Source organism: Apium graveolens, chromosome 1, assembly GCF_009905375.1.
Source record: "Apium graveolens cultivar Ventura chromosome 1, ASM990537v1, whole genome shotgun sequence".
NCBI classification, from domain to species: Eukaryota; Viridiplantae; Streptophyta; class Magnoliopsida; order Apiales; family Apiaceae; genus Apium; species Apium graveolens.
In genome coordinates, this window is record NC_133647.1 from 116080939 (window position 1) to 116153027 (window position 72089).

Below are 72089 nucleotides of genomic sequence, written 5' to 3' on the forward strand. Positions count from 1 at the left end.
GACTTTAACCTCGAGAAGCACATTAAGAGGCATCTCATCCCTCTTAGACATATTTCCCACATGCTGGCAGCGATCACACCTCAAAACAAATGATACGCATCCTTAAACGATACAGGGCAGAAAAATTCCGCTTGAATGATACAATCTGCTGTCTTCTCTTCACCATAGTAGCCTCCATAGACAGTCAAATGACAATCTCACAATATCCCCATAGTTTCGCTGTACAAAATACATCTCCTGATGATTTGGTCAGCTCCTTGCCTAAACAAAATGGCTCATCCCACATGTACCACTTCACCTCATGAAGAAACTTCTTCCTTTAAGCAGAAGACAAGTCTGGAGGCATAATGTTGCTCATAAGGTAGTTCACAATGTCTGCGAACTATGTTTCTTCTTCTTGCACTCCAAATAGCTGCTCATCGGGAAAAGACTCATTTATCAATGTCTTATCTTGTGAAGTCGCACTCGGATCTTCCAAATGAGAGAGATGATCAGCGACTTGATTCTTAGTACCCTTTCTATCCTTGATCTCCAACTCAAATTCCTGAAGTAAAAGAACCCATCGAATAAGTCTAGGCTTCGAATCCTTCTTCGACATGAGATAGCGAATCGCAGCGTGATCAGTGAAAACTATCACCTTCGTCCCAAGCAAATAAGATTGAAATTTCTCAAAACCATAGACAATGGCCAATAGCTCTTTCTCAGTAGTAGTATAGTTCAGTTGAGCACCATTGAGGGTCTTACTAGCATAGTAGACCACATGAAATATGTTGTTCTTTCTCTTCCCAAGAACTGCTCCAACTACATAGTCACTTGCATCGCACATCATCTCAAAAGGTTCGTTCCAATTAGGTGCAGTTATTACCGGTGCCGTGATCAAATTTTTCTTTAAGATCTCAAAAGCATCAAGGCACTCATCATTAAACTTAAAAGAGACATCCTTTTCTAGAATATTGCACAAGGGTTTAGAGATTTTTGAAAAGTTCTTGATGAATCGCCGATAGAAACCCGCATGACCAAGAAAACAGCGGACTACCTTAACGGAAATTGGTGGAGGAAGGTTTTTGATAACCCCACCTTGGCTTTTCCCACCTCAAGACCTTTACTAGAGACCTTGTGGCTAAGAATAATGCCCTGTTGCACCATAAAATAACATTTTTCCCAGTTGAGAACCAGATTGGTCTCAACACACCTTTTGAGAACGACACCAAGATTTTCCAAGCATTCGTCAAAAGAATCACCAAACATAGAGAAATCGTCCATGAACACCTCCACATTCTGACCAATCATGTCAGAGAAGATAACCATCATGCATCTCTGAAATTTGGCAGGTGCACCACACAAACCAAAAGAAACTCTTCTGAAGGCAAAAGTTCCAAACGGACAAGTGAAAGTAGTTTTTTCCTGATCTTCTGGAGCAATACAAATCTAATTATAACCCGAATAGCCATCCAGAAGACAGTAGTACTCATGCCCAGCCAACCTGTCAAGCATCTGATCAATAAACGGAAAAGGGAAGTGATCCTTCCTTGTGGCCTTGTTCAGCTTCTTGTAATCCATGCAAACTCTCCACCTCGTGACTGTTCGAGTAGGAATGAGCTCATTTTTTTCATTAGCAACAACTGTGATACCTCCTCTCTTCGGCACACACTGCACTGGACTCACCCAAGAACTATCAAAAATGGGATAGATGATCCCTGCATCTAGCCATTTGAGGATTTTCTTCTTCACAACTTCTTTCATGATTGGATTAATTCTTCTCTGTTGCTCAACAATAGGCTTGCTACCTTCCTCTAGCAGAATTTTATGCATGCAATAAGAAGGGCTGATTCCCTTGATATCTGCTATAGTCCATCCAATTGCCAACTTGAATTCTCTCGGAATTCTTAAGAGCTTTTCCTCATCACTACCTGACAGGTCAGATGTAATAACAGGCAAAGTAGATGCATCACCTAAAAAAGCATACCTTAAGTGTTTTGGAAATGGATTAAGATCAAGTGTAGGAGCTTCCTCAATAGATGGCTTGAGGCGCTTTAGAGATTTGTTCAACTCCTCCAATCCAAGAGATTCAAAAGGCATATCTAACCTTCGCTTCCAAGGAGAAGCATTCAAATACTACAACTGTTCATCACTGTTAGATATTTTAGTGTAATTGGATTAACTAGTTGACCAATGTGATTGTAATATTTCATCAAATAAGTCGGGAGAGTGCGGAGTGCATGCTTGTTTGAGTTTATTATGATTTTCGGTATTGGCGGGGGTTGGTGTTAATGTGAAAAAACATGTCTTTTAGACACAACCGCATACCTCAAAGGATGTGTCTTAGTACATGCCTTATGGACATGTATGGATGTGTCTTAGGACATGTATAGATGTGTCTTAGGACATGTTTTTTGGACATGTCTTTTGGACATGTATGGACGTGTCTTAGGACATGTCTTTTGGACCCCTATATAATACTTGTAACAGATTTGGTCATTAATATAGAAAAAATAAAAGGTTGGTTGTTGAATTCACACAAAATACATCATTCTTTGTTCTTATATTCTGATTTTATTCGGTTAAAAAGTTTGGATAACCACCAAATTATTTCAATCTGAAATTGTTTGTCAAGATTTCAGAATAATCCAAGTTATCCTCCATTTTTCTACAACAAAGATTGAAACAAATTTGTTTTCTGAAGATGGCGAACAACGAATCTGTAAAAGACATGACTAGCAAGTTTGCAAAACTAGACAAGTTTGAGGGACATGACTTTAGAAGATGGCAAAAGAAGATGCATTTCTTGTTAACCACATTAAAAGTTGTGTACGTTTTGAGTACTCCAATGCCAGAAATGATTGAGGAGGAAACTGTAGAACAGACTAGAAGATGCTGCAAATGGGAGAATGATGACTACATCTGTCGAGGTCACATCTTGAACGGTATGTCTGATTCTCTTTTTGATATATACCAAAATGTTGAGTCTGCAAAAGAATTGTGGGATTCCCTTGAATCCAAGTACATGGTTGAAGATGCTTCTAGCAAAAAGTTTATGGTTAGTAATTTTATTAACTATAAAATGGTTGATACTAGACCGGTCATGGAACAGTATAATAAACTGTTAAGGATTTTGGGACAGTTTGTTCAACACGACATGAAAATGGATGAATCCATTTCGGTTTCTAGTGTTATAGACAAACTGCCACCCTCGTGGAAAGATTTCAAACACACCCTGAAATATAATAAGAAAGAGATGAATTTGGTTGAACTTGGAAGTCACTTCAGAATTGAAGAGGCTTTAAGGGCTCAAGAAATTGAGAATAATCCTAAGGGAAAGAATCAAATCGGTAACTCTTTTGTAAATATGGTTGAAGATGGTGGATCTTCTAAGAATTCTAACAAAGACAATGGTAAGAAGAGGAAGTTTAAAGGAAATAACAATACCTCTTCCAACAAGAAACCAAAATTGGCATGTTGGAAGTGCTGCAAACCTGGTCATTTCAAGAAGGATTGTCGGGTTGGTAAAGGCAATCATAACGCTGGTCCAAGTGGATCTAAGGATCCAGAAAAGCAACAAGGTCAGATTTTAGTATAAAATTATAATTCTGGGCAGAATTATGTGTCACTAATATCTGAGACATTTTATGTGCAGGATGATAATGTTGCATGGTGGATTGATTCTGGAGCAACAAGTCATGTGTGTAAAGATCTCCGTTGGTTTGAAGATTTTCAACCAATCGAAGATGGATCTATGTTAAAGATGGGAAATGTTGCAACTGAACCAATCAAAGGACTAGGAAATGTAAAGCTTGTTTTTACTTCTGGAAAATATGTATTATTAAATAATGTGTTCTATGTTCCTGGAATTCGAAAGAATCTCTTGTCTGGTGTGGTATTGAATAATTGTGGTTACAAACAAGTGTATGAAAGTGACAAGTATATCTTGTCAAAGCATGGTACTTTTGTTGGCTTTGGTTATTTATGTAATGGCATGTTTATGTTGAATGTTAATGTCTCATTTGATGATGAATTTGCTTGTATGGCTTCTAATAGTGCTACCAATAATTTGAATAAATCTAAATTGCGGCATGCTAGACTGGGATAAGTACATTATAAAAGAATAAAGGATATGTCTAAAATGAGTCTCATACCTACTATTGATATAAACAATGAGAAATGTAAAACATGTATGTTAACTAAGATAACCAGAAAGCCTTTCAAGGACGTAAACAGAATATCTGAAGTGTTGGAACTGATACATAGCGATTTATGTATTTTTCATGCTACACCTTCGTTGGGAAATAAAAAATATATCATTAAATATATTGACGATGCATCTATATATTGCTATGTTTATTTGTTGAATACTAAGGATGAATCTCTTGATAAATTTAAAATCTATAAAGAAGAAGTAGAGCTACATAAAAGTACTATGATTAAAAATCTGCGTACTGATAGAGGAGGTGAGTATTATGATCCAGTATACTTTCAATCTACTGTTATAATACATCAAACCACTGCTCCTTATACACCACAATAAAATGGTGTGGCAGAAAGGAAGAATAGGACTTTGAAAGAGATGGTTAATTCCATGTTATCCTATTCGGGTTTGAATGAAGGTTTTTGGGGTGAGGCTATGTTAACAGCCTGTTATTTGTTAAATAGGATTCCTACTAAGAGGAATAAATTTACCCCTTATGAACTTTGGTATAAAGAGCCACCAAAATTGAGTTTTCTGAAAGTTTGGGGATGTAGAGCAGTTGTAAGGCTCACTGAACCCAAAAGGAGAAACTTGGGTGAAAGAGGTTTAGATTGTATTTTTGTGGGGTATGTTGAGCATTCCATTGCATATAGGTTCTATGTATTAGAATCTAATGATTATGTATCTGTGAATACGATTATCGAGTCAAGAGATGCTGACTTTGATGAAAATATATTTACATCTATACCTAGACCAAGAGACATGATTCAGAATTCTTTCAGTAGGAACTCGGTTCAAACAGAAGATGTTCATGGACCTTCTGAACCAAGGATAAGCTTTAGAGCTAGAAAAAAAAATCATTTGGACCTGATTTTCAACTTTATTTGGTTGAAGGTTCAAGAGATGAGGTTGAGATTGAGTCTGAGTACCAATATTATTTTATTATTGAGGAGGATCCAAAAACATTTAATGAAGCAATGACATCAAGGGATGTTGCATTCTGGAAAGAAGCTATTCAGGATGAGATGGATTCTATCATGAATAATAACACATGGAAATTGAGTGATCTACCTCCTGGCTGTAAAGCATTAGGAAACAGATGGATCTTCAAAAGAAAAATGAAAGTGGACGGTACCATAGACAAATTTAAAGCCAGAATGGTTATACAAGGCTTTTGGCAAAAGAAGGGATTAATTACTTTGATACTTATGCTCCTGTTGCTAGGATTTCTACTATCATGTTGTTGATAGCACTTGCATCTATACACAAACTTGTAATTCATCAGATGGATGTTAAAACTGCATTCTTGAATGGTGAATTAGATGAGGAGATTTATATGAAACAACCGGAAGGGTTTGTTATGCCTAGTAGTGAGCACAAGGTGTGTAAGTTGAAGAAATATTTGTATGCTGTTAAACAAGCACCAAAAGATTGGCATCAAAAATTTGATAGTGTGGTTTTGTCTAATGGTTTTCTTCTTAACCAAGCAGACAAATGTGTATATAGCAAGTTTGATGCTTTTGGTAAAGGAGTTATAATTTTCTTATACGTAGATGATATGTTGATTTTTGGTACTGACCAAAATCAAGTGGATAAAACCAAGAAATTTTTGTTGTCTAATTTTGACATGAAAGACTTGGGAGAGGCTGAGGCGATTCTTGGTATAAAGATCAAGCGTACGAAAAATAGTATTTCAATTTCTCAATCTCATTATATTGAGAAGATTCTGAAAATATTTAACTTTAACAATTGTTCTCCAGTTAGCACTCCTATTGATCCTAGTCTTAAGCTAGTATCTAGTAAAGGAGTTGTAGTATCTCAACTTGAATTCTCAAGAGCGATTGGTAGCCTCATGTATGCCATGATAAGTACTAGGCCAGATATAGCCTATGTTGTTGGTAAGCTTAGTAGGTTTACTAGCAAATCAAGTTCACATCATTGGCAAGCTTTAAGCCGAGTGTTCAAGTACTTAAAAGGAACCATGGATTATGGTTTGACTTATACCGGATTTCCTTCGGTTCTTGAAGGTCATTCAGATGCAAGTTGGATTTGTGATAAAGAAGATCATTCTTCCACGAGTGGTTGGGTATTCCTTCTTGGGGGAGGTGCTATTTCTTGGGCATCAAAAAAATAGAGTTGCATTACTAACTCAATAATGGAATCTGAGTTTGTAGCATTATCAGCTGCTGGTAAAGAAGCTGAATGGCTAAGAAATCTGATTTATAAAATTCCATTGTGGCCTAAACCGATATCTCCCATATCTATCAGATGTGATAGTGAGTCTGCCTTGGCTAATGCTTATAGAGAAGTGTACAAAGGCAAGTCTAGACACTTAGATGTTAGACACAACAAGATTCGAGAGCTTATCATGCATGGTGTTATATCAGTGGAGTTTATAAGAACTCAACATAATTTAGCCGATCATTTGACCAAAGGGTTGAGAAGAGATCTTGTGTACAAATCGGCCGTAGGGGTGGGATTAAAGTCCATCTAAAATTTCTCATGTTGAGATACCCAATTCACATCTAATATGATATTAGATGTTGAATTCAATGCAGAAAGCTTAACATCTAGAGATTGGAACACATTAATAGTATCATCCCAAGGTATGTGTTCAGACCTGCAAGTTGAGGAGGTTGAAGTTTATCTTCTTAATAGTTCTTTTGAAAAATTGCATATGCAGGTGCAAGAATAAAAGAGCTACCTATGTGAGCATGAAGTTTAGCCGCTTCAAGAAGTTAGGACTTGACTTTATTATGCTTATGAAGCATTAGGACACAAGGCTAGTAAAAGATAGTGTCAAGTGAGAATATTTGAGAATGTAAATTTATGTGTATATTATCTTCATGTATTCATTATGAATAACAGAGGTTCAATCAGTTGTGATACCTTGATATTCGAATATCTGGAATGTGTAATATACTAATATGAAATTCAATCGTCATGATATTTCATTTATGCATAAATTTGTTGTTTGTAGTGATTTTGTTTAGTTAATCATGGATTACGCTAAAATGGGGGAGGATTGTTAGATTTTTTAGTGTAATTGGATTAACTAGTTGACCAATGTGATTGTAATATTTCATCAAATAAGTCAGGAGAGTGCGGAGTGCATGCTTGTTTGAGTTTATTATGATTTTCGGTATTGGCGGGGGTTGGTGTTAATGTGAAAAGACATGTCTTTTAGACACAACCGCATACCTCAAAGGATGTGTCTTAGGACATGTCTTTTGGACATGTATGGATGTATCTTAGGACATGTCTTTTGGACATGTCTTTTGGACATGTATGGACGTGTCTTAGGACATGTCTTTTGGACACCTATATAATACTTGCAACAGATTTGGTCATTAATATAGAAAAAATAAAAGGTTGGTTGTTGAATTCACACAAAATACATCATTCTCTGTTCTTATATTCTGATTTTATCCGGTTGAAAAGTTTGGATAACCACCAAATTGTTTCAATCTAAAATTGTTTGTCAAGACTTCAGAATAATCCAAGTAATCCTCCATTTTTCTACAACAATCACCTTCATCATCTTCACTATTTGAATTCCCCAACAAGGCCTTCTCTAAGGCGTCAGACCTTAACATTTGATCAAGTTATGAAGTAACCACAAAATCGACCAACTTCACTCTTAGGCACTCCTCGTTTTCAGTCGGGAATTTCATGGCATTAAAAACACATAACGTCACATCTCGATCCAGCACTCGCATAGTAAACTCACCTTTCTGCACATCAATCAAGATTCGGACAGTAACCAAGAATGGTCTTCCCAAGATTATTGGAATCTTCTTATCCTCCTCGAAATCAAGAATTACAAAATCATCAGGAAAGATCAATGTTCAAGAAATCGCTAGGCGTCCCAGGGCGGTTAGGGTACCTTCTAGCGATTAATCGGGAAATCGGGGATTAATCGGAAGGATTAATCGGAGCATTAATCGGTCATATATAAATATTATTTTTATTTTATAAAATTAATTATATATATGTTATTACAAAACATAACATGTGACAAGCCTTTTTTCATTCATTCAAGCATTAATCACATAAGTCTTAACAAACTTACAAGATAAATTAAAGTGGAACATAATGTTTTGCTATCAATTGTCACAGTACTGCAGTACTATAGTCTATAGTTTAACAAGAACAAAGGGAAACAAAAATAGATTTACAGGCTATAGACAACAACTAATATTAAGTTACACTAATAGTTTAATACTTACCATTTAATTCACCAGTGACAATTAATTTCCTCATCTTCTTCGAATGTTAATTCTGCATTAACTTCTTCATCATCCGATTCAAAATTATCTTCATCAAGATCTCGAAATATTTCATCTACAATGCTAGTAGACCCCTGAGATTCAAAATCTTCCTCATCTGCTTCTACAATCCATGCTTGAGCCATGCTAGCATCATCGGCTAATAAAATATCATGAGCTTCCCTCTTCTTCTTTTTATTGAGAAGTTTCGAATTAAATTGAACATACACAAGGTCTCTCATTCTATTAGCATCGAGTCTATTTCTTTTTTTCGTATGAATCTATAAATCATAAGATTAAACCAAATTAAATGTGAACGATAATAATGAATTATAGACCAGCCTGAAGAACTTGTAGTCAGTGATAGTATTTTCATCGCCATAGATTGCAGATTCGATGTTTCAGATCCATAATTAGACCACCAAGAAACTAAACCAAAAATTTAATATAAGAATTAGTATAGAAGTATAGGATAACATAAATCTAAATTCTAAATACTTATAACTTCATTTGAGCTTTTTTCAGAAATATTAACACGCTCCTGCAATTCTTGAAGTTTTTCCCTCTTTTCTTCTTTTTTCTTTTTCTGATGAAGTAATGCTTGCATACACTTTGCTTTGTCAATTGGAGTAGCTTTTTGACAAGAGGCCACATTTCCTTTAATATGGGCAATATGTTGTTTTAGCCGATGGACACCTCCACTGATCACTCTATTGCATAGTTTACACTTCACTTTGTCTGGATCATTTGTAACTGCTAGTTCACAGAACTCCCAACCAACATCATCAGATTTTCTTTTTAAAGAGGTGACTGAACCAACAACTTCTGAATTAGATGCAGGTGTAGAGGAATTGTCCATTTTTCTATACACACAAACATAACACAAAAATCATAACTTAATTTGCTTGTCGAGCAAAAACTAACAAGATATAACGGATAACAAGCAACAACAAGAAAATACAAATCAATTAACAACACAAGAACACTAACCCATGTAAATATAAGTATATAACGAATGAAAAATCAATGAATCGTCGAATCTATACAAGCCTACAAGCCACAATGGTACAGATCTATACTTATACAATACATTATAATCATTGGTGAAGAAAACTAAAAATGGGGATGTAATTAACCATATCAATTTGTGAAATAGAGATGAGAACTTGAAGAACTTACCTATCGTCGCGAAGAGAATTAGGGAAACAGGAGCGTAATTTGGGTATCGCGTAACTCTGTAACTACTCTCCCAAATATCTACCTATTTTCAAAATAAATATTTATTTGTTTTGTTTTGTGAATTACCTATAATGCCCTCATTTTCTTTTACCATCTGAAAGTTTTTTTGGCCGATTTGGACCGCCTAGGCGGATTTTGACCCGCTTTAATCCGAGGTTGACCGACTTTTCGAAAAAATGTCTAAAATCCCGCCTAGCCACTTCTCCGGGCATTTTCTATCCGCCTAGCGCCTAGGTGGCGCCTAGGCGGCCGCCTAGACCGATTTTTAGAACACTGGGAAAGATGAGTTTGTCCACCTTGACCAAGACATCCTCCACAATGCCACGTGGATATGTAATAGAACAATCGGCCAACTGCAAGGTCATATAAGTAGGCTTTGGATCAGGTAAGTCCAACTTCTTGAAGATTGACAAGGGCATCAGATTATTGCTAGCTCCCAAGTCACATAAGCACTTGTCAAATGACACTTTTCCAATGGTACAAGGAATAGTGAAGCTTCCAGGATCTTTAAGCTTTAGAGGCAACTTCTGTTGCAGAACAAGACTGCATTCCTCCGTGAGAGCAACTGTCTCTAAGTCATCAAGCTTCACTTTACGAGAGAGAATACCCTTCATAAACTTTGTATAACTAGGCATATGTTCAAGAGCTTCAATGAAAGGTATATTGATATGAAGTTTCTTGAACACCTCCAGAAACTTCTCAAACTGCTTATCCAGCTTTTTCTTCTGCAACCCCTTAAAAAAAGGATGTGGAGAATAGATCTGTTTCTCCCCTGTATTACCCTCAAGAGGAGTGTGTTCCACAATATTCTTCCTTGGTTCCATTTCTACTTCCTTCTGCACTTCTTCTTCAGCCACAGCTTCTTCTTTCGAAACTTAAGATTTTTCGAGATTTGCAACCTTCCCAGACCTCAATGTAATTGCCTTAACCTGCTCCTTAGCTTCCCTCTTTCCTGGCACTTCAGTGTCATTAGGGAGTGTAACAGGTTGACAATTTAGCAAGGCGTTGGCAATTTGCCCAATTTGATTCTCCAAGACCTTGATAGAAACCGCTTGGCTCTTGCATATGAGCCTCAACTCCTCCAATTCAGATTTTTCATTAGATTGTTGTAGTTAGAGTTGTTGTCTTGGTGCATAGTGCGGTTGTTAAAAACCAGAAGGGTTGTAGTGCTTTGCTGCATACTACCGATAAGGCTGTTATACCGCATTCTGAGTATTGCTCCAGCTGAAGTTAGGGTGATTGCGATTGTTGGGATGATAGGTGGTTGGAATAGGCTGCTGCGACCTCTGAAAGTTGCTCACAAACTGAGCTAATTCACTAGAAATAGCACACTACTCTGTCTCATGGGCACCAGTACAAAGCTCACAAACGCTTGTGATCTGATTAACTTCATAATTAGCCAAAAAATCCATCTTCATCGTCAAAGCCTTAAGCTGAGCAGCTATAGTAGTAGCTGCATCTATCTCCAGAATTCCTGCTACCTTGCCTTGAGGTAGTATCTGAGTTGGGTTCTGGTATTCATTGGCAGTAATCAGCTCAATCAATTCATAAGCTTCATCGTAGCTTTTAGCCCATAAGGCTCCTCCTGATGCTGCATCAAGCATGGGTCTAGAAGTAGCACCCAATTCATTATAAAAGCAGTTAATGATCATCCAGTCAGGCATCCCATGGTGAGGACACTTTCTAAGCATCTCTTTGTAGCGATCCCAAGCTTCACATATAGATTCTCCAGATTGTTGAGCAAATTGAGTAAGTGCATTTCTGATTGCAGTAGTCTTCGCCATAGGAAAGAATTTAGTTAGGAACTTTTGAGCAAGATCCTCCCATTTGGTGATAGACCCTGGTGGTAGAGAATGTAACTAGAACTTAGCTTTATCCCGCAGAGAGAATGGGAAAAGCCTCAACTTAATAGCATCTTCTGAAACTCCATTGAACTTGAAAGTATCGCAGATCTCGATGAAATCTCTGATGTGCGTGTTGGGGTCTTCTATCGGAGAACCCCCAAACTGAACTGAGTTCTGTATCATCTGAATTGTGCTCGACTTGATCTCAAATGTGTTAGCTGAGATGGCTGGTCAGACAATGCTAGACTGAATATCATTAATCTTCGGTTGAGAGTAATCCATCAAAGCCTTCATATTCGCTTCTAGTTCTCCCATTGCAATAATAACTTCTTCTTCAACTTTATCCTCGATAAGAACTTCTTCAAAAACTTCCTTAGCTACTACAACTTCTTTCTCAGCTTGATCTAGTGTTCTCTTACGAGACCGAGAACGCGTATGCATACATGCTCGCTAGAGTACCTGAAACACGACAAGGAAACAAGTAAGTAACAATGTCCGAGTCAATGAACTTTAACGACCACCAATGACAAACACATAAACTAAAAATTAACACCGAGTCCCCGACAACGGCACCAAAAATTTGTTAGGACAAAAATACGCGTTAATATTCACGCAAGTATACGCGATAGCAAGTAATATAGAATTATTTCTAGTTCGTTCCCACAGAGACTGGTTTAGGTTAATTTCAATCAATGCACTTATGCAACAATGGTATGGTTATTATTCAATGCTAAGACGAATAATAATTTGAGATTGTTTATAACTAAGATTAACTAAGAGATTATACTAAAGAACATTAACTAAGAGATTAAAAGGGATTGAATACTATATGACACAGACATGGGATTCTAACTTCATTACTACTTAATTCAATAGCCTTTTTGTTCTCAACCTTAGTACGCAATGGTGATGATACTAATCAGATAACATGAAACTAGTAAATGCCAACTTTCGTTGAACGAATACCCTACTAACAGACATCCACAAAAGAGATAGAAGCTGAATAGACACCGATTATATTGAGACCCTATATGTCTATAGAATTTAACAACATAACAGTTTAATGTGCAAGTTATCTATCATGATTATATAGGGCAAGTAAGATGGTTAAAATTACCTACGAATCATGCATAACAAATACATGAACCTATGCTAGCATGGCAAGTTCTACACCCCTATATTCACTTTCACTTCAATAGAGATTAACACGCTATCTTATAAGTTTGCGACGCTCATAAGACAAATAAACACAACCAATACTAGGTTATCATACAATTACAACACACTAAGTTATCGAAACAAGATTAACTAAAGAAATCCATAAGTATATTCGCTAGAATCCCACGATAACGATTAGCCCATAATCGGACTCATCATCAACGTGGGTTCCGATGAAAGCATGGTATAATAAACGTAGTCTTTATAATGAATAAATAATAAACCAAGTACATAACAAGAGTATAGGTTCAACAAACAAGAAACGAGCATCCAAGATTACAACTTAGAACAAAGAATCACAAAAATAAACTAGGTCTTCTTCGTCTTCGTTGAATTGTGCTATAGGTCTTCTTGTCGATCTCTCCTTAAGCTCTGTTATGTCTCCTTTTTGAAAAACGACCTTAAGTTGTCATTATATAGCAGCCCATGCAGATTAGAAGTCTAGAAAATCAGAATTATAGTAGAAACAAGATTCCTGGAAATAGACCCGGGGTGGCCGCGCGCTTGTAGTAAAAACAAGATTCCTGGAAATCGACCCGGCGCGGGCGCGCGCTTCACTAGCGCGGGCGCGCTGCAATTTTGCATCTTTGGCGTGGGCGCGCGCTACCACAGCGCGGACGCGCTGACCTGCTGGAAAATCTTTATTTTCTTGTCTTCTTGGCTGGTTTGAGTTGGCAATCCTCGAGCAATCTTCCTGAGCACTGGTTTGAGTTGGCAATCCTCGAGCAATCTTCCTGAGCACCATTCTAACATCAATTTAGCACCAAAACAATGCTAAATCTCCTGATTCTTTTATTTATGACTGAAATGCAAAAATACTAGAAAAACACATCAAAAACATAAATAACTTGAGTACAAAATATTAATTCAAGCCTTTATAAAGCATTCTTAGTGGACATAAATACCACTTAATACATACCTCAATCACTCGTAATCATATTCATAAACAAATAAATTATCCATCCACTAGTTAACATCATAAATATATCATCAACAATTACAGCGAAAACAGTTTCAATTAGAACAATTTAGAGTATGTCTGTGCATTGCACGAGGTATAGAGCTAGTTACAATTAACTCCAGACACAACAATTAACGATTTGCTCAACCCCTCGTAGGATACACCCGCTACTCGGTCTTCACTCCTCTCTTCGGCTGTGAATCGTTCGGCGCTACCGAATTAAATCAATATAACTCTAATTTTAACATTTTTATAAATTATGTAATGCGATACTGTATAATAACTTATAATTTACTAATAAAATAAGAAGACTGCAATTAAATATAATTTAAAATATTAAAATGTATATGATTTTTACTACGATTAATCATTCTGATTAATAAAATCCGATTTCCTGAATAATTGTAAATCATTACCTTCATCGTTCTTTTCCGATAATTACCAATTTTTACAATATTAGGTATAGGGTATAGTGTACATCCGAACATCACTTCAAATTGTTTATAAATATGCGTGTATTATAAAAATTTTGTTTTTATAGAATTCACATGTACCCATGTATATTAGATTACAATATATTTTAATTAATTATAATTATTTTAATAATGAAATTTTAGTATAACATGATTCTATAGTAAGTTGTAATATATTATTTTAACATGATTTCGTATTTAATTTGTAATCTTGCAGTATTAATTTTTTATGATATAATTTTATTTTATTTTCTATTCAACAACTCTATCAATAGTGTTGAAATTGGAATTACTGGCGAATAAATCTTCATAAATATTTAAGATTTTCAAAAATTTAAATGTGTACCTTTTTTTGCACATGTTATAATCAAACATTTGTAATGTTTCAACCTGAAACGAAGTCAGAAAATATGCGATCACAGTGTCTAAAATATTGTAGATAATATTTAGGATTTTAAGTGGTTGTTGCTTAGTAAAATACAAACATATGCATGTATTTATTTTTCAATTTATTTATGTATAATTGGAAAATGTTAATCTTTTTTTGAAAGATTTTAACCAAACAACCAAATTATGATATATTTTGGTTATAATAGTATAGTATAGATAAATAAATTTTAGTATGTGTTTTCATGGAAAAACAATTATATAAAAATTGTAACATCAAATTAATATTACAAAATAAATACAATTATATAAAATAGGTTTACTTTAAAAAAGTTCAAAGAAATAAGAAATTAATAGTCTTAGTGATATGTATACAAACTCTACTTTTAAAAATATTGGATGTTTATTACATAACTAATCTTACATTACAAAGTTCAGTCAATTTATGAAATTAACATTGAAAATATTTTGTAACTCTACTTTCCTGGTCATTTTTATCTAGATCTCTCTGTTTTTTTTGTTCATAACCTAATCTAAATAGATCTTGACAAGCAAATTTGCCCAAAAATTTACCTTTTAACATGATTTGTCAAAGAAAAATGGCATGAGTATACAATTTTCCCTTAATGTATGATTTTTTCATACATGACATCAAAAATAAATACCAGTCAATTATGTCGATATGGCTTGTTCCCAGAAGCATCGGCCAAAACCGGCTCATTGAAGACTTTCAATTTGATGAACTGACTTGTCAGGGTGTATTATAAATTTGATACAAAATAAGAAGTTAAGACATCAAAATGTGTGACTCTACTAATTATGAACCTTGTCAGGTGCTTGTGGTTTAAAGTGAAAAAGAAGAAATTAACGGTGAAGTTTTGATAGAAAAACTATTATTTGTGTTCTTTATATGTACTGCAGTTCTAACCACTGATTACTTTTCTTCTCCTTTTTCTTTGTTCAATTTTAGATATTTTGGTTGTATCAAAACCAAAGCACCATAAAGATGCATATATATTATATATTGGCTTAATTTTAATCGATTATTTTAGCTGTCAAACATATATTGTATTATTAATCTTTATGTCGTCTCCAAGGTGCTCTGTTGTTGTTGTTGTTTAAAGAATTTCTATATCTAGTAATTCAATAATCGATTTCAACAAATTTTACCTGATTATTTACTTGATATAATATTGTAATTTTTTATTTTATGTTCAATAGTTAAATAACATTGATTTTCTCTATATTAATGAAAAATACATCATACCAAAATAGTTGCTTTATTTAAAAATTAGACGATGCACATTTTCACTGATCTAATTACTTATTACTTTTGTTACACTTTATAGTTTTCTTCCATATGTCAATAACAAAATGATTATGATTATACCTCCCGAGTCAAAGCCTGTCGATAAAATGCGGTTTACCTTGGTTCACGTGATTTGCAGGCTATTGCGTGAGCCCTTAGGGTTTACCCAGTGCGCACCCGAAAAGTAGCGGCTACGGGTTTTCTACGATAAAAAAATGATGATCTAATATTCTAAAAATTGGTTGGTTCAATGAAATTATGAAACTCTTCTATCCTCATATATATAATTCGAATATGTATAGTTCTTTCCGTTTCATAAAGCGTAAACTTCCTAAATCATACTTCATACAAACAAAACAAGTTGTTGGCGATAAAAGTTCATAATCTTCTTGCAAAGGCACATCATCCAATCAACATCTTATAAAGTGAGCTTCGAGTTTTACATAATCTACTTCCCTGGTCATCGTTAGTATATAATGCCAGGGTTTGTGAATTTCGAGTTTTAATGGTTGTTCTCGCGGTGCGGACTAGCTGTACTCGCAAGATGCCTACGTATCTCTGTGTTGCAAAGAATTAATCAAAAAATATAGTTTTTGATGATGCCCTCGGGGCTATGACGGCGAGACCCAAGACGTAGTGGCTTTTATATCCTTATCCGAGGATCAAGCCTAAAACGTTATTTTAGATTGAGGGGTAGAGCCCTTTATATAGATGTGAGTCTAAGGTTAGACTCGTGTTGGGAGCCTTCGTGGACAAGTCTCAAACTTAGATGACAATTAGGGCTCTTGTAAGGTAAGAGATTTTAGATCCTTCTTTGTAGGAGTTAGTGTCCATGTTGGACGTCATGTCTCTGGTTCTTCATCCGTATTGGCCTAGTTCGGGGACATCATGTGTCGTGGGTCTTGACGACCTCGACTCGTGGGTCTTGACGACTTGGGCCGTATTTAGTCTATAACAAAGCTTGATCAACCTGGTTTATATCGGGTTTTGAACATGAATTCCAAGTATAATTAATGCAAAATTTAATATGTATTTAGAATGTATTTTCTATTCATATCAAATACATAAAAAGTGAAAAATAGCAAAATATAATTTGAATTTTAAAAATACAGGAAAAAAACGATTTTTCAAAATTTTTTACAAAATGGGCCGTCTAATTTGGGGGCAGAAATTTTGACCCGGGATTTCTGATTGACAATAATAATCAGAAACGAACCCTAATGACACATTTGAACAAAATTAAAATTAAACTCATCTTCTTCAACTTCAAAAATCAATTAATATAAAATTCAACAATGGCGGGAAGCAGATTAATGGAAGGTTTCTACAGCGTATTCATGCGCCGCACCTCCGTCTACGTCACTTTCCTCATCGCCGGCACTTTTCTCGCTGAACGGGTCAGTCTATACACACAACTTTCTGTATCTATACGTCCTTTTTTCGATTAATTTTTATTTGATTTAACAAATTAGTTACATCTGGTGTTTAATTGTATTTATTTGGTTGAATTATTTGTTGTGTTGTGCTCTGAAATGGATCTAGAAAGGTGTTGTAATTACGTAAACTACGTGGAATTAGCATAAATGTACCGTTTATTGGATGAAGAGAGAATTGAAGAATGAAACGAAATTTAATTAGGATTTTGGAAATTTAATTAGGATTTTGTTCATCGTAGTTTGACTTGATAATTGCAAGTTATTCCAGTTACTTTATTTTATAGCAATTATGTTAACGTTTTTTTACGAGGACATATATGGTGTGATCCAACTCTCCAGCCCTCGCCATCAGTGACTAAATAATGTGTGCTCGGTGCTGCTCCTATGAACTTAATTATAATTTGCTCGATGGGGTCAAAATTTGATCAGTGCACCTTTGGTTTTACTTAATAATTTCATTACTATATATTAGGGCTTGCTCGTCGTTTGTCGTTTAGGCTTTACTTATTCCTACTTGTCTGATGTGTATGTTTTTTTTTGTTATACAGCGTTTGTTAAATGTTTCTAATGTGGGTTAGGTGTTAATCTAGGCTGTAGTTATATTATATATGTTAGTTAGATTATCACACAAAGCAAGGTCCTATTTGCTGAATTAGCGTGATATTTTGTTTATGAGGAAATTTTACGTGTTGTCATTGGTTACAGGGAGTTGATTATGGAATCCACAAGCTATGGGAGAACAATAATGTTGGGGTATATTTTTTTATCTTGAACTGTAGCTTATATTTACATGTGTTCTGTGTAGTGATAGCCTGTGATTGCCTTCTTAATACTCCTTAATTGTGACGGTACATACATCTGATATGTTATTATTTCTCACTAAGACATGATTTTTCTGTCATAAATACATAATTCCATTTCACTTTTTAGTCTTTACAATGGAAGGTGGAAAGAAGCTTGTATGTCAGACATAAGTAAACAAGCCTCTGCATTTTTTTTTCTATTAGAAAGAATGTCTCTGGCCTTTGCAATATAACTTAAATTACGGTTAATTTTCGAAAGAACTTTATGAATTTGGCACCTTCCCTACTTTTATCTCATTCTCGCTTCTTTCTTTTTTCTTACATGTTTATTTTGAATATTAAGTATGACTAATATTTAAATTGGTCAAAGTGTCTCTATTTCATTCAAAGGATCCGACACGGAATAAGTGCCGTGTCCAAGTGTCCAAGTGTCCGACACGGGTACGGCAGCCTAAACAGAAGAGTCGGAGTAACATAGGCCTGACGAAGTATTACTCTTCAATAAGTTAGAAGAGAATATACCATTTGTATTACCTTGGATTTTTTCAGGTTGATGTTGGGTCTTTAGGATGTAATTGTAAGTTGCATAGAGTTAGTAATTAGACCCATAATGTAAGTCACATTTACGAAAAGTATGCCTGCTTGAACATATTATAAGTAGGTCGAGCTAACTTTCACCATACTGACTGCTGAGGGTTTTTCATCTTGTTTTCTGAGATTAGGTTTTACATTAACAAAGGTTCTGGCTAGATTGCAATGTGTGCGAGTTTTACCAGCATAATAAAAAGGCTGTTCTTTTGTATATTTATTTTTTATTGTAATAAAAAAAGTTGTCCAACACTTTTAATTGGGAAAATTAAATTATAGGTCTCTGAACTTTCGACGTTTTATTGTCTAGATCCCTAAACTAAAGATTTCGTATTGCTGGTCACTTAACTTTTGAAATTTCTGAGTCCTTCCGTTAAAAAGATTCTAACAGCGTTAGAATAAAAAAACTAGGGTTCTTGATATTCATATGGATCAAAACAATTTTGAAGGTGTAGGTGATATCCAAATTTAAAGTTCAAGTAGTCAAATTGAAGCTTAAATCCACGCATATGACACCAATTTTCACAACTTAGGTCCGATTGAAAATTTCATAAATTTAGGTAAAATTGGTGTCATATAAGTGTTGATGATGATTCGAGCTTCATTTTGACTACTTGAACTTTAAATTTGAACATCACCAACACCTTCAAAATTGCTTTGATCCGCATGAACATCAAGAACCCTAATTTTCTGATTCTAACGCCGTTAGAATCTTTTTAACGGAAATCAGAAAACATCAATGTTGTCGTACACGTGAAGTTGTTTTTGAAGGAAGATACCAGTAACCACATGAATAGTGCAACTGTTTAAATGCAGTTGCTTCTGTTTCTGTTATCAATTAAATTAAGTTTTAATGTACTGTATTAAACTTTTGTCATGCAGAAACGTTACGAAGACATTTCAGTTTTGGGTGAGAGGCCAGCTGAGTAAATTTTCCTGGATTTTTTCTGTGTAATGTAGTTATTGATCTCGTAATAAGTATTTAGTTATTTGGGTGCGAGTTCTGAACTCTTGGATCCTAAAGCTTTTTAAGGGTAAAGTTTTTTGTTTTGAACCATGTATGATATTGTGATATTTTTTTGTGACATTATCAATGAAGGCGTTGTATTGCCTGCTGTTTTATATATCAGAATCGGCCATTCTAGTAATCTGTCACCTTTCAAGGAAAATAGTTGGTGCCATTGTCATTCACCAAAAAATTTGGCAGAGGCTGTATTTATTTTTTTTCTTTTTCTTACCCTCGCCATTTTGGGGGGGGGGGGGGGCTTGTGAGTTATGCAGATGTTTTATTTATGTAAAACACTATCCAGTAAAGTACTGATAATACCATTCTTTTTTGTTTTCCGGTGTATGTTATGCCTAGGCCTTTAGCTCACATATAGCACACTGTTTGTAGCATAACCTTTTATCTACAAGTATTTAGCAATAATTGTTTTTTACTCTACAAGTAAGATTCTTTTATTTAATCCCCCAATAAAAATTTTGTTGGAAGAAATATATAATGTTAGCCCTTGCACAATTTTGAGTTGCAAGGTTCAAAAGAGTACAAATGGGAAAGAAGAGTTCCTTTTAGAAAGAAGGCCCAAAATACACCACTTTGCACCTTCAACTGCCCAAAATGCCCAGATGCGCGCGAAACGTCCAAAATACCCACGAAATACGTATTTCCGGGATGCGTATTTAGCCTTTTAAATTTTAACAAAGAATACGCATGTTGAACATGCGTATTCACTTTTGATTTTACAAAGAATACGCATGTTCAACATGCGTATTCAAAAAAAACAAAAAGTGAATACGCATGTTGAATATGCGTAGTCTTTGTTAAAATTTTAAAAACTAAATTCGCATCCCCCACATGCGTATTCAGTAAGTAAAAAGGCGGAACATCCCGCCAATAAATATTTTGGGCATATTTTTCAAAATGGTGGGCATTTTGGTGCAAGACCCTCCCTTTTATCGGTATAAATTGTGAACTAAACAAATATTTTCTACAAAATCGTTGGCGGGCGCCCATTTTTACTGCTTCCTTAAATTAATCACACATTTTACTCCTTTTTTTTAATGCTAAGCACACATTTTACTTTTAAAACACAAAGAAATAAACATTGGAAATGCAACTAAAAGTTTCTGAAAACGCCGAATCGTGTTAAGTTGCAATTAAACGTGATTTGTCTGGGAAGTGATTGATGAATCACAAATAAATACATTTTATTAACTTACTAGTTCTTTATCAGAAGTTCGAAACGAGCTCACCCTGTTTGAAATGATACCGAGTTTTTTTTTCTTTTTTTTGAACGAAAAATGATACCAAGTTGTAAATGGTTTTGGACTTCGACCAGACCCATTCATCATCTTAACTTGACATTTTGGGGTGAACAGTGTTGGATTAGTCTCATTCAATATCTTATTTATCTCCGAATTTTTTGTTTGTTATAAAAAATTTATCCACAGAGTTATGTGCATACAATAAAAAACATTTAAATAATACAAAAGCTATAATATTATTTAGACCATAAACGATATACAAGTTTGTGAGTAAAGATTGTATAAAGTGAAAAGTTTAAAAGTTAACCTTTTTAGGTAATTTTATTATTTTATTTCTTACGAATTATAAAAGAAATTAAAATCAAAAATTAATATTATGAATCGTATGGATGGTAACATTAACTTTATCGAATAGAATTAAAAAAAAATCAAGTTAGTTGAAAAAAATATCTTTTAGCTTTAACCTGTTTTATAATTTTTCTTTTTTTTTGAGAAAACCTGTTTTATAATTTTATATTATCCTTCAATTTATTAAACAAGTAAATATTTGTTAACTCAAGATTTAAAATTATTTTTTAAGCACCGGTTTTAAGCCGAGTCAAACAATCTCATAGAGTCAAATAAGCTCATACATAATTTCTAAGAAAAAATAAATATATTCAGAATTTGAAAAAAAAAATAGTTTAATAAAATAGTTAAAAAAAAGAAAGAAAATAAATGAAATTACTTGAAGCAAGCTTGTATGAGTCTACCTAGAAAAGAAAAGAGAATGCCTTGACATAAACCAAAATTCACATGATCTCAAATTTGATTCCAACAAGAACAACATCAACCCAATACTCAAATTCGATTACACACACACACACACATCAAAACAACCCAACTTCAAATTTAGTCCTAATGGAGAAGATGAAGCCAATAATGAAAGATTTATCAAGAAAAGTAAAGCAAGCAACTTTACTTTGGTTAGAGGGTTTTAAAGAAGCTTGTTGTCTCCATAGAGTTGTTTTTTACTGTCTCAGGTTACTTTTCACCAAAACCCACAAGCCCCTTTTCTTGCTTTTTTTATAGATATGTGTGTGTATTTTAATGGGTTTTTTTGCAGGTCAAGAGAGCTTATGATTAGAACTGGACAGTGTTTTCTGTTGAATGGATTTATTTTCTTGGGAAGGTTAACTCTCAGCTCATCTTTTAAATAAAATTATGTTTATGTTTTTATGTGTTAATTGATAAGTAATGTAGTTTGGACTATAAATTGCTGAAAGGTGATTGGTGTTATTGTGACCCGTGATTCGTAGTTATGTGATGATGAGTTTTGGATGGTTTGCGGAGTTTGTTGATGTATTTTAGGATTGACTATTTATATGTGTTTGTTGTGTGCCATTGAAAATTTTCTTGTGTATTGAGAAAATTAGGTTTGTTGATGTAATCAGTGTCTTAATTCGGGATTTTAGGACATAAGTATAGCGTGTATTTTAGGAGAAGGAATTGAAGCTGATTTGACTAGGTATGCTGAATTGGACTACTTCCGTTAAAGGGTTAAATACATATATTGATTGAGTATGTATTACTGTGTAGCTAGTATTTTGTTATAGGGATTAAACCTGAACGGGGTAACCACATTGTTTTGCGTGATGACTTCCTGGTATTGTGTCTGTGACCCTCAGTCCCAACTGGTTTTGAATGTCTTCTAATTGGTGCTAGTGTCTATGTTTGTCTTGCTAGAGTTTAGGAGAAGTTATCACGGGAAGGATTTGCATTTTTTTTGTGGGCATTTGATGCCTTTGTTATAATTTGCTCTATGATTTAAAAAAAGTTTTTTTAAGGATACAATTCAGTGTTTTGAATCAGTTAATATTATTTTTTCAACCATTGTGCAGTATCTTTGTTTTAAAATCAGTTATCATTCCAACCCTAGAATGGATATTACCAGATCAGTGCCCACTTATTGATTTTCAAGAAACCTGCTCGCGTGGCAACATATTAAGATTTCATCATCTCTTGCGTCTTGGACTCGTACAAATTGTCTATGTGAGTATCTCTGGTATTATATAACATTTCTTCTTTTACTGCCAGCTAGATAGTAAAATTTTAGTACATTTTACGAAATTCTGTTGCAACTTATTCTGTGAAGCATTTTCCAATTGGCCTTAGTCAGTACTATATTCTGTTCAAGTGATGATGTGCAGCAATATACTATTTTCTTTTTAGCTAGTTAAGAAGTCACACACCCCACATTCAATCACACTATTACATTGTCCCTAAAGACGCTCAAACCCTCACACTCCGGCAAGAAGTGTAGAGTGACACATATCTGAGTAAGACAATTATCTTTTGAATGAGATGCTGGAAATCTACTTCAGGCACCTGCTCAGACATTTGTTTATAGATTCCACTCAAGTCTAAACCCAATGGTGTTCAATTTCAACTGTAGATACCTTTCTGTCAAACTGACAGAATGTATTTTGGATTCTGATCGGTTGTTGCTTTGCAGCATAACTTCTATCCTAGAAACTCATACTGGAGTTGTAATTATCTTCTCTTTAAATAGAAACAAACATGTCTGTTTCCCCTACCTATGTTGAGCTAAGCAGGTTCTTGTAAATATGATAACGAGCACTGACATTAAATGCACAGTAAACTAAAATATTTACAAGTTGTTGAAAATTATTATGGTCTGTGTTTAAGAGGGACTATGTAATTCACTGATATGGAGAGTGAATATGTCTTTTGAGATTGAAGTTCACTTTCACTGTATATTATTTGCTTAATTCTCCTGTCTATTTCATTTAACTTCTTTGGATTCCATGTCTGTTGGTTATATCTTACTATTGAAGAATTTTTTGGAGCTTACACCATTGTTTGTGCTAGTATTATAGCAGCCCAACATTTCTGTTTAAATGTATTTAAAACTACCTGTTAAGCACAGTATTCTTTTCATAAAAATATCTTAAATTGTAATATACAGTGAAAAATTTACTATGAGCAACGATTTATTATGGATGGTGTACTATGTATTGTTGGTATTCTTAATTATGCATTACTGACTATGTTTTGATTTTGATTTTTTACAGGTTTTATGGTTTTACCCATTGTATGTATTCAGCTTTATCCTAAGCAATATATGGTATTGTCTTTTTGTCTTAGTTCTTCTTCATAATTACTTTAGTTCTCTGTCTTAATTATTTTATGCTTGTTACCTCTTCACTGTCTTACTGAACCTGTCTTTTACATAGACCAAAGATACACCTAGGGGGTTCCCTTCTCTGAATGCTTAGTTTGAAGTGGACATATTCAAATTGTTTGAACATTATAATACTGGATTATCCATATAATAAGGAATACAAAACTCTCTTGTATCTTTACTTGCGTTCCCCGTGGAGAAGTGGTGAATATGTAATTAATTATCGACATTGACTCATTTACCTTTCTGTTATTATGCTTTAATATTTATGTTGATTTTTGATGATAAATTACTGAATATTGATAATGTTATAACTTTTAGCTTTTAAAAGTAACCATGGACCAGTTGCCTCCCTTGAATGTGCTTTTATTTGTCAGGTACAATGACATTGCAAAATATGGTTTCTTTGCAACTGAGATGCATGGGCCCGATGTTAAAGTATTACCAAGCAAAAACGAGCCTTCCACCTCTGATAGTAAAAATCATGCAGATAAGTCAACTGATATTGAAGGGTACTCTCCAACCCATAGTTTCCAGATTCTAGCTTCCGCTACTACTTTTCTATCACCCTTAAAACAGCATAGTCTGAACTTTTGTTCCAAATATACCAATTATACCTGTTTGCATATTTTGCAGGGTCATGATTAATATCGCAGAACAGGCCTACTCAGTCCTCCTCTTGACTGTCTTCTTTGTAGAGGTGAAGTGCATTTTATTTTCCGTATATTTAGAATTGCATACAAAATAGAGCCATGGAGTGAGGAATGAAGTAGAGAGTAACACAGACCAGTCTTTAAATGTGAGCAGGTTTATGTCACAGGATATATACCGTATATCGGGAAGTTCCTGAATTTCTTGCTACTTTCATGGATGTATGCCTACTATTGTTTCGAGTAAGTGTTTGCTGTAATTTTACTACGTCCTTCCAAATGCTGGATATACATGTGTCTTGAATTATTATTAACTTACAAGGTACAAATGGAATCTTTCTGGGCGGAGTTTGAACCGAAGGTTAGACTTCTTCGAGACCAACTGGGCCTTTTTTGCGGGTTTTGGTAATTTTCTTCATCGTTTCAGTTCTTTCATGTTACAGAATAGACTTGATCATTATTTTTTGAAGTTAGATATTGGCTGTGAAGTGAGATCTGTGTTTAGAGGTTGGAGCTAACTGCTTAGAGTACATTACTTTTTATTGAGAACACTGAACAAATTGATACAGGTTCTCCATACTGCATCTTAGGATTCTTGAAAGAGGATATGTATAAGGGCTTACACTAAGTATTTCTATTCTAATAATTAAACATTATGTTACTGGTCACACTGTCAGTTGTCACAAGGAACATGCTCCGCGAGTGCAGCAGCATGTATAAAAATCAAATTGTAAAAATGAAACAATTATATAAAAGTATGTACTGGTTTAAAAATTGTTGTAGAATTAAATACAACTTCTCCATGATTATAGGATTTGTTGTTCTAAAGAATCAAAATATAAATAAATCTATTAATATGTACTTCCTCTAGTTTAGATATATTTTACGTTATCCGTAAACCATGCAAAATTGACTGCTAATTTGGGATAATAGTCCATTGAAATTGATATAGATATGAATATGATATTTATGGGCTTCACATTTTCAAGTTTTGGTTTCCTTGCTAAAATTGCATGATTTAACATTCCAGGAAATCCATGTGCATTGGCTATATTCCTTTTCTCTCCTCTTGTCAGTTTTGGTGTTATGGCTATATTATATCCACTGGTAATCTCTCTTCTCTCTCTCCGGGTCATCACATTCTAATAATATCTTTGTCATTGTTAACTTCTAAAAATTCAAAAGCATTTAGGGCTTATTGACTGTTGATAATGACTGTGCCTTTTAGTTTGTTTTGACGGCAACAGGCTCAAATGCTGACAAAGTAATTGATTCTCGAACAGAATGGCGAGATTTGGGACTAGGAAGGTTGCCGGTATTTAGTCTTGCAGATTATTTGTCGTAAGTAATTGCCTTCACTTATTATTACTTTTCTTATATATAAGTTTTGGTTGTGTCGAAACAAAGAGAGACTCTGCCCAAAGCTTCATGACCAGGAACTAGTATTGTCTCATTTTAAATTCATACACTTCGAAATAAGACAGTTCTGTGGAAAGTGGAAATTCAGTCCAGTCTTATATATTATTCAAGTATAAAATGGTTGCCTTCTCTACATTCATTACTCAAAAGCAGTTTGTGGGATTGTTTTTGTTTTTTTCCATCATCTTTTTTTAGTGGTGGCACTAATGTGTTTATTTTTGTTTCTTTTTAAAAAACACCATTTTTGTACAATTTTTTTCCAAAAAATACCATTATGCATTTTTTTTATAAAAATATGATTTTTTCAGTAATAATTTTCAAATATACAATCTGCAACTTTTGCAACCTAAAATGCAACTCTATTAATTTTTCTTTTATTGATTTTAAAGTTGATTTTGGGTTGCAACTAGAAAGACAAGTGATGTAACATGAACCTAATTCAAAATCAACTTTCAAAATAATTGAAAAAGTTGCATTTTAGTTTGCAAAAGTTGCAGATTGTATTTTGAAAATTAGACTTTAAAAATCACGTTTTTGGAATATTTTTTAGTACTGACCGTGTTTCTAGATATTAGTTTCTTTTAAAAAAAGTTGTAATTTGGGTAATTTTTCTTCATTTGTTTGTTATTCTTTAAAATATGTGTTTGCTTTATCAGCTCTTATATTGTTGGCATCAACTTTAAAAGAGATTATAGATCTATGATAAAATTTATTGTAATTTCCACCTGATATGGTCACGGTTCCAGTCGCCCATTTTTTATGCATGTTGTTTACAATTTATCTATGAGCGGTCATATTGTAATCTAATTATTCAATCGAAGTAATAATTTTGCATGTTTGAAATCTCTCCTTTTTGAAGGATGCGAGTCCTGTCTTTTTTCTGGGAGCAACCGCAAGAGAAAAAGCCAGACAACAAGACACTCTGAATGAAAGATGCTCTTATGTGTTAAACCACCATAAAGGGTCTGCGGGTAGCACTACCGACTTTAACTCGGATTTAATTTTTGTTTTAAGTGCTATATATGTCTATATATACATTATCCTTTTTCTTTCTAGGATTAATATATAATTTTGCCTTATCGTATTGCAGATGTTTATCTCCGTTGTAGCTTGTGCCCTTGCAGCAACCGTGTTGAAGGAACTGATTTGTGGCAGCTGGGAAAACACTGTTATGAATCTTCCTCATTGTATAAAATGTGTAATTAATCTTCACCTTACTTGAATGTAAATAATGAATGCAGTATCTAAGGTACTCGTAAAAATAGTTGGATTTTAGATTCCGTATGTTTGTCAGAAAATAACTTAATTTTGGAATATATTTTTTCCAAAATGTTGTTGGAAAATATTTCTGAAAAAATGTTCTCCGGAAAAATATTGAAATATAATTATTTGAAGTCATCCTCTTTGCAAAGAAGCAATGGAGTATCTTTTTGGGGATTCTGATTCGCACGGTATACAGACATCCCAAAGGTTTTTTTACGGACACAGTTTTCATTAAAATTTCCCTCAAAAATTTATCTTTGTTGTTTTTACCAGATGGACAAAGTAATTTCACCATTATTTATGCACACAAAGCAGTTGTATGCAATACATGTCTTTGAATTTTGGGATTTTTTGAAAAATACGAATTTTTAAGTTATTTATTTGAAATATATGTTTTTCTAAGTTTTAATCTGCAAAATATAATTTTGTAACTTGATATAAACACGTCAACTTCACCCCCCGTTTATGGGTGCAGAGAGCACATGATGATAATAAGGGCCAGGTTGTTTGTGTAGTGAAAAAAGGCTTCACCCCCCGTTTTGACTTGTCTTCGACTTATTTTAGGTGTTTTCACTACAATTTTAATATTTTTATTCAATTCCAAAAAAAGAAAAATTAAAAATATATAAATATTTAGCAAGGACTCACATCACTATGCAGAAAAAATGAAATACCAGTGTGACTATTTAGTTTTTGTATGCAGTAAATAATGATCATGACCCGCTAATGTTATTAAAAAAAAGTAGTTCCCTATATTTATGATTTTTAGCACGCGTTTTAAGATGTACAAAAAGTAGTTTGTATATATTATTTTCAATTTTTTTGTTTTTGAATAAAAATAAAAATATTTAAATTTCAATTTAGAAAAGAGAAAATTGAAAAAAAGCATAAGTATATTTTTTACACCTTAAAATACATATTAAAAGTCAAAAACACCATTTTTTGGACGAATGGGTTAACAATTTAGAAAACTCAACACAGGCAAAATGAAAGATTTTACGAGTGCTTCTGAACTAGAGCCTTTCGCTTAACTGTGATTTATCTTGTTTCACATGTTTTGCAGGCTATTGCCTGTTGGGTTTATTCAGTGTGCACCCGATGGGTAGCGGTTGCAGGTCCTTTATAATAAAAAAGAAAAAAAAATTTACGAGTGATTTAGTAAAAAAAAATATTCTCTACGTCCCAATTTATCTGTCTTGTTTGACTTTTTGCGGTCTAATTGACCCAATTTTAACCGAAAATTTCTCATAATACGTTATTGAAATTGTTTATAAAATTATATCATTAAAAAATATGTTTAATCAATACTAATATATATTTTTTAATTTTTTAAAATAAAGAAAAAATAAATTTTTATTTACGATAAAAGTTGGCTATATAAATCGGGACCGAGGAGTAGTGTCACCGGGTCACCAACCATACGGCGCTTGAGTGTCCGAGTTGTGAAGTTGGAGGTGAGGAATAAATGTGCATGACATGCACATACACCTATACACCAACACTCGTGTCGTGCCCCTCCATTTGACGTTCCATATACACACACCCTTTACATATTCTCTTGTTGCATGCACACACTTCACTGATAAATTATACCGGTGCGATGAACAGTACTTAAACAAAATACTTATACAAATATAATTACATGGCAAGTAGAGCAGATGCGGGGAAGAAAGCAGAACCGAAGTATAGAAGTCTGGTGGATGTTGTGTTATCTTGGTCTTTGCATGATGCTCTCAACAAAAATCTTTACAAGGCCCAGGTTTTATATTCCACTCTTTCAAATTTATCTACATAATAACAAGCTTTGAGTTACAATTTTACAATATCAAGTGTAGTTGAATGCCAGATTATGCCTTGCCATTTGTTGCTTACTCAACAGTCATGCAGTTCTTTTTTTTATTTAATTTTTTATTTTACAATGCTGTGCTAGTAAAGAACTTGATAGTTTTAAACATTTTTCTTTTTCTTTGATGATAAACAAGTAGATGCAATGTATGTTCATTTTGAAAGTTTTGGAGTTGAGTTTGCAGTGTTTCAACTTTATTTTTAGTTTGAACAGAATACAATTTTTAGATATATCTGTCATAAGCTTCAGCATAAATCAAACCAACTTAAACATACCTGGTCTCTACTATTATTTGCAGGTTGATAAAATTCCAACCACATTCTTCTCTGTAGCGGAGTACAAAAAGTCTTTTATCAACCCTCTTATTGAAGAGACACATGCAGACTTACTTTCAAATATCATGAATGTGAATCAGGCACCGGTGTTTGAAATACTGGATATCAAATTGTTGACAGATTTTCAGCCTTCCAAAAACTTGTGCTACAAAATTCTGGTGAAGAGAATAGGGAGGAGTTGCAAGACTGAAGAAAATGATGAACTTCGGATATGTGATCTCATTGCCTTGACAGATATAAGACCAAGGTATGTAGCTGATTTGAACCGGCCTAGTTTCCCGTATACCATTGCTTCAGTTGTAAGGGAAACAATTGAAGATAAAGTTAAGTATTTTACGATTTTATGTTCAAACCCCATCATGCTTGAGAATATAAAGGGGGGAACAGGTAGCAAAAGAATGAAGCTGTTTTCTGTTCATCTTACGAATTTGAATACAAATATTCGTATCTGGAATGCATTGAATTGGGAAGGAGCGAATATAAATGTACTTCAAAACCTTCTGCAAATTGATTCTTCTGTAAGTATTAATATTGTTGGTAATGTTTTGAATCACACTTAATTTAACATTCTGTTTTTTCCTGATGGAATATTTTCGATTTTATATGCAGTCTGGATCAAGTTGTTCTGTGTGTGATCTCGAGGACATTAATAGTTCTATATTAACAAAATATGGCGACACAGTTGGCACCTTTAAGCTGGATGATTCTCAAAAAGCTTCAGTTTTGAATTGTATAGCTACTAGTACATGCTTTCATCATAATTCTGTGAAATTGCTATGGGGTCCTCCTGGAACCGGGAAGACCAAGACAGTTGCTTCTTTGCTCTTTATGCTGTTAAGAATGAAGTGTCGAACATTAACATGTGCCCCGACTAACATAGCAGTTGTTGGAGTTACAAACCGGCTTCTGAGCTCAGTGAGAGAAGTTTCCATGTATGATACCTATGGATTAGGAGATATTGTTCTATACGGTAATGAAGTCAAAATGAAGATTTGTGATCATGAACATCTTCTTGACATATATCTTGCTAATCGAGTTTCATGTTATAAGAACTTTCTGTCTCCATTTACTGGGTGGAGAAGTGGAGTGGAAAGCATGATATGTCTTATTGAAGATCCAAAGAAGCAGTATACGATATACCTAAACACATTTGATGCAGAGGATAGATATCTGTCTTCACCCAAACGTGTATCAGATAGCGGGAAGGAAGAATGTGATGATACTAATGCTACAGGGATGCAGGAAGAACTAGGTGAAAATATCTTGACATATGAAGAATTCATGAGTACGAGATTCAGTTTAATTGGAAAGAGACTAATGTCTTGTATAAGAGACATGTACACGCACTTACCTACCTCTTTCATCTCAGTGGAAGTAGCAAAGAAAATGATGAAAGTTGTTGAGCTGATTCGGATCATAGAGAGTCTTATGGAAATTGGATCTCCGCCATTTGAAGGTCTTAATGAAGGATCTAATGTAATTGAAGATGACGGAGAGATGGCAAAAAGCCTTAAGAAGATATATGTGCATGTAGCTAATTGTGTTCAGTTGCTAAAAGAACTTCGTGCTGTAGTCACTGTTCCAGACCTAAAACACAAATATCAAATAATAGGCTTTTGTTTGCAAAATGCAACTTTAATATTTTGCACTGCATCAAGCTCCATTAAGTTGCACTCTTATAGTAAGCCACCAGTGGAGATGTTGGTGATTGATGAAGCTGCACAACTGAAGGAATGCGAGTCCACTATCCCTTTGCAACTCAGTGGTCTGCGACATGCTGTACTTATTGGGGATGAGAAGCAACTTCCTGCAATGGTCCAAAGCAAGGTTTCAAAATAATATACTGTTTTATATTTTACATTAACTATCCTTACTACATGCTTTCTTTGTTTATCAACCAAGAAATATTCTCCTTATTAACATTTTGGAATTTGGCAGATTAGTCAGAAGGCTGACTTTGGACGGAGCTTGTACGAGAGGCTGGTGAATCTGGGACACAAGAAGCACATGCTCAAAGTCCAATATAGGATGCATCCATCAATAAGCTTATTTCCAAAAGAGCAGTTCTATGAAAATAAGATATTAGATGGCTTGAATGTCCAAGAAAAAAATTATAAAAAACATTTGTTGCAAGGGAAAATGTTTGGAACATACTCTTTTGTAAATGTCACTTATGGGAAAGAGGAGTTTGATAACAGCCACAGTCAGAGAAATATGGCAGAAGTATCTGTCATTGCTGACATAGTAGCGAGGCTTTCTGAAGGTAGTACCCAATATTTTTGTCCAAAAAGTTTAGCTAATTTTTTTTACTATGATTATGTGTAACAATATTCACATTTCAGAGTCAAAGATTAGAAAGCAGAGGTTAAGTGTGGGTTGTATATCACCATACAAAGCTCAAGTATACGCTATTAAAAGGAAACTGGGAACCAAATACCGATCTGGACCAAATGATTCTTTTTCTGTTAATGTTAGCTCTGTTGATGGCTTCCAAGGCAGTGAAGCAGATGTGATAATAATCTCAACTGTGAGAAGTAATGCAAATGGATCTGTTGGTTTTCTGTCAAATCTCCAAAGAGCAAATGTTGCTCTCACACGTGCCAGGTTTAAATACTACTAACAAGTTCAAGGTCTATTGGTTTAAAAGCAAGTAGCTGCTAATATATGTGCTTCTGAACTTCAGGTATTGCCTATGGATATTGGGAAATGGGTCAACTCTGTTAAATAGTGGATCTGTTTGGAAGAAACTTGTCATAGATGCGAAGTCTAGGGGATGTTTTTACAATGTTCAGGAAGACAAGAAGTCATCTCTAGCTCTTGCTGGTGCCTTAATTGAGCTTGGACAACTTGATACATCGGTCACAAGATCTCTTTTGTTTCCGGAGGGAAAATGGAAGGTAACCTAATCATGTCTTTATGTTTTTTTTTTTTTTTGCGTTTGTGACAGTAAATAATATAGCTACATCATCTAAAATTCACCCTAATAGCAGTTATTTGAATTAGTTGTTTTAAACATGTGACAATTGTCTATGTTGTCATCACAGGTTTGCTTGCATGATGTTTTTTTAAAGTCGATGTCAAAAATTGAGAGTGAAAACGTCCGTTCTGAAGCTCTTTCGCTACTGATAAGACTTGCCAATGGATGGCGTAGGCCTCAAGAGGACAAGATTATCAGTGTCATGCATGTTGATGTAACTCTTTCTCTAGTATCCAAAAAAGTTGATGTTGGTGGAATTGTACATCTGATTTGGATAGTTGACATAATCAAGGAAGAAGGGAAATGGATCCAGGTGGTTAAGGTTTTGGATGTTCTGCCAGACTCTAAAATTCGAGAACTGAAACAGAATCTTAAAATGTTGTTTCAGAACTATACCATTGGACTTAAAAATCGCTGCAACTACAGATGTATTGAAGGGTAAGCACATATGTCCTGTAATAAAAAATCTCACCTGCCACTGCCAGTCGTCTATAAATTTACAAAACCAGCTTTACCTACTGGTTCATGCAGGGATACAGTTCTGCCAATGACATGGCCACTGCAATCAAACGTTGCAGCTAAAGCTAATATATGTAGCTCTCATCAAACCCTGTCTATTACAAGTCAAGTAGCTGAGCTCAATCTAAGCAAAGACACAGACAAAACAACTAAAAGTTACTGGTGAGTTATTCAATTCATTAATTGGTATTACAAAGCTTTAAAAATGTGTAGTTGCAGTATTTGTACCGATGAGAACAAGCTTAATGATCGTTACTAACTACGAACTATATAAGCACTATTTGACTTGTGAAGAGACTAATATATTATATCTATTATATATTTTTGCAGGTGGCAGGGAAGAATTGGATGCTCTATACTGTAAACGCTGGAATTTGCCTCCTAGCATATTTTGGCTCTTTGGGAATTGACAATATTAGTAACGTTTACAAGTATATCCTGCTACCAACAACAATGACCAATTGCCCATATTTCCATTTTACTACGCCTGTACCTTTTTCCAGATATTCTTTGATTGCAATTCTATCTTCTCAATTTGTTTTGCTATATTTATTCTAGGCTTTATTATATTTTAACTTCTCAAGTTTTATGAAATAAATATACAGATGCATTCCTAAAATTTTAAAACTTACCTCATTATCATTAAAATGTAGCATATGTACCCTTTTTCATGTAAAATTACTAAAAACTTGAATATGGATGATAAACGACATAAGTTATTTCGGTTTAAGTGTTAAAGTGTACAAAGTTTTAAAAAACCTGTTTTACTATTTACAAAATTTTAAAAAGTATGTGGTGATGTGTACAAACATTAAAATTTAAAGAAAAAAAAAACAAATTTATCATAATTAATGAAAAGAAATTGTCATTCAACACTGAATGATAAAAAGAAAAAGGTTTGATCCTCCCCCATGTCCTGGATCAAAATTTTAACTCCAGGTTCAAAAATTGAGGCATGAGATTAATAAAAATAAAAAAAGCCGCCAGGTCCCTTAGGAAAGGAATGGGTTGGGCTCTCGATCGCGAGTGTTGTACATGGTGTTCGTTTGTTGAAACATAATCTCAAACTAGGTGCATTTTATTTAAATAAAATTTGTATTATTTATTTGTTGTATTTTGTTAGCTCTACTGATTTTTAGGATCGTGGCTTTGAATAAAGGACTAGTGGGAGAGTTCATCTAGGAATGTAGTTGATCATGTCCTCCTTTGTAGGACAGCGGTTTGTATTCTTCCATATAACTTCTGTATTGTTTTATTTCCAAATTAATGCAAGCAGTTCTCAAACTAGCTAATACACTCATTGTTTTATCAGTTTCAGAGACAAATATTTATATGTATTAGTATTATCATAATTCATAATAGAGGGTGTGCTAAATTGATAGACAATATCGTTTTCATGTATTTATTCAGTATTCGTTTAAGTAAAATGTTATCGTTACATGTTGAAATGCTCATTAGATTATATACTTCTAGGGTCAGGCTTAGACATTTGGTTGTACTTGGTGAGATTTAAATTCTAATTTTTTTACACATCTATGAATTAGAAATGTCTAATATTTTATTCTTGAGTATTAATTTTTGGAACATCATAAGTTCGATAGAATGAATCGTTTAGAACAATTCTATATAGGACTATCTATAAATTTTATTCCTTAAGTATTAATCAGATATGAGTTCGTATTGCGGTATTACATGAATTCAGCAAATAAAATAATATGTGAAAATGATACATATAAAAGTATTAAAAATATATATGTGATGTATGAATGATGAAGTCCATTAACATAACTCACATGTTATAAATCAAATGCATGGATAAGTATCTAAAACACAATAATTTAAACTAAAATTACTTATTTTTGTAGTACAAATATGAAAGATAACGAAATTTAGACGAGAATTTTGAGAATCTTAGTATTTCCTAAAGTATTTCCTAAAATCCGAGTATTCGATATAGGTATGTGGGATACGTGGATTCGTGGGGTAATCAAAAAATGACTTCCTTCATTTTAATGTCCGACGAGATTTTCTGAAAATTAACTTGAAATATGTTTACGCTATTCAAGTTCAAATTTGTTATGTAGAGGATTATTTCTAATATTTCAAGTTAAATTACAAAGGACAATTAATTATGATGAATTTTTTTCCCCAACTCTAATTTATTTTATATGCCATGGTAATATTAAAAAATTGATCATCTTATGATTTTCTGAATAACTGATTAGAATGGTATCATGTTATTATAATGAATTATTATAATTGTGCGTTAGTTTCAATTTAGGTTGATTCCAAATTTTTAAAAAATAGTTCTCAGATATATAGCTTAATATGTTTTTAAATTAAGGGGTGCCTCAAATTTATTTATATATTCATATATTTTTAATTGAATTTATATATTAAATATACATATATCATAGGAAAATTTTGGTGCCGTTATTAGAGGTGGTGCCCTAGCGGTCGCCTTACCCAAAAGCCAACCGTGTACTATAATATAAACATGTATGGACATAAACATATTTTGTATGAATGTGTTAAAAAGAAACTTTTTTTTATAAATTTGTTAATGCATACAAATATTTAAAATATAGTATTAAGGTGTATAAACTTTAAAAAAACTGTATTAATGCGCACACAAATTAATATTTCAAGTGCAAAAATAAATCAATTATGTTGTGTAAAGGTAAAAAAAATGAAAAGTTCTACTTTGCCTTTGAATGACAAAGTCGATATATTTTCTGACTATTTTATACGGAAAGAGTGTCAAGACGTAAATCAGTCATACTTTAAAGATTAATATGTATATTTTGAAATTTTGAGTGTTAAAATATAATTAAACCTTTATTATATTATTATATGTGACAATTACACTATTTGTATCTTCAAACACATAGGGTTCTCAAGTGTAGAAAATAGTGTCAGGCACTCTGCTATTTCTTGATTTTAATAGTTATTATTAATTAGAAATTTTCATGTGTATTACTATTAAATCTCACTTATTTTTTTATAAATGAATCTCATAACTAATATTATAAATAAAATTATTTAATTTAATTTCAAGTTTAAATTAAATAATCTTTCAACTATTTTTTGTATGTAACCTAAGATGAATTTATTTCATAAGTAACAAATTTTAAATCTAGTTTAAAATCATAAACAATGAGCGATATTAAGTAATAAATCATTACCCAAGTAATAACTATCCTTTTGGTCACAGTTTCGAATCCCACAGGAGGAGAATTTATGATTATGCCTCCTGAGTCGGAGCATGTCGCTTAAATGCGATTTACCTTGGTTCACATGGTTTGCAGACTATCACGTGAGCCCGTAGGGTTTACCCAGTGCGCACCCGAATGGTAGCGGCTGCGGGTTACCTACGATAAAAAAAATAAGAGATTTCGTTAAGTCTATCGTGAATAATTTGTCATGCTATACAGTTCATTTAACCATATTATATAAATAACTTAAGACATGTCATGTGTCATTCTCTTCACAATCAACTCAGATTTTCTTGATCGATAAGTAGATTATCTTATTCAAATCAACATTTGAGCATGTCCATACATTTTATAGTCTAAATCAAACAAGAGCCCAATAATATCACTAGAAGGGTTAAATCTTATCTAAATCATTCATTTTTCTCATAAGATGCATAATATACTCAATATACATTTTTTCATCACCCGGTCTAAAATAACTTTTAATATAATAATATTAATTATCGTATAGAACTATGATAATTTCATATTTAATGATTATTATATCATTATCATTATAAAAATTACTTATGACACTTTAAACATGTGAAATCTAACGGCGGGTCAATCTAGTACCATTTTCCTTTATACGTGTTTATGATTTTTTACGGGTCAATCTAGTACCATTTTCCTTTATACGTGTTTATAGTTTTTTACTTTAGTATCGCTATATATATAATCAATGAGGTGTGATCATTACGACTACTTTTGATACATTATTATTGTCAGTTAATAATAATACTCGACTATGGACATTCAGGATTATCGATTTTCTTCTCATATATCATTTTTAAGGTTTTAATACCATTTATTAGGCAAAAAATACCCATAACGAGCGGCCATAATCACAATAAAACATGTCAACCCCATTTCTTTCATGCCATACGAACCTGTACCTTCGTGGACAGTAAATCAAGCCCAACGATGATTTTACGCACACCAATGTTCTTTAGTGTTATCTACTCCCTCTGTTTTAAATTACATATTCACTTTTAAGAAAAAAATATTGTTCAATTTAGTCATCACTTCAACTTACAATGCACATTTATATTTTCAAAGTCAATTTATACTTCACATACGTTTGATTTATATTTCCAAGATCAGTCTCATTTGACATATTATGGTTAATTAATACAATTAATTTATAGAAATTCACTTCCTTTAAACTGTGTGATTTTTTTAAAGTGAACATCTATTTTAAAACGGAGGAAGTATATAAGAGTGTTTTTAATAAAATCATGGCCCATGTATATATGTATATTAATACATACTTTTTTAAAACTTATTCTAATAGGTTCAATTACTAAAATATGTTTAGAAGTATCTTACAAACAATCAATCAATCGATATATCAATATATACTTATATAAAGGAGGAGACAGAGACGTTTATGTGGCGCATCTCAGATCGTTTCATTCTATTTTTCTAATTTTTTCAATTTTTTTGGGTTAATAAATATCAAAAATTATAATTACCTTATATTCTTCTGGATATACTATCACCGTACGTAATATTCTCCTAAAATTTCTGCAAAATCTTTAATCAAGATTTTTGAAATCAACTTACCATTATGATATTGTTCTAGAACTTCTACTTTCCATTAAAATCAACTAACCATATTGATATTCTCCTAAATTTCCTTTTAATACTAATTGTCCTCTTTCTCCTTAAAACAAGTTACTATATTTTATTTTTCTATATCAAAAATTATAGTTAACTTATATTCTCCTAAATATACCATCGCTGTTCGTAATACTTTACTAAAGTTTCTACAAAAAATTTAATTAAGATTTTTGAAATCAACTTACCATCGTAATATTCTCCAAAAAAATTATCCTTTCCATTTAAACCAACTTACCATCTTCATATTCTCATTAAATTCTTTTTAAATATCGTTTCTTCTTTTTCTCCTAATATCAACTTACTATATTACACTTTCTTTATATTTTCTTTTAATTTTTAGCCTATAAAATACTACAAAGCAAGTATTTACAAATAAGTTTTTTTAATATTTTTTAAAATCATTATATCATTATATTATTATTATTTTATGTTTATGTAAAGGAGAAGACGAGAGTGGTGATGTGGCGGCTTTCTTAAATTCTTTAAAATATCGTTCCTCCTCTTTCTCCTAATATCAATTTACTATATTACATTTTCCTTATATTTTTCTTTTAATTTTTAGCTTATAAAATACTAAAAAGGCAATTATTTACAAATAAGTTTTCTCAATATTTTTTAAAATCATTATATCATTATATTATTATACTATGCTTATGTAAAGGAGAAGACGAGAGCGGTGAGGTGGAGGCTCTCAAATTATTTCAATCTATTTTTTGTAATTTTTAAAAAAAATTATATTATCAAATAGAAAAAATATTAAATTAACTATTGACTAATACATAATATAATTTTATGATAATTTGTGAATAATGAGAGAACAACTCATTGAAATAAAATGTTTAAAGAGAAAATGATTTTTCAAACTTTTTAATTTATTATATTTATTATTCATAATTCCAAATAATCAAGATTAGATTAGAAAACAAAATGAACACGAAAAAAATTCGAAGGCCGCTGCAAAGCGCGGGTCACTAAACTAGTTATACTATAAACGCCTGTTTGACCAACCCCTTATAAGGGATTTATTGACTTATAAGCCGTAAACAGTTATGGACGACTATTTATGGACCCAAGTCGAATTTAAATTTTTTTTTTAATTAATAATTTTCATAAAATGGTGAGTAACACTTCAAAGCTAAAAGCTTAGAAGCCCAACCTACCGAATACATCCCAATAAGATGGGAGAGAAATAGATACATAATGGATACAGTGAACTACACAATTCACCCCTGTAAAACATAGGTTAAAAAGTAAAAGATAATCGACTAGAGACTAAAACAAACTCGAGAACATGGGGTCTTCAAAAAACTTCTATGTCTGAAGATTCACGCTGCCGGGGCGCCTACTCCTCTATTCACGGACTGCAAATCTGGAGCTACGTATTGATTCTGCGGAACAACGATGATGTTTTCGGATGGGGCAAAGCCATGAATGTATCCATGTGCATCAGTAGGAATGGGAGTAATCTGAAGCTGAATAACAGGAGGGCCAAAATCCATATCCAAGTCGAGTTTCTCTTGAAGACGGCCAAATGGCTATAGCACATAGTGGATGGACTCCAAATTATTTAAGACTTATAACAGTTAAATGTTAGTAACGACGTATTTTTTCTCGATTTATTTTAATTTTTCGCTTTTTATTAATTTTAACTTTTAATTTATTTATTTTTGAGAATGTTAATCTAATCTAAAATTTATGAATTAAAATAATTATAGTTACAAAGTATTTATTTTAGTTTATTTAAGTAAAAAAATCGTGACTTATAAGTAAAATTATTCAAACACTTATATCAATATACTTATATGAAGGAGAAGATAGGGGTGTTTGTGTAGCGTCTCTCAAATGCTGTTGTTTGATTTTTCTAATTTTCTCCATTTTTTGGGTTAATGAATATCAAAAACTATAATTAACTTATATTCTCCTAAATATATTATCATTATTCATAATACTCTCCTAAAGTTCTTACAAAATCTTCCATTAAGATTTTTGAAATCTACTTACCATTATAATATTTTCCTAAAACTTCTACTTTCTCTTTAAATAAACTTACCATCTTGAACTCTAGAATCTCTACAAAATATTCCATTAATTTTTTTAAAATTAACTTACCATCATAATATTCTCCTAAAACTTCTACTTTATCTTTAAATAAACTTATCATCTTGATATTCTTTCAAATTTCTTTACAATTTCTTCTATTTATCCTAAAATAAACCCACTATAATATATTTTTTTGAAAATTTTCTTTTAATTTTAACCTATGAAATATTACAAATACAAGTATTTATAAATATTTATCATCATTATTCATTTGTAATATTTTTAAAAATCTTTCATTAAGATTTTTAAAATCGACTTACGTATCTTACTATATTCTCCTAAAACTTCACATTTCTCTTTAAATCAACTTACTGTAAGGAATATGTTGTAGACTTGATGATATGCTACAAAAACACCTTAGTATATTTGATTAAGTGTAATTATAACTTTCAACGGATAGTGTACTCTGTCATCCGTTGAAAGAGTAGATTATGTTTAAATAAGTTTTGGTAGCACATTCCTGCATATTGTAATGCCTTAGAGAACTAGAAGTTGTACGATATTTCAAGTCATATTGACTACTAGATTGATTTTCAAAATAGGTTGGCTAATTGTAAATATTAGATCCCTTGTAATCTTGCATAAGTGAAATAGAGTTAATTTCTATGGAGATGCTCTCAACGGATGTTCCACAAGGTTTCAACGGATGATCCAACAGAGTTTCAACGGATGATCAAATTCAAAAAGCAGTTGATAGTGACTTAACAGTCACATGGGTTGATTCTATACAAATAAAATGTGGCAGCCTGTTAACAGGTTTTAGAGAACATAGAAGCATTTCCACTTCCATCCTTACTTGAAGAAATACAAGGATGATGAATGGAGAAATGGAGCATCATGTAATTAGACTAAGACACTTTTGTCTTATTAGTTTATCTATTTATCATGTAACTTGGTGATATATAAACCAAGAGTAGCAAGTTGAAAATTAAGCAAGAACTGAGAAATAGATAAAGATGTATCTGTTAAGAATTTCTATGTTCTAAGTGTATCATACTTGTAATCAGCTGTGTGCATTCTTGCATCACAGAGTTCTCATCAATATATATCTCTGGTGGGTAAGTTCAATCCACCAGAAAGTTTTTAATCCTTGTGTTTAATTACTTTGTGTTTGAATACATCTATATTTGCATTCCGCACTCTTGCATATTCAAACACTGATATATTTGATATATATAAGATTCATAATTTGAAAAAGAAACCAGAATTACATTCAACCCCCCTTCTGTAATTCTATTGTTAGATTGTTTGGGAATAACAATTGGTATCAGAGCAGGCTCTTGACACACTAAGAATTTAAAGGTTAAAACAACTAACAACATGAGTAGGAAGGAAGCTGGAGTCAAGGTTCACAGCATAAGTAGGAAGGATGTTGGAGTGAAGATTCCTTTTATGGATAAAGACAATTATTACCACTGGAAGGTGAAAATGCACCTGTATATCCTCTCTCAAGATGAAAGTTATGTTGATTGCATTGAGAAAGACCCTCATGTTCCTAGAAGAGCTACAACAGATGTTGAAGGAGCTGTTGGAAATGAGCAAATAGTCCCAAAACCAAGGTCAGAGTGGACATATGAAGATATTGAGCAAGTGCACAAAGACAAGAAGGCTATGAACATTTTGTTCAATGGTCTTGACAGTGATATGTTTGACAATGTTATCAACTATAAAACTGTTAAAGATATTTGGGATACAATATAAATCATATCTAACGGAACGGAACAAGTGAGGGAAAACAAGATGCAACTTCTAATCCAGCAGTATGAGCACTTTCATTGTGAAGACAATGAACCCTTGAGTGACATTTTTAGTAGATTTCAAAAACTGCTAAATGCATTAAAACTGCATGGAAGAGTCTATCAGACAAAAGATTTAAACCTGAAATTTCTGAGATCTCTACCAAAGGAATGGAAGCCTATGGCCGTCTCTCTTAGAAATTCTCAAGATTACAAGGAATTTACTTTGGAGAGACTGTATGATATTCTAAAAACTTATGAACTTGAGTTGGAACAAGATGAGCAGATAGAGAAAGGAAGGAAGAAGGAATGATTTATAACACTGATAGCTGAACAAGAGAGAGTGAAAGATATGAAGGTTGAAGCTGTGGAATCTGCACCAAACTTTAGGGTTTGTGAAGGCAAAAGAAAAGGTCTAGTGGCTGAGCATGAAGATCATCCAAGTCATGATGAAATGGAAGACATAGATGAACATCTAGCTTTCCTATCCAGAAGGTTTTCCAAGCTCAAATTCAAAAAGAATTTTGGAGCAGCCAAGTCAAATGAAAACATGGTGGATAAATCCAAATTCAAATATTTCAAAGGTGGCTTGAGTGATCATTTTTCAAATAAATGCAGATAGTCTGATTCTGAAAAAGGAGTTTGAGCCTGTGGATTACAAAAAAATACTTTGAACTGCTCAAACAAAAGGCTTTCTTGACTCAAGAAAATGACTGGACAGTTGTTGGAGCAGATGAAGATGAAGAACCAAGCTATGTCAACCTAGCTCTAAAGGCCAAATCAGATGAAACAAAAGTCAGTTCTTCAAGCAAACGGGTAATCACTACTAATCTTGCACACCTTTCTAAAGATGAGTGTAATGATGCTATAAATGACATGTCCACAGAAATATATCATTTGCGTGTTACACTTAAATCACTCACTAAAAAAATATAAAAATTAAGGAAAATAATCTGTTTTTATGTGAGAGGAATACTGTGTTAGAAACTCAATTTGTTGAGTTTGAAAAATAAAGTTAGAGTGTAGAATTGCTAAAGAGGAACTGACTGAATCCTTAAAGAAAGAGGAGATTCTGAGAAAGCATTTTGAACGAGAACAAGAGGTAATCAAGGCATGGAAGTCATCAAGAGATGTACACTCTCAAATTACCAAGGTTCAAGGAATAAAGTCATTTTATGAAGAAGCCTGGAAAAAGAGTAAGGAGAAACTGGATCATGTGTTGATGGAAGGATTATCAACGGATGTGGATTCAACGGATGATGAAAATTATCCGTCGAAAGACATAAGAAATTATCTTTCAAAAGACAAGGAACCACATCCGTCGATTGAAAAGAAACCTGTTAGCAAAGCCAAGCTAGCTAAACTCAATGAGAAATATGGATTAGTTTCCAAAAACTTTGTTACAGGAGAATCTAGTCAAATCAAGGAGAACAAGAAAATCAATGTGGGGCATCTGTCAATGAAGCAACTGAATGACAGATTGGAGAAAATTGAGGTCAAGGCAGACTTTAAAAGGAAAATAATAGAAATGGGAAAATAGGAATCAACAAACATAACACACCTGATAAATATGCACCTAGAAAAATCTGTGTTAAGTGTGGTAGTGTTAATCATTTATCTATTAATTACAAATCCTCTATGCCTACACCCATGTCTGCACCTCCCTCATTTCCCAACATGCCCACAATGCCCACGAATGTTATGCCTGTACAAAATTTGAATGCACAGTTTGCTAATATGCCATTTGTATAAAATTATATTTATGCTGCATTTAACATGCCACAAATGCGATTTAGCATGCCTTACTGGAATAACATATTTGCACAACCTATGCCATATCATGTCAATACAAATGTGCATGATAATTCTGTGGTTAATCATGAAATTCATAGTCAAACCCCTAGGACCAAGGCTGATCCTCAATCACCTAAGTCTGATGGTCGAATGCCTAAGAAACCTAAAAAGAAGGCTAACAAGGAAGGACCCGAGGAAACTTGGGTACCAAAATCAACTTGATTTGATTTTGACGTGTGCAGGGAAACATAAAGAGTCTATGGTATCCGGATAGTGGATGCTCAAGGCATATGATTGGAGACTCTATCCTGCTCACTGATTTCAAGGAGAAAGCTAGCCCAAGTATTACTTTTGGAGATGACAGCAAATGATATACTGTGGGATATGGCTTGATTTCTAAAGACAATGTCATCATTGAAGAAGTTGTCTTAGTGGATGGACTCAAACATAATCTTTTGAGTATCAGCCAGCTATGTGATAAAGGCAACTCAGTAACATTCAATTCAGAAGCCTGTGTTATGATAAACAAGACACACACCAAAGTGGTTCTCCCTGGAGTGAGAAAAGAAAATGTGTATCTGGCTGACTTTAACTCATCAAATGCAGAATCTGTTACTTGCCTTTTCAGCAAAGCTAGTCAAGATGAAAGTTGGTTATGGCACAAGAAGCTGTGTCATTTGAATTTCAAGACTATGAATGAATTAGTTAGGAAAGATCATGTCAGAGGTATTCCTCAAGTTGAGTTCTCAAAAGATGGACTATGTGATGCTTGTTAGAAAGGAAAGCAAATCAAGGCATCATCCAAAAGGAAGTTTGAATCAACAATTGAAGAACCTTTACAACTATTGCCCATAGACTTGTTTGGAGCAGTCAATGTATTGTCAATCTCAAAGAAAATATATTGCTTGGTGATTGTGGATGATTTTTCAAAGTTCTCCTGGACTTATTTTCTCAAATTTAAAGATGAAGCTAGTGAAATCATTATCATTCATATAAGAAAAGTCAACAATCATCCTGATCTCAAAGTTAGAAGAATCAGGAGTGATAATGAAACCGAGTTCAAGAATTCTGCAATGAGGTTGTTTTGTGAAGAGAATGGGATCATGCACGAGTTTTCAGCAGCAAGGACTCCACAACAAAATGGAGTGGTGGAAAGAAAGAACATATCTCTTATTGAAGCTGCAAGGATAATGCTAGAAGAATCAAAATTACCAACATACTTTTGGGCAGAAGCTGTAAATACTACATGCTACACTCAGAATATTTCTTTGGTCAATCAAGAAAAATGCATGACTCCCTATCAATTGTTCAAAAATAGGAAGCCAACACTAAACTTTTTTCATGTCCTTGGGGAAAATGCTATATTCTAAGGAATCAAACTGAGAAGCATGGAAAGTTTGATGGCAAAACAGATGAAGGTATTTTTATTGGGTATGCAGTTGGAAAAGCATATAGGGTCTACAATCTCATAACAAATATTGTTATGGAATCTGTACATATTGTGTTTGATGATAAGAAGATTGAGGGCCTGCAAGATGAAGGTTTCCATGAAAGCCTTAAATTTGATAATGTTGAGATTAACTATGATGATAGTGATGATGAGAGTGATCAAGAAATTATTCCTAATGATAATGCAGAAAAGTCAGCAACAAATGAAGCACAAAATTCTACATCCGTCGAAAGACAAGGTGCATCATCCATTCAAAGACAAACTGCATCATCCGTTGAGAGTCAAAGATCAACATCCGTTAAGCCATCAATACGAGCTGAAAGTCAATATAGATCACACATAGAAATAACCCTAACTTCAGATAAAAGATCCATAAACTTAGGGGGAGTTTCTCTTAATCAAAACTCATTCACATATCAAGACAACTATGAGGCCTCTTCATCTAGAGCTAATCTACCACAACAAAAAATGGACTAGAGATCACCCATTTGAACTTATTATTGGTGATGCATCTTTAAGAGTGTAAACAAGGAAAGTAACTCAAGAAGAATGTCTTTACAGCAGCTTCCTGTCATAGGAAGAGCCAAAGAAGGAGGAAGAAGCTTTGTTGAATCCTGATTGGGTTTTAGCTATGCAGGAAAAGCTAAACCAATTTGAAAGGAATAAAGTTTGGAAGCTGGTACCCAAGCCTAAAGGCAAGAAGCCTATTGACACCAAATGGGTATTCAGAAACAAGTTGGATGAAAATGGTATAGTAGTCAGGAATAAAGCTAGATTGGTTTCCAAAGGCTATTTTCAACAAGAAGGAATATATTTTGATGAGACTTTTACTCCTGTTGCAATACTTGAAGCCATCGGAATATTTCTAGCCTATGCAACCCATGCCAATTTCAAAGTCTATCAAATGGATGTCAAAAGTGCATTTCTAAATGGAGATTTGGAGGAGGAAGTCTAAGTCAGTCAGCCTCCTGGTTTTGAAGACCTCAATTTTCCAGAATATGTCTACTATCTTTTGAAAGCACTTTCTGGCTTGAAGCAAGCACCTAGAGCCTGGTATGACACCTTGTCAAAGTTTCTCTTAAAAAATCATTTCATAAGAGGTACCGTTGATTAAACTCTTTTCTTTAGAAATGTTAATGGCTCTAGCATACTTGTTCAGATTTATGTAGATGATATTATATGTGGCTCTATAGATGAAAAACTTTACAAAAAGTTTGCCAAATTAATGCAAAGTAAATTTGAAATGAGCATGATGGGTGAACTAACTTACTTTCTTGGTTTACAAGTTAAGCAAGTTAGTGATGGAATATTCACAAGTCAAACCAAATATATTTATGATCTTTTAAAAAAGTTTAAATTGATGAATTGCACATCTGCAAAAACTCCCATGACTACTACCACTAAACTAGAATTGAACACTACTGAAAAGTCTGTGGACATTTCAAGTTATAGAGGCATGGTTGGCTCACTTTTGTATTTAACAGCCAGTAGGCCAGATATAATGTTTGCTACATATCTTTGTGCTAGATTTCAAGATGATCCTAGAGAATCTCATTTAGTAACTATTAAGAGAATTTTCAGATTTCTCAAAGGAACACCAAAACTTGGCATTTAGTATCCTAGAGATTCTGGTTTTGATCTAATTGGTTATTCAGATGCAGATTATGCAGGTTGTAAAATAGAAAGAAAAAGTACAACATGAACTTGTCAATTTCTAGGAAACAAGCTTGTATCCTGGTTCAGTAAGAAGCAAAACTCAGTTTCTACCTCTACAGTTGAGGCTGAGTATATTGTTGCTGGTAGCTGTTGTGCACAGATGTTATGGATGAAAAATAAACTATTGGACTATAGTCTACATGTGCATAAGATTCCAATCTTCTGTGATAACACTAGTGCTATTGCAATTACTGAAAATCCAGTGCATCATTCAAGGACCAAGCACATAGACATCAAGTACCACTTCATTGGATAACATGTCATGAATGGTACTGTGGAACTACATTTTTTTCCAAGTTAGAAGCAACTTGCAGATATCTTTACCAAGCCACTTGATGAGGTAACCTTCACTAGGTTGGTAAGTGAGTTAGGTATGCTTAATTATTCCTAAATTCTTTTGATGTCTAAGCAATTTGAAATGCAGCCAGAAAGATAATTGATTTTTACTTAGGGATGAAATTTTGGCTAAGTCAAAATTTACATCTCAACGGATGTTCATTATCCGTTGAAAATGAATATCCGTTGAATTTAAATATATGTTGAAAATCAATTATTTTTTTTCTGGGTACTTTATATCTCGACGGATATCTGTTTAATCTATATCCGTTGAATTGCTTTAATCATAGCCGTTAATTCTATTCCTTATATGTTGAATTTATTTACAGTCTGTAAGTATATCTCGATGGATAATTTCTAGAATATCAAGAGTTTATTTATTTTTAAACGGCTATTTTGGGCAAATTTTATAGGGCATTTTATTTTACTTTTCAATTCTTAATTGTTTGTTTTTGAGAAAGTATAAAATCCCCCTCTCATTTTCTATTTTACTTTTATCTTTCACAAAGCAACTTTTACTCTCTTCGTCTCCAAAACCAAAACCCCTTTTCTCTGTAACTATTTTCATTCACAACAATCGCACCTGTCGTCAATATTATGTCTCAATCTGGATTTGTCTATGAAAAGAACAAATTTTTAGCACTAGTGAACAAAGATATTGATGTTTCTGGGGAATATCACAAGATGATGGACTTCATTCGAGGTTGCAAATTAAGATATGCAATGCTGGAATCACCAGTAATCTTCTGTGAAGTTGTGGAGGAAATATGGACTACAGCCATGTACGAATCAAAAGATAAGACTATTGTCTTCTCCTTGAAAGGTAATAATTACTATATAAATTGTGATGAAATACAAGCATGCTTACACTTTCCTGAAAATAACACAAATGTTCAACACACTGAAACAGAGGTGAACACCATGCTTGTTTCTCTGGGTTATTATCTTAACCCTACCAAGTTATGTGAGATTAGGAGAATGGGCCTTAGAAAGGAATGTAGCTTTCTCTGTGATTCTTTTATCAAGGCATTTTCAGGTAAAATTAGTAATTTTGATGCTATTACGTACTCATTGGTTAACATGCTTTATATGCCACTTAGTGATAAGTACTATAGCTTTAGTGAGTCTGTTATGCATGAACTAGGGTATAAATTAGGAGATATTAAGAAGAGAAATAAGAACATATATTATGCTAGATTCTTTATAATGATAGCTAATCATGTCTCTAAGGACCTCTCAATTGAGAACCAAATAAACAAGCTTGATTGTTTGGTCCAACAAAAGAGAGTCATTGTTGATCTTAACAGGGCAAATCACCACAGTGAGGTTCCCCTCATCTATTTGACAATCATGGAGGAACCTCAGGTAAATGAGGTAAACACGTTTGTCTCTACTACTTCCCAACCACCAGTTTCTTTGCAAACTTCAGTGGAAATGGCATCCATGACAATGACCAAACAGATGCCTACCCAAGTCACAAAATCAAAAATTTCAAAGTTCAAGTCTAAGAAACCCCACTCTAGTTTCTCCCAAAAGGAACTAGTTTCAAAAACTACCAAAACACAATAGGGGATTGTGAAGGAGAGTAAGGTTGGCGAGGGATAGGGTGAACATCAAAGAAACCCTAAGGATAAGGAGAGAGAGGTTTATGTGACCCAACCTAGCCACACTGTAGTTTCCCAACAAACTGCAGTGCTTAATAAGGAAATAAGCTCATTTCTAGTTGCATCCTCCCAAAAGGACGTGACTATTAAAACAAGCTCTCACCCAAGAGCACAGGCCAAAAGGGGAAGGTGTGACGCCCTCAATCTCAAGGTTAGGAAATAAGGACCCACACACCATTAAACTAATACAATAATAGCAGATATAATAAACCCCGATAATAATAACAAGATCTAAACATAATTACGTTTGAGACAAGATGACAACTACCAACCAGAATAAATATAATACAAACCAAAATATCGCCTTATTAATGAGATTAATGATTAAGGAGATATAAATGTAAAGTGCATAGTAATGATAGTGTTGCAGACCCACTGACTAAGGCTTTCTCGCAGCAGAAGTACGATGGTCATACTAGTTTCATGAGTATTAGATACATGGGTGATTGGCTCTAGTGCAAGTGAGAGATTGTTAGTGTTTATGCCCTAGAGACAACACTATGATGTTTTAGTTTAAGACATTAGGATTATTAATGTTTATGTTCTATCTATTATTCTATTTATAATTTATTAATTCTTAATTTACTGCGATATAAATGTTAGATTAATAAATGTCCTTGGAATATGATATGCAATTCTATATCTCTAAGTACGTGACTTAAAAATGAGATTATGAGAATATTATCAATATTCCTAAAGGTCCCTAGTCGAGTATTATTATTAAGGGACAATAATAATGCATTAAGACTGGTGTGTTTGTTGACTGATGATCACATCTCATTGATCATAGGTATAGTGATACTAAAGTAAAAAACACAGGCAGATGTATATGTACAAGGTGCTGGACAGACCCAATGTGAGATTCTACATGTCTGTTGTGTCATAAGTAATTCTCACAGTGATAATGATGTAATGGTCCTTAGACCTGAAGTCGTTATATTTCTATACGAGAATTAATATACATTAATTCCATTAAAAGTTATCCTTGACCGGGTAATGATAAAAGTGTACATTGGGTATATTATGAATCGTATGAGAAATATGAATGATTTAGATGAGATTTAACCCTCCTATTTTAGGAGTGATATTATTGGCCTCTTGTGTGAGCTAGACTATGAAATGCGTGGCCACGCTCAAATGTTGATTTGATATGATAGTCTACTCATTGATCAAGGAAACTTGGATTAAACTATGATGAGGATGACACATTACATGCCTCTAGTTTAATCTATAATATTTGATTAAAGGGATTATATTACATTGTACATTATTCACAAAAGGTTTAATCGATCACCGATTCAATTATTATTACTTAGGTAGCAATGATGTATTACTAGATGCCGCTCATTGTTTACGATTTTAAATTAGATTTAAAATTTGTTGCCAACGTAATAATAACCTATAGGGTCACACACTAAGAATGCTTGAAGGATTATTTAATTTAAATTGGATTTAAATTATATTAAAGTAATTCAAATTATTAATAATATTAATTAAGTATGACTTAATTAATTAGATAAATATTGATATTCAAATTTACTAATATTAATTATGAAATTTATATGTTAAATAATTAAGTGAGACTTAATTATAATACAAATAGGATTTTCGAATTAATAATAACTCCTAATTAGTTAAGAGTTATAATTTGTTTTTCTACTCTCTATATAATATCTCTTGTGTGGCTGATTTTTATCTGAAAAAGGACTTTTACTAAAACCCTAGCCACCAAAAGAAAAGAGGGAGAGAGCAAGAAGAAATGAGTTTGTGCTAGTACACATTCAATCATTGAGTTCAAGCATTCGTGTGGATACCGATAGAGCGTAGATCGCGAGAGCGGGATGCGTGGTGATTGAACAAGCTTTGGATCTCCATTAGTCAACCAATTGGTAAAGTTTCTTAAGGTAAACAATCTGATCTACGAATTAAATATATGTTTTTCGCATGGATCCTGTGGCGGGTTTTGAAAATTCTTTTTTTTAACGTTTTTAATTACTGTTTTCGTTGCGTTTATGTGCTCGAAACCCTTCAATGGCATCAGAGCTACTTGCGAAAAGTGTTTAATTCGTTTATGTGTTTACTGGTTTTATGATGATAACATGTATACAATATTACATGACTGTTATGTATGCGATTTTGTATGTTTTACATGTTGTTATGTTTATATAGTGCGTATGTATATATAGTTTTGAATATATGATATTCATGAGAGTTGTATAATCATATGATGATTATATAATCTGTATATATACTGATATATACATGTTTTCTGTTTGTTCTTATTATAAGAATTGTATTTGATACGATTCTGAATCGGATGCAGCGGATGTGCTGAAATCCGGGTCTGTTGTCCGATTTTAGCGAACGAATATGCTATTTCATATGGAATCGAGTGTCGGAACAAAACGGATAGCTATAGCTATTATCGACTGATCTGTAAGGCATTTGACGTCGTTTAGACCCTGTAATCTGCGATTTAATGTTATCATATTTAATTTTGAATTTTCTGATTTTTGCTAAATTTGGTTTTTATGATTAGATCATGATGGGTATGATATGTTAAGATCATATTATGTGTTTTAACATGTTCTTATGTCTTAATTGAGCATGGTGGATGGTTATGGCTTATGACCTTAGGATAATGGTTTTGGTTTTTTAAATACGGCTTGCATGTCGTTTGATCTTGTAATTATTAAATCTCGAATGTAACTCGAGTTCTTATTGTAAGTATATTAGATTAGTTTTTATTTTTCATTCGTGTAATGTACATGAAGACATGAAGATTTGAAGATCAATGAAGGGTAATCTCACATGGAGGCCATCCAAGGAAGCAATACAAGAAAGAAGACATGTAATAGTTAGCCTGTATTTATTTTTCACCTTAGATTGACCTAGGTCTTTTTCATTAGCTTGATGAAGATCACATAGGATAAAGCCATAACCAACCACGTTTATTTATTGCACTTTACATATATATGAGCATATGATGAATGTATGTGTAGAGTAGTTTATAAAGATGCATGCTTAATTAGATTAAGGATGTATGTATTAGATACGACACCCATGACATGCTTTCTAAACAAGATAAAATATGTAACGACTCAAGATTTTGAAATGAACAAACGATTATGAGATTCTCGTGTTTATGAAACACGGAATAAAATACAAATTTTCTTTATTTCTGACATGGGGCGATTTTGTCAAAAGCAAGTTCATTAAACTTGTAAGGTTGTGGGTTTTAAGAGAGACCGTTGTGATTCCCTCAATACCTGGAAATCAAACCATTGACGAATATTGATTTGAAGTATTTTATTCAAGGAAAAATTGGGAATCTCTTTATGATGGGATCATGATCATTTTAAAATTAACAAAACCCTAAAGTTAGTATTAAGTTGATCAGATGCCTTCCAATGAGTCCAATGCGTTAACCCCTAGATCGACCAGGAGTGGGTTCGCCAAAACGAAGTACTCCTATCTATCGTGGGAGATGTGTTGAAGTATATTGATACTTTTTGACTATTGAGTTTGACTTAACTAAGTTACCACAATAGGATTGTGAACTTAGAGGCATAGAGTTTGGCGAGATTTATTAGATAAATATGAATAAATGTTGTTCCACCAAGCTATCCAAGAGTTATATTGTTGATATAATTGACAAATGTTGTCTACCTAAATTATCATGTTTTAGGAGAAAAGCCAAAGCTGACCTAACGCGTGGTGAAATATGGATCTTGTCTCACTAGAAAGGATATAGAAGATATTTTTTCCGAATTAAAAGTTAGGGCTATTTATTTGATAAAAATAGTGGGAGATATATATTGTGAATATATATATATATATGAATAATCACTTGAACATAATTTAATGATCATCTGTAGACTAAGTCATTTTATGCACTTTAATATTGTAGATATCAAATGACAAATAATACAAATAACTTCTCTATGTAATAGTCCTTGAGAAGGACAAGCTGACATGAAATAATTTCCTCAATTGACACGGGAACTTGAGGATTGTCCTCAGGTTCAAGGATGTCACTCAAACCCCTCCCTTATTTCTTCTAGCTGAGAATGAAACATGTGCTGAACAAAATGCTTACCAAAAGCAAATTGATTATGCAACTGATGTTTCATGTCTCATGCTTGTAATTATGAGTGCTAAGCTTTAGAAGTAACAAGAGCATAATGATGCTTATGATATAATTGAGCACCTTCAAAGGATGTTTGAAGGATAGGCTCGTCAGAAAGATTTGACAATAATAAGGCACCATACTTTTGCATTAACGGGAGAATGATATCCGGTTGAACCACATGTTCTAAAGATGATATGTATATGTACCTTGATATTTTGGGTTTCAAGAATAGTCTAGAGACTCAGCTTGATTTGATCAAACAATCTTTGAACAACTTCTATTCTTAGTTTGTTAAGAACAAAAGGAATGAGATAGACAGAACACCCACTGAGTTGTTAAGCATGTTTAGAACTGCTGAAAGTAACACGGTAAAGGCATTAATTACGTCCACATTGATGACGTACACATGGAATGCAAATGGGAAAGGAAAGTGGACAGGCAAGGTGAAGATTTGATCTTATTCGGTGCCAAAACAAAGTCCAATCCCAAAGGGCATTTGAAGCCTAATAGTGGTGTAGCTAAAGGAGATGATTGTCAATTCTGTGAAAATAACTGGATGAATGAAAGTTAAATTATCGAGCTTATTTGGAAGATCTAAAAAAGAAGACTAGCAATGGTCAAGCTTCAGGTATAGGGTTAGAATTGAAGCAAAATTTGTTGCTCTAGTTGAAGGAACTCTATACCTAATGTTGCCCATAAGGCGATATTGAGAACTTGATAAATTATTATTACGTGCCTGCCTTTAGCAGATACATTAAGTCAATTTCTTGTCAGGACAAGAAAGGTTTTCTTTTTAATTAAATAAACAATAGTTGTTTATTATATTTCAATGATAAGACTTATAATATTACACAATTAGTTAACAATTTATATGTTCTAAGTTGACTCAAATAAAACATTACCTCTAGCATTGTCGTTAAGCCATATTAATGATAAACGCATTTCTGAGTTACATATAGATGAATACTTGGATAAGTTTGATTTTGAATCACACGGAAGATGCGAACTTTGTCTCATTGGAAAAATGACTAAAGCTTCTTTTACCTGATCAGGTGAAAGGGCCACTGAACGATTATGACTTATATATAATGATGTATGTGGTCAAATGCGTATGATGGCAAGGGGGCTAATACTACTTCATAATATTTACCGATGATTTCAGTAGATATGGATATGTGGTTCTTATGAAGAACAAATCCGATTCTTTTGAAATGTTTAAAGAATATAAGGTCGAAGTAGAAAAGAAAACAAGGGAAAAGTATAAAAGTTTTACGATCAGATCGTGGAGGAGAATACTTAAACCTCAATTTCAAGAGTTTCTTGAAGGAGTGTGATAGTGTATCATAACTTACTCTTTCTAGAACACCTCAATGGAATAGAGATTCTTAGAGGAGAAATCGTACCTTGTTGGACATAGTGCGATCGATGATGAGTCAAGCGGATCTTCTATTCAGTTTCTAGGGTTATGCTCTAGAAACGGCTGCATATACACTTAACCAAGTTCCGACTAAAGCGGTTCAAAATACTCCGTATGAGATATAGAGTGATAAATGTCAAAGCATGTCATTTATGAAAATTTGGGGATGTGAAGCGTTTGTAAAACGTTTAGCCTCTGACAAGCTTGGACCAAAATTAGATAGATGCTATTTTGTGGGATACCCAAGTGAGACTAGGGTATTGTTTTTATAATACTTCCGGGAACAAAGTGTTTGTTGCTCGGGCCGCTGTATTTCTTAGGGGAGAACTACTTTCTAAGAAAATCAGTGGGAGGATAATACATCTCGATGAAGATCGAGAACCATATGATAATATTGAACCAGAGTTGGAATAAGATCAGGATGTACATCAAAAAATGTTGAAAGTAATCCTGTCCAAGAAACACAGATTATTCGTAGATCTAGTAGGATTCACCATGAGCCCGGGAGAAATTATGAATTTCTTTTGACTCAAGATGGTGATATGATGCTTACGGATAATGATAAGCCTCTCACCTACCAAGATGCTATGAACAGTTCAGACTCCAAGAGATGGCTAGAGGCCATGAAATACGAGATGGAATCCATGTATCAAATTAAAGTACTGACTTTAGTTGATCCACTCGAAGGGGTAAAACCTATAGGGTGCAAGTGGGTTTTCAAAAAGAAAACTGACATGGATGATAAAGTACAGACTTATAAGACGCTACTAGTGGTAAAAAGGTTTCAAACAAATTCATGGTATAGACTATGATGAGACTTTTTCATCGGTTACTATGATCAAGTCTATCAGGATTTTGTTAGCAATAGTTGCTTACTTTGACTATGAGATTTGGAAAATGGATGTCAAAACTGCTTTCTTAAATGGGAGCCTTGAACATGATGTATATATGATACAACCTGAGGGTTTTATCGATCCAAAGTGAAAGGATATCTTCGATATATTATTTATTTTGGTATTTGTACGATTAAACATAAAATTAAGAACACGTAGATCCTCTCCATTAGGACATGAATTTAATTGATCCAAATCAAAGTCAAAATGTCAAACTAGCAAAATCATGTCTTTTAAACAGATAAAAGAGATATTCCATTCTTGCAAATTATCAAAACTATATCTTTATGGAATATATCTCTAAGGCAATATGATCAAAGAAGAAACATCAAGATATGATATTTCTTAGATCTGTGTTGCAACAGGAATATGGGCAACAAGCTCGAATAAAGAATATATCAGAAATATTCTTTAGAAGTCTCGTGCTATATCAAAAATATTTAAACTCTTCGCTCCAAAATATATCTCTACATAAAATCAAAAGAGTTTTTATTCAAATATTATTAATATTCATGATTGTAATATTAATATCCAGTTCTGCAACTCAATTATGTATACTTACAGTATTTTTCTCCCGTTTCGTAAAATCAGCATTTCTCGGAGAAAATTATTCAAAAAATACTCAAACACATTTCCTATCACCAAAATATATCACATATATTAGGAAATATATTTTAAGTATTTATACAAGTCAAAACTTTGGTCAAAAGATCCATCTCCTTTAATTCAAGACCAATGGTATTTTTACTCGGAAGAAAGGCTGACAGAACAGTTCCAATTTTAGATAAAATACTTCCACATGCTAGAATAACTTGAAATTTGGTATGGATCATTTAAATGGTATTTTATAAGTATGGTAAAAATTTCGTAGCTTTCAGATATTTTTTGTCCGGGCACAAAAATCGAGGCAGTTGGTCCCACAGTTGACCAAGTTTGACCTAGCTACCATTGACTAAAGTTGACCAAAACTTGCAGGACATCATTTTATATTTTTTAATTAGTTAACATATTTTTTATGGTATTTATTTAAGAGTTTTTGGGGTGGTCATAATTAATGGTGCTTAATCCTTAATTAAAGTAATTAAGGAATGATTAAAAGAAAAGGAATGTATATATATATATATATATATATATATATCAGCTGAGATTTGAATGAGTACTAACTTGTGCTTCCCTCCCACTTTCAAAGAAACACAACCTACTTGCCATGTCATCAATCCATGTGATACACTCCATCCACCATCCATTTCTTTTCAAATCTTCATCATTCATTCCACCCAACTTCTCCTATAAATACACCCCCACCCCAACCCTTTTTATTAAAGCTAAAGAGCCAAATACTTGCTGGGATTTTTTCAAGAAGTGCCTCTCTTCATCTCTTTCAAATTCTATACACACACTTCTTCTCAAAAAACCTTCTCTCTCTTCTATATACTTACATATATACAAGGTTTTTGAAACCCAAGCTTAGCTTCACCCAACCAAGCTTTATCCCACCAAGTGAGCTCATCCACTACCACTTCCCAGCCACCCGAAGGGCTGCCCAAGTTCGGCCAATATCCAAAATCCGGCCGAACCTCCGGCGAATTTATCCGGCGACCTTTTCCGACCGTTTGTCAAAAGTGATAAGTTTTAGCTTCTTATTTGAGTTCTTTGTATTTAAGCTTTGTACTTAACTTCTCTACTTCATCTTAATCTCTAATAAAAGCTCTCTTATAAAGGAAGTTCTCAGGGAGAACTTAGATTCGAACTCGGAATTCGAATAAGTACTTGATCTTCGTAAAAAATCATTCCAACGAGAAGATCTAAAAAGAAAAGTACTTTATCTCCAAGGGGAGATTATATTTGACACAAATACGAGTTAGCAAATTATTTCTTGCACTTTAATTGGATCTTGGCTAACATTCATTCGTGCTCATAAAATAATTATGAAGTAAAAGTGTAATCCCTTCTATCATCTCTAGTGTTCTGGGGGATTATTACTTGTCTCATATAAACACTTCGTAATTTGTCAAATCTTAAAACGGATCGTACGATTTAGACAATTACTTAACGCTCTTTAACTGGATCTTGTCTAACTAATAACGTACATATAAAATATTACGAAGTAAAAGTGTAATCCCTTCTATCACCTTTAGTGTTCCGGGGGATTATAGCTTGTTCCATATAAACTACTTCGTAATCATCCGTTAAAATTAAGGACGAATCAAATTCACGAGTTAGCCAATTAATTTACGCTATTTAATTGGATCTTGGCTAACACATATCGTGTATATAAACAATTATGAGTCAGATCGTATAAGCCCCTTCTAACATCTTTAGTGTGTCATGGGGTTATACTACGATATCTATAAAATACTCGTAATTACTCGTCCAAACTTCGAAAGCACAATCTTAAGCCAATTACTTGTACTTATTTAATTGGATCTTGGCTAAGACTCATAAATCTTATAAACGTGCTTGAAGTTAAAAGAGTATACTTTGACCGTATAATCGTCAATATACAAGTATACCTTAAAACCTTAAGTTAATATACTTAAAGGTAAAATTACAACTCCGAGGTTGTAATTAAAGTATTCTTCGATCCATAAATACTTAATCGAAAGAAGAAGAATACTAAAGAAGTCATAAGCCATAAGTGCTCAATATAAAAAGGGACTTCTCATATTACTCCACAACTTTATTAAATCTATAAAGGAGTAATTATAAATATACTTGACCATCTTGTTGTATTTTAAGTCAAGTATAACTAATTAGTTTTAATATTCTTATTTGGATATTATACTACTTGTGGGCTAGTACAGTAACATACTAGTTCAAAACAAATCTTTTCCTACTTGTTTTGTTTCGTGGATTGTCTTGTTAGTTTTGTAGTGAGGTGAAGTGACGTGAAGTGATTCTCGTTCTAAGACCCAAGTCCTAGACGTACTAACGGGGAGTTAGTAGTCTTCGCACCGTGAAGAAGAGGAAAGACCCAAGACCGGATCACTAAGATCCAAGACCGGCAAAAGCTAAGGAAGCCAAGTCCACACAAAGGCTCTAAACAACTTTGAAGAAATAGCGGGGAGTTATTGTCTAAGATAAGTTGTGTAGGTAATACATTTATTTTGAGGTCGTGACCCTTGTGTTACTATAACACCCTCCAAATCCGGGGTATAGATTTGGGGCATTATTAACAATAATTACCAACTATACCTGCACAAGCGGAATATAAATATAATAATTACCCCGAACTATCACTACTCAGGATCTTTTAAGGTCTGAGTTTGAAAACAAGAATCACGCACTACACTTTATTATAAACCCAACTAAATAAAACCTGTCTAAAGAACTATCTTTGATACAAAACTTTATTTTATCTACAGTTTCACTACACAACTTTTATTCAAACTACACAAGACTTTTATTCAACCCAACATTACTACTTATCCTGCTACACCTGGTCTGGCAATTCAAAGCTCTCTTCGGGAATAGGAAGGAACACTCTTGGTATAAGACGGTCCCGCTGCTTGACTCACTTTTTGACTATGCGGGTCCTGATGGGTTTCATTCTCTACCTTAACTGTAAAACAATAGGAGTAACAATAAAAAGGGATGAGCCAAAATTGCTCAACAAGCCTGCAAAAATATATATATGGTATAGAGAAAGAGAAATGAGAGAAACAATAAGTTGCTGGTTGTAACAACCATCTGTATCTGTATCGAATAGTAATTTGCCAATGATGGCGAGTGCCAAATGAACAAGACTGGAAACAAGAACCAACATATGCACTATAATCTGCTGATCAGTCAGAATATAGTGCGGATCTATACCCAACTGTATAGACCCAACCAACATAAGGAGTACTCAGGCAATTATGGCCTAGTAATTAATGGTCTGGGAAAAACCCAGCCTTTATAGTAACCATCCAGTCCAAGGCTGAGCATCCGGAACAATCGGTATGCTATTGATATATCCCAACACCAGGATATACCAGAGTATATGTAGGGTAAAGGAATTGAAATATGAACAGGGAATTCAATAAATTGGGTAAATCAAGAATTGAAATGAAACTGGAACAAGCAATAATAAATGGGTAACAGTGTATATGAACAATGATTATCAAAGAGAATTGATACGATAGAAAAGAAATATAAATCACTATTCTGAATTTAGAATAGGGGAAAAACTTGCCTTGCGCGTACTTAACCTGGTTTAACTCACTGCCTTCTGACCCTAGCTTGCTCTGCCTTGCTAACACTGAACAAATCATGGAAAGATAGGTGTTTAGATAACTTACTATATACGTGTATCTTGAATTGATATCACGCAACCTTATCAGTCTACCCATGCGTTTCTATCTGACTCGCATATATATATATACATTTATACAACACATCTATTCACATAATCACATAAAGCACGTAGCACGTAAAGCACATAATTAATTTCTAGATTTATAATAATTTTTAGAATCAATTCTAGGCTTATACCTGCATTACTAGTCTTATCTGATTTTATTATAATTTTTCGGGATTTATTCGGCTCGATTATACCCCTATTAGGACTTACGAACTATCAATTATCACCAAACCACTCTTTTTCGGAAGAAATTATAACTTACAACTATTTTTATTGGATTCGTCTCATTTTTCTGAGTCTAGGGGTCTTCGTTTCACTTAAATCGGACTAACAGTTGAATTGTTATGAATTAAACACTGATGATTCAATTTATTATTCAATATAAATAATTATTACAACCTTTTAAATCTTAAAATAATTTTTAAATAATTATTTAAGAAAAATCAAAGTCAAAAATAATTTTTTTTTATAATTTTTGGAGTTAAAATGAAGAAGTTATGATTTATTGAAAATCATGTGATTAATTATCGAAATAATTAATCACTTTTTAAATATTTAATAAATAAATAACTAATAAATAATTAATAAATACTTATTTAATAATTTAAAATAATAAATCCCTAATTATTAGGATTAATCACAATTTATTATAATATTTATAACTTATCGATATTTATTCGATTAGATCGATTATTTACAAATAATCAATCAACTTAATTAACCGATACGCTATTTATCGAATAACTACGAATTATTCAAATTATAGATCACTTAACGATTAATTACTTGTATAACTACGAATTACTCGCAATTCCCGCATAATTATCGAATATTAAATTACTATCGAGACTTATACGATTCGCTAATCAATTAGTTACTAATATCTAATTATACGATACGAATAATTATTACAATATTAATCGAATAACTAGCGCTCGAATAATAATTCTAATTATCGAATCATTATTTGCACTATTAACTAATTATTAGATTATTAATCACATTTCTTAATTATTTCTAATCCTTATTTATTAATTAATTACCTAATTACTAATTAATTATCCAATTATTAATTAATTAAATAATTAATAAATAATTAGATAAATAATTAAATAATTAATTAAATAAATAAATTCGAATTTATAATTTAATAAAATAATTTAGAAATCAATAATACTATTTTCAAAATTCAAAATTAATTTTTAATTGATTTTTAGAATTAATAAATCTAATTTCTGTTTTTATAAAATAGAATTAAATAATAAAAATTCAGAAACAGAAATCAGAAAAACAGATTGGGGGTTTTTGGATCGAAACCGGGTCGAAACCGGGTTGCAACTGGGTCGTCTTCGACCCGATCGGGTCACGAAGAACACCGTCCACTGCCCAGAATCCGACGCCGGCGGAGATTTTCCGGCGAGACGAAAACGTTCGATTCCATTCGTTCCTTCTGCGTTTTCGACGCACAGCAACACAACGACGCTCCCCTTCTGTTCCTCCTTCGTCCTCGTCGACTTCAACAGCCGGAAACCTGAGAAACGCGGCGGCGGCGGAACTCCGGCGAGTTCAAAATGTACACCAACCTCGACAAAACCGGTGCCAATCGACTCACAAAACGACGATCTACACGCTCGTAATCATCAAAACATCAAACAACAACCAGAAAATCAAACCCGAGTTCGCGATTAAAAACCCGAAAATATAAACTTTCAGTTCGATCAATCAAACATCAAAAACACTTATATAATCGAAAACTACAGATCATAAGCTTCAAAACGAGTACTTACACTAACGATTTGGACTCCGGAATCACGATGAAAATCAGCTTTGATTCTGTTGCCCTTTTCTTCACCAAACCCTAACCCTAATTCCTTTTCTTTTTATTTTTTCCTGATTTTTAATTGTAATTAACTGATTTAATTAATAATAATTCAGGTATTTATATTTATGAAGATAATACCCCTAAGTAAAATTAAGGGTCTAATTACACTCCTATTAAAAATATTTGGCCCCTGTTAGGAATATATGTGCATTAGTTTGATGATATGTTTAACAAAACACTTAAGTAGAAATCTAGTGTTTGTAGCCTCAACGGATAAGACCATTTTGGCTATCCGTTGATGGTGTAGCTTTACTTAGAAATAAGTCTAGTGTTGTAGCACATTTCAGTCTCTGAATTTGAGATATAATTCTTAAATGTTGAGGGAAATTATAAGTCATGTTGACTACTAGAGGATATGCAGATAGGAAGGCCAATTGTTAATATTTCATGCCTTGTAATCTTGTATAAATGAAATGGTGTCAACGGATAACTTAAAGACCTTCAACGGATGAGAAACAAAGCTTCAACGGATGTCTCTAAAGCTTCAACGGATAACATCCTTCAACGGATGAGTGCATCAACGGATAGAGCTTTAACTGCTAACACATCAACGGATAAAGCCATCAACGGATGAAGGCTTTAACGGATGTTCTGTTAAATAGTAGTTGACAAGTGGTAGTTGTACCTACAAACAGAGGCACATGGGTTGACAGAGACAACTGAGATGTGGTAGCCTAATTCAGGAACATCAGAAAAAGCAGCCGTTCTACTCTAGCATAAAGAGGCAATAGTCAACAATGCACTGGAGTAAAATGGAGTAGAAACAAGTGGAGAACTTATTTTATTATTGTACTTTTTATCTTTGTCTTCACTTGTAAACTTGGTGATATATATAAACCAAGTAGCAGCTAGTAATTAGAAGAGAATTTTTCCAGAACTGTTTAGAAAAATCTTGAGAGAAAAATTATCTAGTTTGTACTAGGACGCAGCTGTGATCAACTTCTTGAATCACAGATTTTCTGAAATACCATCTCTGGTGGAACAACAATCCACCAGAAAAGTTTTTAAGGTCTGTTGTGTTCTTTACATTAGTGTTTGAATATATATCTGTCTGTATTAGCTTAAAGCAATTCATACACTTGTTTATCTTAAACACATAGCCTTTGAAACTGCTCAAAACTTGAAAAAGTTTTGAGATTTACATTCAACCCCCCTTCTGTAAATCTCATTGTTAGTTCATTAGGAATAACAATTGGTATCAGAGCAAGCTCTTGACACACAAAGAGTTTAAAGATCTTGGAAACTAACAAAGATGAGTAAGAAGGATATTGGAGTAAAAATCCCAGTTCTTGACAAAGACAGTTATCACCATTGGAAGGTAAAAATGCACCTTCATCTACTCTCCCAAGATGAAGGTTATGTAAACTGCATTGAGAATGGTCCTCGCATTCCCCACAAAGTAGCCACAGTTGCTACAGCCACAATTGCTGTTGGTCAATCCATTCCAAAACCTAGAGCAGAATGGACAATGGAAGACACAGAAGAAGTCCACAAGGATAAGAAGGCTATGAACATTTTGTTTAATGGTCTTGACAAGGATATGTTTGATAATATGATAAATTGCACAACTGCCAAAGAGGTTTGGGACACAGTTCAGCTACTGTGTGAAGGTACAGAACAAGTAAAAGAAAACAAAATGCAGCTTCTCATTCAACAGTATGAGTATTTTCATTTTGAAGAAAATGAATCTTTAAATGACACATTCAATAGATTCCAAAAGCTGTTGAATGGACTGAAGCTGTATGGTAGAGTGTACCAGGTGAAGGATTCAAATCTTAAAATTTTAAGATCCTTGCCAAAGGAATGGAAACTCATGACTGTCTCCTTGAGAAACTCTCAAGATTATAAGGACTTCACTCTTGAAAGATTATATGGAATCTTGAAGACTTATGAACTAGAGCTGGAACAGGATGAGGTATTGGAGAAGGGAAGAAAGAAAGGAGGTTCAGTTGCCTTGGTAGCTGAAAATGAGAAAGAATGCAGACAAGAAACTGTGAGATCTACATTAAACTCCAAAGATGGCACAAGCAAATCAGAATCAAGCAAGGGTAAGGAGCAAGTTGCTGAGAATGAAGACAACTCCAGCCAAGATGACTCTGATGGTATTGATGAGCATCTTGCATTTCTGTCCAGAAGATTTGCAAAGATAAAATTTAGGAAAAACACTAGAGCCACTAAACCTCTTAAGAACATGGTGGACAAATCCAAGTTCAAGTGTTTCAATTGTGGTATAAGTGGACACTTTGCAAGTGAGTGCAGAAAGCCAACTTCTGAAAAGAAGAAATTTGACCAAGTAGATTACAAAAAGAAATATTTTGATCTGCTCAAGCAAAAGGAGAGGGCTTTCATTACTCAAGAAAAAGACTGGGCAGCTGATGGAGAAGAAGAGGATGAAGATGTGGAATATGTCAACTTGGCTCTCATGGCTGATTCTGAGGAAAATGAAGTTAGTTCATCAAGCAACCAGGTAATCACTACTAATTTAACACAGCGTACTAAAGAAGAGTGCAATGATGCTTTTAATGACATGTCTACTGAACTGTATCATTTGCGTGTGTCTCTTAAATCTCTTGCTAAAGAAAATAGTAGGATTAAAGAGAACAATTTGTTTTTAAGTGATAGAAATGCTGTATTAGAAGATAAGTTGATTGACCTAGAGAAAACTAAGCTACATTGTATATCTGTTGAAAATGAACTAGCTGAATCTGTTAAGAAAGTAGAAATACTTTCTAATCAATTAGAGAGAGAGCAAGAGGTGATTAAAGCTTGGAAGACATCTAGGGATGTTAGTGCTCAAATTGCCAAGGTCCAAGGAATTGAATCATTCTGTGAGACTGCCTGGGATAAAAACAAAAAGAAAATGGAATTAATTGATGGGCTGTCAACGGATGTGGAATCAACGGATGATGAAAGTTATCCGTTGAAGGAAGAAAAGGAGCATCCGTTGAAGGTTCCTCAATTAAAACAGGCAGATGTTTCTAAAAGTGAAAATCTAAAGAAACTCAACAAAAAGTTTGGTTCAACTTCCAAGAACTTTGTCAAAGAAGAAGCAAGCACATCCAAAGATTTCAGTAAGGTGAATATAGGACACATGACCTTAGAACAGTTAAAGAATAGGCTCAAAGTGGTTGAGGATAAAAAGGAAACTAAAAGGAAATCTAATAGAAATGGGAAGGTAGGGGTTAACAAACATAACAATTACACACCTGATAAGTATGCTCCTAGAAAAAGCTGTGTGCATTGTAGTAGTGTTAATCATCTATCTGCTAATTGCAAATCTATTAAGAAAACTCCCATTCCTGTACCCTCTTCCATGCCTAATATGTCTGCATCACCTCTGCATGCTATGCCTGTTATGTCTCAACAGAATCCTTATGCACATTTTGCAAACATGCCATATTTTAACAATCCTTATCTTGCTGCATTTAGTATGCCTCAAATGCCATACAATATGCCAATATGGAATAACATGCTTGCACAATCCATGCCTTATCAAATTCCAAATGTGCTAAATGATTCTGTGACTAACCCTACACCTCAACCAACTACATCTAAGATCAAGGTTGACTCAAAGTTACCTAAGTCTAAAGATGCAGGAGGAATGAAGTCTAGGAGAAAGGCTAACAAGAATGGACCCAAGGAAACTTGGGTACCAAAATCAACTTGATTGATTTTATGGTGTGCAGGGAAAAAGAAGATATCTATGGTATTTGGACAGTGGCTGTTCAAGACACATGACAGGAGATTTCTCCCTGCTCACAGAGTTTAAGGAGAGAGCTGGCCCTAGCATAACCTTTGGAGATGACAGCAAAGGGTTTACTATGGGATATGGCTTGATTTCAACAAGGAATGTCATAATTGATGAAGTTGCATTAGTTGATGGTCTCAAGCACAACTTACTGAGCATCAGTCAACTATGTGATAGAGGGAATATAATTTCCTTCAATTCAGAAGCCTGTGTTGTCACCAGTAAGAAAGACAACAAAATGGTTCTAACTGGAGTTAGAAAAGGAAATGTGTACTTAGCTGACTTCAACTCTACAGATGCAGAATCTATTACTTGTCTCTTCAGCAAAGCAAGTTCAGTTGAAAGTTGGCTATGGCACAAGAAGCTATCCCATTTGAATTTCAAGACAATGAATGATCTAGTCAAAAAAGACTTAGTTAGAGGAATTCCTCTTGTTGAATTCTCAAGGGATGGTTTGTGTGATGCTTGTCAGAAAGGCAAACAAAGGAAAGCATCATTCAAAAAGAAGCTTGAAACAACAATTAATGAACCATTACAGCTGCTACATATGGATTTGTTTGGACCAGTCAATGTATTGTCAATTGCAAGAAAAGGATATTGCTTGGTGATTGTAGATGATTTCTCAAAGTTTTCATGGGTCTATTTTCTTGGATCAAAGGATGAAGCAAGTGAAATCATTATCAATCACATCAGGCAAGTCAATAATCATCCTGACTTGAAAGTTAGGAATATCAAGAGTGACAATGGAACTGAGTTCAAGAATTTGACAATAAGGCTGTTCTGTGAAGAAAATGGAATCATGCATGAGTTCTCAGCTCCAAGAACACCTCAGCAAAATGGGGTAGTTGAAAGAAAGAACAAATCTTTAATTGAGGCTGCCAGAACAATGCTTGAAGAATCAAAGTTACCAACATATTTCTGGGCTGAAGCTGTTAATTGTGCCTTCTACACTCAGAATATTTCTTTGATCAATCAAGCTAAAGGCATGACTCCTTATCAGTTGTTCAAGAGAAGAAAACCAACTCTAAACTTTCTTCATGTCTTTGGATGTAAATGCTTTATACTGAGAAATCAATCTGACCATAAAGGGATGTTTGATGCAAAGGCTGATGAAGGGATATTTGTTGGTTACTCAGCTGGAAAATCTTATAGGGTCTACAATCTAAGAACCAACATTGTTATGGAATCTGTGCATGTTGTGTTTGATGATAAAAAGATTGATGGACTAACAGATGAGGGACACCATGAAAGACTCAAATTTGACAACATTGAGATATATTGTGATGATAGTGAAGAGGAGGTTGATGGAAATGACACTTCAAAAGGGATTCAAGATATGCCCTTGGATAATGCACAGAATTCTGCATCCGTTGAAAGAGGCAATGCAGTATCCGTTGAAAGACATAGTGCATCATCCGTTGAAGTACATAATGAAGCATCCGTTGATCATAGTTCATCAACGGATAATCGATTTACATCATCAGTTGATAGAACTCCAAGTTCCCTGCAAAGGACCAACAACTCAGGGGGAGTTTCAACTGATCAACACTCTGTCTCACATCACGACAATACTGAGGCCACCTCATCTAGAGCACATCTTCCACCTCAAAGGAAATGGACCAAGAATCATCCCTTTGAACTGATCATTGGTGATGCATCATCTAAAGTGTAAACAAGAAGAGCTACTCAAAATGAATGTCTGTATAGTAGTTTTCTATCTCAGGAGGAACCTAAGAAAGTGGAAGAAGCCTTAATGGATCCAGATTGGATATTAGCTATGCAGGAAGAGCTGAACCAATTTGAGAGAAACAAAGTTTGGAAGCTGGTACCCAAGCCAAAGAACAAGAGTTCCATTGACACAAAATGGGTATTCAGAAACAAGATGGATGAAAATGGCATTGTCATAAGGAATAAAGCCAGATTGGTTGCTAAAGGCTATTCTCAACAAGAGGGAATAGATTTTGATGAAACATTTGCTCCAGTTGCAAGACTTGAAGCCATCAGAATCTTTCTAGCCTATGCAGCTAATGCCAATTTCAAAGTCTATCAGATGGATGTCAAGAGTGCATTTCTAAATGGGGAATTGGAGGAAGAAGTTTATGTAAGCCAACCTCCAGGTTTTGAAGATCAAAATTTTCCAGACCATGTGTATTATCTGTTGAAAGCACTCTATGGACTAAAGCAAGCACCTAGAGCCTGGTATGAGACTTTGTCAAAGTTCCTTCTAGATAATCATTTCACAAGAGGTACTGTTGACAAAACTCTCTTCTTTAGAAATGTTAATGGCTCTAAGATACTTGTACAAATTTATGTAGATGATATTATATTTGGATCTACAGATGATAAGCTTTGTAAAAAGTTTGCTAAATTAATGCAAAGTAAATATGAAATGAGCATGATGGGAGAGCTAACTTACTTTCTTGGGTTACAAGTTAAACAAGTTAGTGGTGGAATTTTCATTAGTCAAACTAAATATATTTTTGATCTTTTAAAGAAGTTTGACTTAATGGATTGTTCACCTGCAAAAACTCCCATGGCCACTGCCACTAAGCTTGAATTAAACAAGGCTGAAAAGTCTGTGGATATTACAAGTTATAGAGGCATGATTGGCTCACTTTTATATTTAACTGCTAGTAGACCTGATATAATGTTTTCTACATGTCTCTGTGCTAGATTTCAAGCTGACCCTAAAGAATCTCACTTAGTGGCTATTAAAAGAATTTTCAGATATCTCAAGGGGACTCCAAATCTAGGAATTTGGTACCCTAGAGAGTCTGGTTTTGATCTAATTGGCTACTCAGATGCAGATTATGCAGGTTGCAAAATAGACAGGAAAAGCACAACAGGCACCTGTCAATTTCTAGGGAACAAGCTTGTATCATGGTTCAGCAAGAAGCAGAATTCTGTTTCCACATCAACAGCTGAAGCTGAGTACATTGCAGCTGGTAGTTGCTGTGCACAAATACTATGGATGAGGAACCAGTTATTTGACTATGGTATGACTATTGACAAAATTCCAATATTTTGTGACAACACAAGTGCCATTTCCATTACTGAAAATTCAGTGCAGCACTCAAGAACCAAGCACATTGATATCAAGTACCACTTCATTAGGGAACATGTGATGAAAGGTACAGTGGAACTTCATTTTGTTCCAAGTGAACAACAAATTGCAGACATATTTACCAAGCCACTTGATGAATCAACATTCACAAGATTGGTAAGTGAGCTAGGTATGCTTAATTACTCTTAAAATTCATGTCCTTATTGCAATTTGATTTGAAGCCTGAAATGTATTAGCTGCTAGAACAAATTTGATTTTTAACACAGATTATTCCATCAACGGATATTCCCTATCCGTTGAAAGTCAAAATTGTTCTGTCAACGGATGTTCATTATCCGTTGAAAGACATATACATTTCTGGAAATTTTTATCCGTCAACGGATAAAACTGAAGTGCTCTTCAACGGATGACAGTTTACTTTATCCGTTGAAATATCACATCAGTCGATTCAGGTGTTTCACAGCCGTTGATTCTATTGTATTAACCGTTGATACTCATACATACAGCTGTATGTATTTGTTTTAAAGGTAGTTTTTAGAATACTTACAGTTTATTCTTAAACGGCTGAAATTCACTTATATATATTTATTGTTTAATCTTTTATTTATGCTTTTTAATTTGAGAAAGTATATAAGTCCTTCTGATTTTTCATTTTTACTTTACGCTTTCTTGAAATTTCAAAGCTTTTACCATTTTCTCTCTGCAAAACCTTCAAGTTATTCTCTGCAATTTCTACTCACAACAATGGCACCAGTAGTAAAGATTATATCTCAATCTGGATTCATCTATGAGAAGAACAATTTCATAGCTTTGGTAGAAAAGAATGAAGCCCACTCCGATTATCACAAAATGATGGACTTCATCAAAAACTGTAAACTTAGCTATGCAATGCTGGAAGCCCCAACGATTTACTGTGAAGTAGTTGAGGAGATTTGGACAACTGCTGAGTTCAACTCAATAGATATGACTATCTCCTTCACTCTCAAAGGTAAAAATCACTGTGTTAACTGTGATGATTTACTAGCATGTTTTAAATTACCTGAGAACAATGCCATGACACCACACACTGATAATGATGTATCCAGCATGTTAGATTCCATAGGTTATTCTCTTAACTCTGCTAGTTTAGGGAGTATTAAAAGAAAAGGCCTTAGGAAAGAATGGAGTTTTCTTGGGGATGCCTTTATCAAGGTTTTCTCTGGGAAAATTAGCAATTTTGATGCCATAACTTCATCTCTTGTTAATATGCTCTATATGCTTGTTTCTGATAGGTATTTTAATTTTAGCAACTATGTTATGCTAGAATTGGGTACTAGATTAGGTAACAAAGCTAATAGATCTAATAACATCTATTATGCTAGATTCTTTATGTTATTGGCTAACCATGTTGCTGAAGGTTTGGTCATAACCAATGAGAATAATAAACTCAAGTGCTGGGCACAAGAGAAAAGAGTTCTTGCAGATTTATTGAGAATGGATCTCAACAACAGTGTGCCATTGGTATATTTACCAATCATGAATGCACCTCAGGTAAGTGAGGTAATTGCTTCTACAACTCCTACTTCTTCCAACCCCTTTATTTCTTTATCTTCTAGTGTGGCCATGGAATCTGTGACAATGCCCCAACAGATTCCTACCAAGGTCACCAAAACTAAACTTTCAAAATCAAAGACAAAGAAAACTACCTCTGTTGTTTCTCAAAAGACAACAGTTGTAACATCTACCATTAACCCTGAGGGGAGTGAACAGGGTGTGAGTGGTGAGGGGAGGGGTGAACATCAAAGAAACCCCCAGGATAAGGAAGGAGAGATAAGTGCTTCCCAAGCTAGCCAAGCCACAGTTTCTCAAAAAGCTGTGGTGGTTGAAAGGGTTACTAGCATATCCCTAGCTGCATCCTCCCAAAAGGATGTAACTATTGAAAATAGTTCCCAACCAGGAACACAGAACAAACGAGGGAGGGACAATAAAGCCAAACACTCACCAACAAAAGCCTTTATTAGAAGAAAGAGAGCCAGAACCCAATCTTCTACACAGGGTGCACACACTGCACAGATACATCCATCTGTATCTATGCCTTCTCAAACTCAGTTTGATGTGGCTCCAACAAATGTGGAGTCACAGCCCCATTCTCTCACAATTAACACACATCAATCACCACACACTTCTTCACCATCTCTAGATGTGGATATGTTATTCCCATCAATTCCTGATTCTCCCTCTTTACAACTCAGGGAGGAGCCCCACTCAAATACAGGTGATCATCATCTTTTAAATGATTTGTTGGATCACCCGCAAATTCTTTCAGATGTAATTGAAGGATCTGTGTCACCAAAACTCATATCAATCTACATAGATTCAACAGTTATATCACTTTCAATTTCAACTTCTTTTCCTTCTTCAACGGATATCACTCATCCGTTGACAAGTGGTTGTTCTTCAACGGATAAGCTTAACAGCAGTTATCCGTTGATACCATCAGTTTCACCTTCAACGGCTATTCCGCATCCGTTGATAGTCTCTACACACACAACTGAAACAATTCCAAGTGTAGAAGACTTGATTACTGTACACTCACTTCTAGGACTGAGGGAAGGGAGTGACAACTTGAGTGAGAGGCTGGGTTGCTCCCAGGCAAAAGGAGAGATTGAGAGCTCAAATATGCATGCTATTTTTTCCAGCATGGCAAAAGTAAGTGAGAGGAGTACCACCTTAGTAGGTGAAGGTGAAGGAGTGAGTTGTGTGAGCCAGGGGGAGCCCCTGATGCAAGAACATAGAGAAAATGAGAGAAAAGCAGGTACAGCAGATATAAGGATGGATCCAGCCATTGCTAGTGAGTCAATGATTGTGAATGATGCTGAAAAGGAAAGACAATTTCAGCAACATTACAAAGCTGTAATTGATAACATTTCCTTGGATGCTGACACTTTTACTCATCCTGTTTCAGCCTATCAATTATTGGCTGCACAGGGCAATGTGGAGGCAGAAAAGACACTACATCTAGTACATACAACAACATCTCTTCAAAGGGACAAAGCTGCTATTAACAAGATGCCTTCAAAAGCTGGTGAGTCATCTGAAGAATTTGGAGTAAATTCTGATGATGATGACTTTGTTTCTTCTGATGGAAGCATGAACTTAGGGGGAGATGAAGGCCCTAGTTCTATTCCAAATCTACCTGAATGGGCCTTAACAAAGGAGTATACAACAGGGCAATTCAATGTCTCCTTAGTCAAACAAATCAGTACTATCCAACAGGCCATTCAGAAGACTTCTCATGCAGGTAAAAAGGCTATCCTTACAGCTCACTTGGACTCACTGCATCTCATAAAGTTGCAGCAAGTAAGACAGAATCTGAGTGTGGATGAACTCAGAAAGGATATTGCTGACTTGAAATCCTACAATTCTGAAAAATTGGATTCAGTCATGCCCTATGGTACAATGCAGGACATTTTGTTGAGATTGAAAAAGGAATCACATACTGAAAAGAGGCTGGCCAAATTGGAAGACAGAGTTTAAGTTATTGAAGATTCTGTGGCCACCATTCTTCACAACCAACAATCTCAAACAAATCTACTTATGCAGCTGGCAAAAGCACAGGGCTTGACCCCTCTCCTTGATGATAACAAAAAGGGGGAGAGTAAAAGGGAAGGGGAAGGAGAGCCATCTACAAAAATCCAAATATCTAAAGTGCTAGTTCCTGCCATCACTACTTCTCCAATCATTCAAATCAAAGGAAAGCCTGATGGAATTGATTTAATCCAGCTAGCAGCA

The 72089-nt window shown here is 33.8% G+C and overlaps 3 protein-coding genes and 1 non-coding gene across 8 annotated transcripts; all 4 read left to right on the forward strand.

Moving 5' to 3' along the window:
• Window positions 1-11352: 11352 nt before the first annotated feature.
• LOC141681938 (small nucleolar RNA R71) lies at window positions 11353-11459 on the forward strand. The gene has a single exon (XR_012559358.1). It is a non-coding gene; the product is annotated as a small nucleolar RNA R71 (small nucleolar RNA).
• Window positions 11460-17075: 5616 nt separating this feature from the next.
• LOC141666176 (cytochrome b-c1 complex subunit 9, mitochondrial-like) lies at window positions 17076-19833 on the forward strand. Its single transcript, XM_074472171.1, has 3 exons — window positions 17076-17279; window positions 18024-18071; window positions 19592-19833. The coding sequence occupies exons 1-3, from the start codon at window positions 17178-17180 to the stop codon at window positions 19637-19639; spliced, it is 198 nt and encodes a 65-aa protein (XP_074328272.1). The 5' UTR covers window positions 17076-17177; the 3' UTR covers window positions 19640-19833.
• Window positions 19834-21707: 1874 nt separating this feature from the next.
• Window positions 21708-27625, forward strand: LOC141666179 (protein EI24 homolog). 5 transcript variants are annotated; one of them, XM_074472175.1, is made up of 12 exons: window positions 21711-21996; window positions 22080-22145; window positions 22855-23005; window positions 24049-24101; window positions 24536-24670; window positions 24795-24858; window positions 24966-25051; window positions 25131-25213; window positions 25839-25915; window positions 26037-26149; window positions 27087-27198; window positions 27318-27625. In XM_074472175.1, the coding sequence occupies exons 1-11, from the start codon at window positions 21770-21772 to the stop codon at window positions 27151-27153; spliced, it is 1122 nt and encodes a 373-aa protein (XP_074328276.1). In that variant the 5' UTR covers window positions 21711-21769; the 3' UTR covers window positions 27154-27198; window positions 27318-27625. The 5 variants fall into 5 exon arrangements, 4 of the variants coding, with proteins under 4 accessions (XP_074328284.1, XP_074328278.1, XP_074328276.1 ...); XM_074472186.1 differs by having other exon boundaries at window positions 22893-23005; XR_012552190.1 differs by lacking the exon at window positions 27318-27625 and having other exon boundaries at window positions 21708-21996; window positions 26056-26149; window positions 27087-27177.
• Window positions 27626-29132: 1507 nt separating this feature from the next.
• LOC141704897 (uncharacterized) lies at window positions 29133-33531 on the forward strand. Its single transcript, XM_074508057.1, has 9 exons — window positions 29133-29249; window positions 29635-30189; window positions 30281-31498; window positions 31610-31934; window positions 32014-32275; window positions 32355-32568; window positions 32716-33086; window positions 33180-33329; window positions 33498-33531. Exons 1-9 carry the CDS (start codon window positions 29133-29135, stop codon window positions 33529-33531), a joined length of 3246 nt encoding a protein of 1081 aa, XP_074364158.1.
• Window positions 33532-72089: the final 38558 nt, after the last annotated feature.

Coding starts and splice junctions, on each gene's coding strand:
- LOC141666179 (XM_074472175.1), top strand. CDS start 21,770: ATGATCTCAAATTTGATTCCAACAAGAACAACATCAACCCAATACTCA. Junction 22,146..22,854: donor GGATTTATTTTCTTGGGAAG/GTTAACTCTCAG, acceptor ACCATTGTGCAG/TATCTTTGTTTTAAAATCAG. Junction 24,671..24,794: donor AAGTCAACTGATATTGAAGG/GTACTCTCCAAC, acceptor CATATTTTGCAG/GGTCATGATTAATATCGCAG.
- LOC141704897 (XM_074508057.1), top strand. CDS start 29,133: ATGGCAAGTAGAGCAGATGCGGGGAAGAAAGCAGAACCGAAGTATAGA. Junction 29,250..29,634: donor AAAATCTTTACAAGGCCCAG/GTTTTATATTCC, acceptor TATTATTTGCAG/GTTGATAAAATTCCAACCAC. Junction 33,087..33,179: donor AACTACAGATGTATTGAAGG/GTAAGCACATAT, acceptor TGGTTCATGCAG/GGATACAGTTCTGCCAATGA.
- LOC141666176 (XM_074472171.1), top strand. CDS start 17,178: ATGGCGGGAAGCAGATTAATGGAAGGTTTCTACAGCGTATTCATGCGC. Junction 17,280..18,023: donor GCACTTTTCTCGCTGAACGG/GTCAGTCTATAC, acceptor CATTGGTTACAG/GGAGTTGATTATGGAATCCA. Junction 18,072..19,591: donor GGGAGAACAATAATGTTGGG/GTATATTTTTTT, acceptor TTTGTCATGCAG/AAACGTTACGAAGACATTTC.